The 72089-nt window shown below is 39.7% G+C and overlaps 1 protein-coding gene across 2 annotated transcripts; it reads left to right on the forward strand.

The window, feature by feature from the left end:
* Positions 1-31729: 31729 nt before the first annotated feature.
* On the forward strand, positions 31730-57444 carry LOC147623389 (cysteine-rich receptor-like protein kinase 44). Of its 2 annotated transcripts, XM_086821535.1 has the most exons (8): positions 31730-31845; positions 32012-32768; positions 32857-33018; positions 33139-33275; positions 55720-55930; positions 56040-56283; positions 56552-56702; positions 56785-57444. In XM_086821535.1, the coding sequence occupies exons 2-8, from the start codon at positions 32213-32215 to the stop codon at positions 57124-57126; spliced, it is 1803 nt and encodes a 600-aa protein (XP_086677661.1). In that variant the 5' UTR covers positions 31730-31845; positions 32012-32212; the 3' UTR covers positions 57127-57444. The 2 variants fall into 2 exon arrangements, with proteins under 2 accessions (XP_086677661.1, XP_086677660.1); XM_086821534.1 differs by having other exon boundaries at positions 31796-32768.
* The last annotated feature ends 14645 nt before the right edge of the window (positions 57445-72089 follow it).

Consider the following 72089-nt stretch of genomic DNA (forward strand, 5'->3'; position numbering starts at 1 on the left):
AACGGTGATTATCAACACTACCTTCCTCCGTTCTATATTAAGAAATTCCACAATAACTTTTCCCACATTAAGTGGGAAATTCCCATAATACATGAAACCTCAATTTCAAAATTCCCATAATGCGGGATTTTTTTCATAATACCTAATACGGTCTTACCAATCCTTCCTTCTTAGTATGCTTGAAGCCTTGTAGCCGCCCCTTCCAATGATGTAGCATATTCCCCCCAGTTGACGCACTCGATGTGGTCCCTAAAGCTTGGCTACATGTAGATCCAAGCCCCAACCCTGAATCTTGTGGAGCCCAAACTCCATTCTCATCTCTTGTGTTATGCAGTACAAGCTCTTCCACCTTCTCCCTAGGTCTTCTCACATTACTGGAAGAGGCCATGGTGGTAAGAAAAGAGAAGAAAGGAAAAGAAAAGCTTGTTTTACCAACAGAAGAGTGGAGAGGAGAGAAAGCTCAGGGTTTTTAGTGCAGCAATGGAAAGCTGAAAAGAGGATTAGAGTTTGAGAATAGGCTTCTTGAACCTAGAGTAGACTAAAGAGGGATAGAGTTTCTGCACAGCAATGGAGAGGGAGGGAGCTTGAGAGAGAGAGAGGGAGGGAGATTGAGAGGGAGGGAGCTTGAGAAGGAGGGAGAGCTTGAGAGGGATGGAGTTTCTGCAGCAATGGAGAGCTTAGAAAAGGAAGAAAGAGGGAGAGGGAGCTTGAGACTGAGAGAGCTTGATAAGGAGGGAGAGCTTGAGACGCCTGAGAGAGCTTGATAAGGAGGGAGAACTTAAGAGGTATGGAGTTTCTGCAGCAATGGAGAGCTTAGAAGAGGAAGAAAGAGGTTCAAGATGAGCTTTCTAAACCTAGAGTATGTTGGGGGGAAGTTTGAGAGGGAAAACACACTTTTGGGAAAAAAATGAAAATTTTTAATTTTTAGGGTTTTTAATCTGCGCGATTCTAGGTCGGGGACCTCTAAGTTTGGACCCAAGAGGTAGGGGGACAAGAGTAGTAATTAGGCCCCATTAGCAAACCAAAGCCTAGGCCCCCTAGGGTCAAAGAAGTCAAAAATGTGCACCCAGTCCTCTTCCTATTGGTCCATTCCAAATCAAAAGTTAATCCAAGAGGCCCTCTTTGGGTCCAAAAAATTCCTAATGCAGGTGTGGCCTATTTCTAGGCATTTTTTTTCATTTGTTTGAAGGATTACTAGCCATGTTTTTTATTTATGTGATGAAGTTAGTTGCTTATGGTTGCACTACAAGGTAGACATATCTCAAGAGAGAAATGAGAGAGAGAATAATAACCAATATGTGTGGGTCTACACAAAGGGAAAATAGAAATCAAGAAAGATGAGAAAAGGTCAAGTGCAAGTGGAAATGTGCTATGCAAACCAAGTATTGGTGGAGCCAAGGTTAGAAAATTTTTATCACCAACACCAAAGAACCATGAAGGCCATTTATTAATTCTTCAACCTTGGAATTATGAGGCATGGAGGAAGTTACACATGGTTGTCCTAGATTGTAGTAATAATGGCCAAACTAGAATTGCAAAGGCTAATGTATGGATTGCCATAAGGTTGTTTGCTAAACTTCTACAAAAAATGACATTCAACGAAGAAGATGCCAATGACTTTAAAGAAGCTATGCCTATGTTTTACAAGTACATGATGGAAGTATGGATATCAAGTAGCATATCACATTATGAGGTAAGATCCCCAATTTTGTATGTTCTTATGTTATTTACCAATTCTTATTGAAAATAATCAATGTGCATATGCTATTGTCACTTTTATTCCAACACATTTTACAGGCTCATGATCCCTACTTTGTAAATTGGGGAAGCTTAGCTATCTGGTTGACCTAAGGCATGGAGCACTCACATTGGCAAGCTCGTTGTGGGTTTTAGAAGGCCATCTTGCATGGTGGTGGAATCCATGAAGTGCATTGACGCAATTAATCATGTGGTGGTATAGGAGGATTGTAGTTAGGATAGAGGAGAAAGAAGCCAAAGCAAATAGAACAAATTGAATTCACGGGGCTTAACATTTTGGATATTGAAAATTATAAATTAGTGACTTAAATAAAATTTTGGTTCGTTTCAATTTATGCTTCTCTATATTCACCACCTCCCATAGTGGATACTTTCTGTCAAGACCATGGTACATAGAGATTAGAATATTCCACAAATTGAATAATAGAAGAAATAAACCATAGACACCATAGTATAAATCAAGAGCATAAAAATCAAAGAACACAAGATTGGGTGCATTCCTCCCCCCCGCCGATGTGTGTGGCTCCACTCCCACACATGGTTTTTGAATCATATGAATAATAAATTTAGCCTTAGAGCCATAAATAGCATAGCTTTTCCAAAATTGGTCTTTTGCAAAATTGAACCATAGTCCAATGCTTTTAAAGTATCTCATCAAAAATAAATCTTACCCAATATATGTACACTGGGCCAAACCATACAAAATCAAATATTTAGCACACATGTGCTCGGCTAGATAATCTCGTCCAATTTCCACCTTGGTTGTTCGAAACTCATGATCTATACTCAACATAGTTCACAATGTTAGATCACAATTACTTTGGAATCACTCACAAAAATATTTCTAACAAATGGAAATCATTCACTACCATGCTTCACACATGAATCATGCATCACACATAATTAATTGGATTCGCTCCCATGATAAAATATTTTGAAAACTTTCACTCCCGTATAGTCCTCCCATTTTAGAAGACAACCATCCTCGGTTATAACTATGAGCAGAGATGAGTGATCAAACACATTAATCGTTCCCACACATCGGATTCACTCTCATGTGTACTCACACGCGTAGCACATGCCTTAGAGTTGATCGGATTCACTCCTCATCACAATCAAACTCAGAGAACCTTTACACAGGTCACAGGTGTCTAAGAGTTAATCAAATTCACTCACAATCAAACTCCTACATTGGATTCACTCACAACGTTTTCATACGCATCACACGTATTTACATAGTATACCACAGGTTTCACACGTGTCACTGGTGGTTGGATTTACTCACAACCAACTAGGGTCACCCTCTAAAGAATGAGATTTACTCTTAATTCTTATACCACACTGGGTCACCCTCATTAATAATTAATTCAAAAGAGTTGATCGGATTCACTCACAATAAAACTCACACATTTCTTCAATGCGTCACACATGTCACAGTTGGTTGGATTCACTCACAACCAAATAATTCTTTAATCACACTTGGGTCACCCAAGATATTCTTTTCACTTATTGGGTCACCCAATAATAAATTAATTATTGTAACATCCCTCTTTCTTGAGTGAAGAGAGTCAGGATATAATATCTACCACACAGATAGAATCCCTCTCAACACTAGATTGTGATAAGTTATCTTTTACAGATAAGTATCACTTAGATTATCCATCCGGGATATCAAAAGAGTATCCTTTACATACAACACCAATACGAGTATCTTTCATAGACACTAACATGAGTATCTTTCATAGACACCAACACGAGTATCTCTCACAGACACCAACACAAGTATCTTTCACAAACACCTAGTTAATCTTATTTGAAATAGAAAAGAGAATAATTTAAAGAAAGTGTTTTAAATGAGGTGTTAAAGTTTAAAGGTTGAATGTGAAATAACAATAACTTACATATATTCTTCGGTGATCAGTCGAAAATCATATGTGCATCATTGTTAGTTCACTCAAGTCCTGATAATGAATGGTCTAATATGTATTTTCTTCCACATGTAGAAAGTACATATCAATCATTGAACTATCTTGACCAATATATTTGAATTTAACTATAGTTTTTTTTTAAAAAAATTGAACAATGCATAAGTATGAGTTTTAGGCTTACCTCTCTAGTGGTAGAAATCAGGATTGGGAGTACCCTGGTGTTTGGGTTGGTCGCCTTTGTCTTTATCTTCTTGCGAGAAAATTTTCACTCCAGATCTTCTTTTTGCTTCTTCTCACTCAACAATTGAGCCTGACTCTTGTGTATTTTGAAAGAAGGCTTGTTGAAGTGCTCAAAGTCGATGGCATCCAATGACCAATAAGAATAATAATCCAGTAATACCTTGATGCCAACTGTCAGGCGTTTTTCTGAGAGGTGTTTTGGGCTTGTGTACATATGGAATGCATGGCATGTAAAAAGACTTGGCTTTGAATGCCCTGGCAGGTGTACAAGGTGGATGGTTTGGTAGTAGACTTGTACAGGTTCGTCCGAAGTGTGCTTTGCTGGAGGTGGTATCAACCATTTGGTAGCTCTGAATGTGTATGCATCCCAAGAAACTGGGCACTGGAAGATTGCATTTGAAAGAGTGTGTGGAAGCATGGGAGCAATTAAAGATAAAGGGGCCAATGCTCGCATTGAATTTGGTGTGAAATGGAAGGCTCTAAGCATGGTGGCCATTTTCTAAGCTTTAAAATAAAGAATAAAATACACCATCGACATGGCCAACAAAGCAAAGACCACGTGGAGCTTTACATTGCTGCCAACGTGAGCCTCTGGAAGGTTGGCGAAGATGAAAACGGCGATGGGTTGCCGCCTTGTGGAGGCGGGGGCTTCTCTGGCAAAGAGTAAGCGCTGCAATGGCTGGCGAAGGCAGAGGAGAGCCGCCTAGATAGGTTGCTGCTGCTGCAGGTATTGAAGCCTGGTGAGCGTGCGGGGCTGATGATCGTAGACTGGCTGGCAACTGCAGAGGAGGTCACCTAGAAGACAGTGGTGACTGACGCAAGTAAGGTGTGTGGGCGCCGTTTTCTTTTTGTGTATGGTTAGTACAGCCGGATGCGCAAGACAAGGATGATGCCTTGGCGACGGGCTAGTAAGGAGAAGCTGGATGCGCAGGGTTCATGAATTTTTAGCTGGCTGTGGCTGCAAGGACTGTGATGCCAACATGTGAAGGTGCTGCAGCAGCAGCAGAGAAAAAGCTGGCTGTGGGTATGTTTTTTGACTGGCGGTGACCAACGTGTGAGAGGGGGCCGCCTGGAAGAGAAGGACAGAGGTGTTGCTCTTGGTTGGTGGGGCCAGTAGCACTGCAGAGAAGCTGCCTGTGGGCAGAGGATCAGCACAGAGAGAGAGAGAGAGGTGTTGGTGTAGCTGCTGCTGGTGACACACACAGAAGTGATGGGCTGCAGTTGAGGGTTGCTGGTGGGGCCCCGTCTGAACAGAGAGAGAGGCCGGGTTCTTTCTGGTGTGGTTGGCACAGTACGCAGGCGAGAGCTTCGCGGCGATTGAAAAAGTTGACTGTGGGCAGAGGCAGTGGATCATGTGTCGATTGAGGATGTGGTGTATCCTTGGCAATGACAGCGAAGTGTTGATGTGTTCGTGGCTGGAAGGCTTGGTCATCAGACGCAAGGTTGTAATTCCTGAGGTTGTGAGGCCGTGGTGGAATTCCCTTGGCAGTAAATCTAGGCCTGAGTGTTTGTATGGTTGTGTGAGTAAGGCTTCTGTGTCGGGAGAAGCTTGTATGAAGTGTTGATTTGGAATTTAATTGCTGGATGTTTTCCTTATCTATGGTGCCCCTGTTTTGTGCTGTCTTTCTGGAGTGGGTGGTGTGGTGAGCCATGAGAAGTGTTCCAGCTGGTGGCTAGTGGTGTCCCTATTGTCATGGTGTTTTCCAAGGTTGGGAGGTGAAGGGCTATAGAGGTATGGTCTTTTTTTCTTGTTTTCACCTCACACCAGCAATAAATCCAGGTAATAACTTGGAAGAGTCTTCAAAAAAGTTGGAAAAAATTGTCAAAGAGGAAATCACCTTTGTCCATTTGTTCTGAAGTGGTTTTTGCTTTTGTAAAAGTACGTCTCTATTTCTTCCTTTTTTTTTTGTAGGTTACGAAGGCTTGGAACATAAGGAATATAAAATTTTAAGCTTATCAAGATTATGAGATTTCATATAAAGTTATAGGCATAAATAATATAAGTTTAATGTTTAAGCTTCCTTTTTTTTAATAACCAAAGCTTTTGCTTACAATGCACAGTAAACCCGCCCACCCCGCGCGTAGCACGATTTGGAGAGAAAACAAAGAAGCGATGCTCGTAACACAATCGTTGTTGCCCAGGTGAAGAGATAAACAAAGAATAATATAATTAAGATTTAAAAAGAAATATAAAAAAAATCTTACTCTCCCTCACTTGAAATCGGCGCTGTGTTGCACAGCAAGTTTACGACGCAAAGAGAAAGCACCAGTCGTCGCTTATGGATTCTCCCCACCTTGAGCTTCAAACATTTCTGAAACTTAGGCCTTAGGTGTTCCTCCATGCTAGTTCCATCTGTACGGATGGATCTGAGTGAGGTGGATTGGAGAAGAAAATCACTTGAGGCTTGTAGGCGTGGTTTTGTGAGCTTGCAGAGTGGTTTTTATCCTTCTTTCCTTGCCGTTGATCTTCAATCACATCCAAGGGTTCTGCGAATTCACATAAAGCTTCTTTTCTTTGCACAAAGGCCTTCACCCTTTTGCCTTCTCAAACCAAGAGGGTAATACATCCCTCAAGTACATGTACTCCTTTTGCCTTCTCAAACCAAAGGGTAATACATCCCTCAAGTACATGTACTCCTTGTACTAGAGGCTTCCATTTTCCCATCCAAAAGTTTAACAATAGAAGAAAAGCCGCCAAAATTTTTCTCCAAGCCAATAACCTTTGAGTAAAAATCAATTTCTTGCTTTTTTTTCAAGTCTCTATGATCCAAATTCAAGTCTCTATGATCCAAATTCAATACTTGAATTTGTCGTGCTCTAATACCACTGTTTACAGGACCATGGTACATAGAGATTAGAATATTCCACAAATTCAATAATAGAATAAATAAACCATAAACACCATAGCATAAATCAAGAGCATAAAAATCAAATAACATAAGAGTGGGTGCAATCTCCCCCCGACATGTGTGGCTCCACTCCATAAGTTTCAAACTTTCAAAACTTTTAGACATTAAAAACATGAATATAATAGAGCCAAATAAAAAAGGACATACTCCAGAAGTGTCATTGTATTACCTTAAAAAACTAAATTTTTACAAAGGATGGGAGTCTTCTAATGCTACTCCTGATCCTGCCAACTATCATCCTCTGGTGCATGAAGCTTTGCCCTTTTTGTAGCAGACGGCTCGGCATTATCCTGCAATCACGTAGAATTGGCGAAACTCCGAGTCTTTTGAATCTGCCAAATCTCCCTTTTGCCATATTCACTTAACATCTTGGGATACCTGATCCCACATGTTAATCCATATGCAATGTAGGCTAAGTAATATTTTCTCCTTAGAGCATACACTCCGAGGCCCTGCCCAAAGGTTTGCACTGCTACCTGCTTTTCCACAAGCATGATCTTGTCTACATTCCACCGAACGGGGTATCCCCCAATACATCTAGATAATTTTTTGATTGCAAACAATGAGAATTCAGCTTTATCCTTTGAAACCTTTTTGTGGAAGATAATGACCTCTATAAATTTAAACCGGTTAATGTACTCTTCCAGCAATGAGTCCTCCCACTCATGATCCTGACATGCACATGAGAAAATCATCTTCATAGACCACTAGCTACAAACATAAGCCAACAAAACAAATGTAATATGCAGCTTCATCACAATATTCAAAATTGATATAATCACACCTTCTGATTCTCATCATTAAAAGTAAATCATTTATCCATAAGTTGATTGATGACTCGGCATCGTGGACAGTTGAAGACTTCTCTTCCCTTTGTGGACTACTGAATATCTTGAAATTTCTCTTCAGTGGAAAGGTTGGCTTCATAGTGACGAGAATCCTCACACTAGATTGACGAAATCATCATCTTCTTCAAGATTCTGTATGATGATGGCAAGAAGGTAGTCCTCCTTGATGTTAAACAAAGCTTGAATATCTGTTAGGAGGACATAATGGGAGTCACCTATTGGAAACACAAGGAGGAATGAGGTTGGAACGTGCTCTTTTTCCTCTACCAAAGTGGGATCCTTGTTAATAGCTATAACAACTTGGGTGTCTTCTCTTCTAAGGGAATCAATATCAAATTGCTCATTGAGTTCTGTCTCTCCACAGCCAAGTATATCCTCTACAACCTCGTGAACCTCATCATCTTCTGCTCTAAAAGGTTCCTGAGACCTCTCCTCATCTCCTTCTATTAAACCTTTCTTATCCTCATATGTAAATAGCAAATAAACCCGTAGTGGTAGTCAACAGGATGACATTTATGCTTGTGTACTAGGCACTTACTGTGTGTCATCTTCTTATCCCTTGGCACCTTTGAAATATCCCTTGAGCTGGATGTGGCAGAAATAAGATTGTCCACATGCACATACTGAATATTATCTAGGATCACTACATTATTCAAAGTTGTCCCCTAGTATTGATGCTCTTTCTCTTGGAGATATGTGCGTCCAGACAAGATCATACTCTCGATGGGAGATATTGCAAGAAAAGATGCGTGAGATCTGAGGTTGGAGATGGTGTTGGCTGACTTTGTGAAGGAAATGGAAAAATTTCTCATTAGGCGTTTCTTCAAACCCAGCAATGATTAGCAATGAGGGTTTGACCTCCATCTCAAAAGGATGCATCTACAAGCAAAAAAAAGTTGGCAAAACGATTGTTTACACAGCATGAGAGAATAATAACACCATATTAGAGAATTTGGGAATCTACCAATTCCCATTTTTGAAAATTAAAAAAGGGGGACATGGATAACATGCTTATAAGTTTCTCAAAAGCCTATGATGTGACTTATCATTGGAAAGCGCTTCCAAAATGGGATCTAAAGAGCCATAAAGCGCTCATTTTGGATTAATGGTGTTCAAGTTATGGAACATACAAAGTTTTGACCACGTGTCCCAAACTTGTGGGAAATTCCCATATTCCCCAATATAGTGTTTAATGGAGATCTGTAGTTATAGTGCAAACATCATTACAATGCAATTCACAATGGATGTTGGCGAGTGAAGCTTGATATCACGTTGTACTGAACCGAAATATAAACAGTCTACGTTGCACAAATATGCATCAGAAGCTAGCGATACTATAAATTTTCATTACAACACAACTATGGGGGTTCCTAATTCAAGCTATACTAAGTTTGTGTTGCTAAAATTTCAACAAATACCACTATGACACAGAGATATGGAAAAGGGTCCCATATTCAAGCTAAAAACACCTTCTATATTGCAAGTCAATACAATGTAATTTACGTTGGATGTTGATGAGGGGAAGCCTTATATCACATTGTAATGACTTGCACTGTACAAGGTCTAAATTATGCTAATATGTAACAAACAGGCCTCTAAAGCTCACGATACTCAGTTTTTCATTGTATACAACGATTGTATGGTTTCACGTTACACAAGTATGCAACGTAGCCAATCAGACATAGGCTTCCATATTCGCACTATAATCAGAGCGTATATTGTAAGTCAGTACAACACGATATAGGGTGGATGTTGGTGAGTGAAGCCTTTTATCACGTTGTAATGAATTATAATATACTAGGTGTATATTGCGCAAATATGTAGAAAACACTAAAAAGTGGCTTCTAAAAACGAGAGTATGGGCTGGCGATCGCCCATAGGGTTTCGAATTCGCGTTGTACTCTAACCTTGTATAATGTAAGTTAAACAACGTGATTTAGGGTGGACGTTCTCTCGAGTAAAGCCCTACATCGCGTTGCAATGAAGCTCAAGGTCATTTCTACAAAAAATGAGAGTATGGGCCGGAGATCGCCCATAGGGTTCCGAATTCGTGCTCTGCTGACCTTGTATAATGCAAGTCAATAAGTACAATGCGATTTAGGGTGAACATTCTCGAGTGAAGTCCTACCTCATGTTGTACTAAAGCTCAAATCATTTATCAATTATACATGATTTGCATAGGAAAAGAAGCAATGGTGCTCACAATCATATGAAAACAAACATTTTTAAGACCAATAAGACTTGAGAACTCAACTCACCTTAAAATTGCCTTAGGGTTGGAGACTATCACAAATGAGTGCTGGGAAGATCAGGAGAATTTCCAACACCAGTCGCACCATTAGAGAGAAGCAAGAAAGAGCGAGAAAATCATTGCATGGAAAATAGGGTTGGAGACTCAGATGAGTGCCGGGAAGATCAAGAGAATTTCCAACACTAGTCGCACCATTAGAGAGTTTCAATGTGTTGGAACTCTTCCCATCGCATTTTAGTGCATTGAATCCAAATATGTTGTTGCATTTCTTTGATTGTGACTGCAACACAACGCAATTTACTGCTTTTAATATGTTTTTTGTTTGCATATCACATTGTATTTGAGCCTATCCTCCGTGTTGGAGTTTTCTTCACTGTTGATTCAATACTATGCGTTATGCAACATTCTATGTGTTGGATGTCCTCTTATCGCATTACAGTGAATTTTATCACATATGTTTTCTCTGTTCGTCACTTGAGCCTATTTTGCGTGTTAGAGTTTCTTTGATTGTGAATGCACTACAACGCAATATGGGGGACTCAGTGTGTTGTAAGTCATCTTATCGCATTGTAGTGAGTTTTGTTAAAAATTTGTCCTTATTGGTCCTTTGAGGTGATTTTATGTGTTAGAGTTCCTTTGATTGTGAATGCAATACAATGTGATATGGGAGATTTAGTGTGTTGGAAGTCCCCTTATCGTGTTGTAGTGAGTTTTGTTTAAAATTTATCCTTTGAGCCGATTTTATGTGTTCTAGTTTCCTTTAACAAACACGAATTCAATACAACATGATATGGGTGGGCCAATGTGTTCGAATTCAATACAACGCGATATGGGGGGGGGGATAATGTGTTCGAATTCAATACAACCCGATATGGGGGGGATAATGTGTTCGAATTTAATACAATGCAATATGGGGAGGATAATGTGTTGGAACTCTTCCCATTGCGCTGTAGTGAATTTAATCCAAAAAAAAATCCTTGCTTTTTGTTTGAGCCTTTTTGGCGTGTTGTAGGTTCTGCTATTGTAAATGCAATACAACTCGATGTTTGGGTTCAAGTGTGTTCATTGTCTTCATATCACATTGTAGTGATATTTATCCAAAATTTTCCTAGTTAGTCGTTTAAGCCATCTGTCTAATTTTTTATATAGATGGAATGGACAAAATGTTAACAATCCTAAAATGGGTTTTATCATGGTGATAGACAAAGATTAAGTATAAGATTAAGGTGGATTAAACCACACTAAGAACTCCATAAGAGAGAGAGAGAGATTGCACACTCAACACAAGTTTTATTCTCTTGCATATCACAATGAACCATACAATGATATAGGCTTTCTAGCCTTATCCCACTTTACATGTCATCATCCATGTGGCAACTCCTTTTCCACTCTTTTGGTCAACACTCACACACCATTCAATATTACATGTGGCATTCTTATCTTGCCACAATATCTTGTACCTCTCTAGGGTGCTTTCCCACATACACACAATGTCACCGTGATTACATCTCTCAACACCTCCTCTTAATCAAGGTGTTCCACAACTCACCCATCATCCATCACCCATATCAATGTAGCATTGCAAAAACACAATCGCTACCTCTCAACACTCCCCCCCTTAATGATACATTGGAGTGTCCATCAACCAAGCATGTGTGCGCGTGTCTGCCATCTTAGACACCAAGTCCATTTTGAGCTGACTCGATCACAGCGGAACCACTAAGTCCAATTTGAACGTAGAAGTTCGGGTGGGAACCAACCCATGCACATGCACCTCACACATGCAATTGCTCATACATATATCACAACAACCATTTTGAGCTTCTCGGTGAGCTCGGGCATGGTTACCCTCATACCATGGGTGAATACACATCTCGTTTTGAGCATGTAGGCTCGGGCACGGTTGCCCTCATATACATGGGTGAAACAAATACAATCCTTTTTATGCTGTGTGCAAGGGCAGGGTACCCACAAAATACAAAAAATAATGATCAACATGCATGGCTTTTGCCACCACAGCCGATATTTGCCCGCTATTTCAGGGCACAGGAGAGAGAAAAATATACAACTCAATTTTGGCCGTAGCCAGGTAGAGGACCCTTGTAAACTTCACGTGAAAACTTTCATGCTTTTGAAGATTTGTAAATTCAGTGTGTGAATCAACCCTTAGGACTATTAAGGGTTATGTTAAGATTGTTTCTTTTTTTCTTTTCTTTTTTTTAATCCTTCAATTCGTTGATAACACAAAAAAACGAATCTGTTATGGCATCACCTGCACCGCATCTAGCTGTAGCATATTCAATGCATTTTTTAAAGCTGGCTACATGGCATTAGTTTTGAGGCTCTGCTACGTGCCAGGACTTCAAGCATCTCTTTTACTATGGGCGGACCCCAGCAGGGCCTTCTTCCTCCTCATGCTTGTCGCCCTTGCCTCATCAATCTTCCATGGTGACCTTGAACTCTTGTTTCCTGCTCCTGCAAACTTCTTGCCCACCTAGCCTTATCCTTGCCCACTTCTCAAAACTCTCCTCCACCACTGTGCGCATCACATGATACTATTGTTAGCTGTTTCTTCAAGTTTGCACCTACTGACTGTTCATTGCTTTGAGTTTACCATCGCCACCAAGGTTGACTATTTTTGCCTCTCTCTACTGCCATCGTGAGTGTGTTCATCTTGCCTGCTGTTTGCTTTCTTGATGCTGTTCTAGCGATGGGAGCCTGTCGCCTCTTCTGTTCGCTTTTTACTTTGCCCAGGGTCTATTCGCTTGTTCCCTTCACAAGCAGCTCACTGCTTGCAACATCGACCTCATATCTCTTCCTTAGCGATGGGAGCCTGTCGCCTCTTCTGTTCGCTTTTTACTTTGCCCAGGGTCTATTCGCTTCTTCCCTTCACAAGCAGCTCACTGCTTGCAACATCGACCTCATATCTCTTCCTTAGAGCCTTTTATCGTCGCTGCTACGCTCTGGCAGCTGCTACTATGCTCTACCATGCTATGCGGGCCATTGTTTTTTTGTACTCCACTTAGCCTAGATAGCTTTTGTCGGCCACCTGCTTTTGGCTTTCTTCTTCACGTGTTATGTTTGCTTAGCAATGCCACACTTCACCTCCATCTTGTCTGCCTTCTCAAGGTTGACCAATCATCAATATGGGCTCATTGAGCTCCCAATTAAGCCCAAAATTTTCATGCTAAATCTTTAAGGGTGCTTCTTAACACGATTTCTCTTGAAACCAAAGGTGCAAAACATGTGGAAACTGCCAAGGTTTCCATCCCCTTCTTTGCTCTCCTTCATTGAGCAAACATCCACAAGTGCATCCTCTTCTTGATGCACACACATGTAAACTCCATTGAGTCCACCATCTCACTTACCATTATGTTGACAAGCATGCACCTCCACAAGAGCATTCTCTCATGCTCAATAACCAAAAACTTGAGGTAAAATCACACTTTTACCTTCACAAAACTTTGTTGGCAGCTTCTTGATGACGGAAATCTCCATCTCCAACTCCATTTGCATCTTCCCTTGATGCAAATCTTCTCTTTGTTGCAGAACTCTATTTGCAACTCTCTTGGGCGGTAGCTTCTTTGATGTTTGATGAAGACTCCATAGTCTTCATAATGCTAAAATCTTGATTTTCAGCTTCCATGATGTGATAGGCAGGCTTTCCATGTGCAAAACTCCCATTTGCAACTCTTGGGCAGCTTCTATGCAACCTCCATGTTGCAAATCTCCTCTCAAACTTGAGAATGACATCTCCAAATCTCTCTCAAATCCTCACAAATGCAAATCCAAATGATAATATGAGTGTGCATAATTGTTTTATTAAATGAACCAAAATAACATGCGTAATCAAACAAACACACAAACAAGCTAATATACATAATAATCACCATGACCAAGAGCCCAAGTTGGCTCTGATACCATGTTAGCAATCCTAAAATGGGATTGATCCAAGTGATAGACAATGATTAAGTATAAGATTAAGGTGGATTAAACCACACTAAGAACTCCATAAGAGAGAGAGAGAGATTGCACACTCAACACAAGTTCTATTCTCTTACATATCACAATGAACCATACAATGATATAGGCTTTCTAGCCTTATCCCACTTTACATGTCATCATCCATGTGGCAACTCCTTTTCCACTCTTTTGGTCAACACTCAAACACCATTCAATATTACATGTGGCATTCTTATCTTGCCACAATATCTTGCACGTCTAGGGTGATTTCCCACATACACACAACACCGGGATTACATCTCTCAACAACACAAAGGAGATGTAGCGAGGGCCTCCTCGTTTAAGGATCCTAAAATAGGGTAGAAAGCTCAGAAAGTTAGACCACGAAAGAATATTTCTAGCCTTTGCTCAATAAGGACTAGAAGGTACGAGCATCATAGCTACTACGTCTTACGTGAACTGCGAAAGGTGCAGAGGCACATGCAGTGCACCATTCTGAAGCTCCCATTCCAGCGCCTTGTCAGATCCATTTATGAAAGGAACCACTATGATGTACGTTGGTAGGTCTCGGTGTTGGGTTGCTTGCATGAGGCTGCCGAGGATTGGCTCATTGAGCATTTCCAGGATAGCTACACTCTAGTTGCCCATGCACACAGAGTAACAGTAATGTCTAGCAAGGACATGTACTCGCTCTATGGCTTCTTAGATTCAAAGATAACAAGACCCTAGAACCAATAAGCCTCACTAACACAAGGATGAAAGATTTTTGAAAGACTCCCCCTTGAGGCAAAGACATACTATTGTCACTCAAGAGACCAAGGGAAATCATTCGTGTGACACACAGCACAACATATAAAAGACCAACAACAAAGCCAGAAATAGGGAAGTTGATATGGAGATAATTGAAAGAAGAGAAGACGAATTTCAAGAATTGCATAGTTCTAATGTCCAGGCTTTGAGGTATTTTTCCCCTTCCTTTATTGTGAGGTTGCCGGTGCAAGACACTCCTCAATACCTCCCTTTCGAGGTGGAGGAGATTGATGTGTTATGCAGAATGCACAAGGAGATCAATAAGAGGGTTATGTAGGCTATTTTAAGGTTTATTATGTTCCATGCCCTAAACTTTAATTTAAAGTGTTATTCTTTCTTGAAGTAATATGATGATAATTATCTATGCAATCTAGCTTTATCAAATCTGCCATAGGAAGCTCAATGCAGGGTATATATATTTTGAATTCTCTCGCTTCTGGTTTCAGAGGATGTTTCCTACATGGATATCTATCCAAATTTTTAAATGGCCTACCATGAAGCGTAAGTGTCATGTGACCTAAATTATACTTTTGGTATTCTGACATAAATACTAGATTTACCATCTTATATTGTTTATTAACTTTTGTAGTGGAAATTGAAGCTTGATTATTATAGATAGTGAGGCGAAACGATGCTATCTTACCAATTCAGCTATAGGATTTCATGGCAACGTGAGGGAGTAAGTCCACGCGATCATTGTTTACATTACTGAGAGAGAGAGAGAGAGAGAGAGAGAGAGAGATTATTAACAATTGAAAAATGTTGTGTAGATCTGTTAGAAATTTAATAGCTAGTATTGAGTCCCTTACCTAGCCCATCTTTTAATGCCGCAAATGTGTTTTCTCCTAGAGCTCATCTACAAAGGGAAAAGAGAACATTATTACCATTTTGTTGAACATTATTACCATTTTGTTGAGCTCAACAATCTAAATAACGAAAATAAAACTTTAAAGAAATGTTTTGAACTTTGCACTCCGTTTTCCTTTGTAATCAAGTTGAAAAATAACTCTGTAAGTTTATAAAAATGACATCAGGAAGATTAACAAACATAACAAACAAAATAGAAATCATGATTAGCAAGCATAGCTTAATGAAGTTTACCAGACTATTAAGATGGAATAAAAAAGAGACTAAGAGAAGAAGAAGAAGAGATGAAGTAGATATGGTGGAAATAAGTGACGATGTAAGAGAGGCGGGAAACGAATAGACTAAGTTCAAATTATGGAGAAAGACTTCAATCAGACAAACTTTAAATCAGTCTGGCCTCTTTTCCTAATATGCCTTCTTACATACGTTTTGGTAGGTGGTATTCAAGCTTGACATTCTTCTATTTTTGAGTCTTATGCCAATATATTTTATTCCTCTTTTTTTAGCTTGAAATTTTGGGGACCACTCTGACAAAAAAGATCCATGTTACATGGTTCTATAATCCAAGCACTCTCATTGGTTGGCTTTATATTGTTTTAATGGGCTCTTAAAGGGCCCATTTGGAGCCCGAATTTTCCCTAATATTCGAGGCTCTTCATATGTATCCTATGGATTCTGTGGCATACCATTATTTTCCAGATGTATCTCGTGCTAGGGATCTCGGGGGTGTAGAGATCCATGGTGTTTTGGAGCGCAGTGTTATTTTCATTGCAGGATCATATTTGGAGTTGTTTTGTCATCTTGGTGGTGTTTGCCTTGAGTTGGGTGTTGTGGCATAGCTCCTCTACTTAAGGCATGTTTGAGGTCAGGTCATTTATGCGGTTCGATGGACTCTAATGAGGGTCTTCTATCTTCATACATACAACCATTGCTTCTACCTAAGAAGCAAGGAAGCCAGGGAGAGGCTAGCAATTCACATGACTGGGATGATAATATTGATGAGCGTGTGGGATAGAATCCAGATGAGTAGTGAGCATCTTGACCTTATTCAGTGCTACATTGATGACTATTTATTTGGGTTTGTTTTTTTATGTGCTTGGGACTATTATCACTCTATTTTGATATGGATTTACAGTCTTCTATCTTCATACGTACAACCATTGCTTCTACCTAAGAAGCAAGGAAGCCAGGGAGAGGCTAGCAGTTCACATGACTGGGATGATAATATTGATGAGCGTGTGGGATAGAATCCAGATGAGTAGTGAGCATCTTGACCTTATTCAGTGCTACATTGATGACTATTTATTTGGGTTTGTTTTTTTATGTGCTTGGGACTATTATCACTCTATTTTGATATGGATTTACAGTCTTCTATCTTCGGTCAATGCATTACCTTCGTGCATATGTTTTAAGAATAGAACATTCAAGTTTGATCTTCAAGACATAGATATACTTAAACATGTGAATTTACAAAAACTAAATAATTTTTATTCTTTATTTTCATGCAAAGTGTTATGCCAGTGTATGCTGAAGGAATGGCAAGAACCATGGTTAGAGATGCATGTTTTGAGAAGGACCATGTAGAACGACGTCCTCTTGTCATGTTTTTATAGACGATGAGTGTGGCCCAACTTGATTTGTTACGGTGTATGTAGTGGACAATGCAACACATGGTTTTTGTGTTTGCTTGCGAACCATGTTTGGTGATTTTGTTTCAATCTTATTTAATGCAGATATTGTTGAGCTCTATATTTTTTGGACCCCATTGAGAGTGGGCCATGTTCCGTGTAGTTACAAAAATGTACCTAGTGTGGTATTTCAATTTTGTATGGTGATTGATATGATCTTTATATGTATTTCAATGATAGGAAATGTGTTCCTTCAATCAAAGATTATCTTATATGTGAATGGCAAAAAATGTAACTACTTATGTCTTGTGCTCATTTGATTGGCAAATAATGTTACATTGTTTTCTAGGTACATTTCTGTTCTAAAGTTTGTAAGTAATTCTAAATTTTTGGGGTTTGTGCCAAGTTTTGTTCCAATTTTCAACTACCTCGGAAAGGTTGCTTAGTGTTTAGTAAGACTCCTCCCTCTTTGTTTCCTGCCCAAGTGCAAAAATCTATATTTGAGGTGATACCAATGGAGGCAAGGTTGGGGACCATTGATTCTCCATAAGAGAGGGTTGTTCAATCCACAGTAAAAAAAATAAGGAACATATCATATTGTCAAAGTAGAGATGGGCTGGCGAATCTTTCTTTGATAAAAAGTAGAGTCTGTAGGAAACTTTGGCGAATGTTTGAAAATTTTCAAGATATATGCTTACTTTTAGTGTAAATTTGGTTATTTTTCCTCTAAAATTTACCCAAAAATGTTACCTTGGGCTAACTTTCACCCCTAATTCTTTCCTTGGTTCAATCTTAAATAGCTAAGGGTACAAATTAGTTATGACCCTTGTCTTCCTTGCAAGGCATTAGTGTTCCCATTTTGGTAAACATTTGATGAATCTACACTATAAAGTCTACCAAGACCCCTAATGAAGGTAAGTGTTAGAGTTGTGCTTGTGGCTTTGCATTTGAGCATTGTAGATCTTCTTACACTATAAAGTCTGCCAAAAACCACCCATAAACACAGAGGTAAGTGTTAGTTTTTCTTGTGGATTTTCATTTGAGCATTGTAAATCTTCTTACACTGCTCTGAACAAGGCCATACACACCATTGCCTGGGCTGAATTTGTGGAAAGTGTTATTATTATTGTGACTGTCTAAGGGAAGCTTCACGAGAATTGTAATATGTGAAGCCTTGATAAGGGGAAACCTCTTTTGTTTCCCAAGAAAGAGAGGCCACACCCAAGGGACTTATCTACTAGCAATCCTAGCTAGGATAGCACTGGTTTAGGGTTTAGACAAGGTGAAGATTCTACCATCTCTAGCATGGGCACTTGCTGCTTGCCGACTTTCCAGCTTACGAACTCACAAATTTACGAACTTGCATGGTTGCGCACTTATCGGCCTGCAAAATTGTGGGCTTGTGGTTGCAAGCTTACATGCTTATTGGCTTTAGATTACAAAATTGTGTGCTTATGGGCAGCTTGTATACTTTTCATGCGCTTATTGGCTTGCAAATTTTAATCTCGTGACCTTGCAAGATTCTGAGCTTAGTGGTTTATGAGCCATACTGGGTTACCACGTTATTGGCTTGTTGGCTTCTAAAATTAAGAGTTTGCAAGCTTACAAGTTTATGGGATTATCGACTTGTGGACTTGCTGACTTGCGCACTTGTGGGCCTACTAGCTTACTGGTTTATGTGCTATTGCCAATTTGCAAACTTATTGGCTTGCAAATTTGCAGGCTTATAGGCTTTTATTAGCTTATGGACTTGTTGGCTTATCAGCTTGCCACCTTGTTGGCTTGCTAACTTATCGGCTCATTGGCTTACTGGTTTGAATAGCAACATTTTGTTTTTTAAATCATTGCAATTTTGTTGCTAGATTTTGTTCTTCGAATCCGTGTAGTGAATACAGACGAAGGAAGATGCATTCCCACTTCATCTTAGTTGTGAGATCTCTGTTCCCACCGAGCAACGGATTCGGGGTACTAGCAGCGGGAAGTAGCACTTCTCGCGCGGGGCAGAGTCCCACACTCGGGGCCAGAATCTTTCTTTTATTTTAGAGAGGGAATAATTATAAGATCAGAAAGGGAGGTTCTTACTCTTGTATACCTCGAAGGCTGGGGGAGGAATCTTACATTCTACCCCACTTAAAAAAAGTGCGAGATGTCCTCATCTCGCAAAGTAGAGAACAACTCTTTTTCTTAAGATCCAATGTATTCTGGAGTTCCTTATATTCTGGTCAACCCAACAGAATACGGGGATAAATATCCCTTGTATAGAACTCATCATTAAATAACAATTCATTCATATCATATTCATTCATATCTTTAACACGATAATAGTCCATTAGATCAAAAAATTTCTTTCTGAATATTTTCCCACGGGAATTTCAGTCAAGCAAGTTCTCAATTTGTCATTCCTTAACTTGATCTACCGAGTCAAGTGTTAAGAGTAGCAATTTGACAGCACAATCCACTAATCTCATAGTGATTTGCTGAAATCATTATCATCATTCTAGTTATGAATATCATCAGAGGGACTCATCCCATTCATCCTCATTGTGGTTTCACTCAGCTTATTACATTTCAACCAATTTCAAGAATCATCATTTTTCAATTCAAAATCCAAATCAACTCATCAGTTCTCAAACAGAATTAAAAATCATATCAACCACATTCGAATTCATCAATTGGATAGTATTAATGCTTATAATTTTAAGTCTTAGATTTACTCGTATATACTGCCGATAAAGAGCTGCAGTTATACCCTCGGTATATACGGGTAGTCATGATACTTGGAACTATAAGGTAACTACCATCATGTCTAGGCCTCAAGCAAGTCAGGGTTCTAAAGAATTGCGGTACTTCCATTAGCAGATCCAATTACTAGTTTACGAATTTTCAGTTTGAATATCAAATTGTATGAATTTATATCACACAATTACAACCTTTTTGTGCTTCTTGATAAATTTTTGACATATTTGGCTTCCTAGTTGATCTTTATTAGCCAATTTGCTCTGATACCAACTGTGAGATCCCTGTTCCCACCGAGCAACGGATTCGGGGTAGCACTTCTATTTCTTTACGCATCTAATTATGCATAAATTCCATTTAAGGAGACTAACACTTTCGAAATAAAAATCAATCTTTTATGCATCTTTCTATGCATAAATTCATTTTAAATGAGAATGACACTTTGAATTAAAATTCAATCTTTTATGCATCTTCCTATGCATAAATTCAATTTAGATAAGAATGACACTGTTGAATTAAAATCAATCTTTTATGCATCTTCTTATGAGAATGACACTTTTGAATTAAAATCAATCTTTTATGCATCTTTCTATGCATAAATTCAATTTAGATGAGAATGACGCTTTTGAATTAAAATCAATCTTTTATGCATCTTCCTATGCATAAATTCAATTTAGATGATAATGACACTCTTAAATTAAAATCAATCTTTTATGCATCTTCCTATGCATCAATTTAGATGAGAATGACACTCTTGAATTAAAATCAATCTTTTATGCATCTTCCTATGCATAAATTCAATTTAGATGAGAATGACACTTTGAATTAAAATCAATCTTTTATGCATCTTCTTATGCATAAATTCAATTTAGTAGGAATTACACTTTTAGAATAAAAGAATTTCTTTTATGCATCTAATTTATGCATAAAATCCATTTATGATGAAAATCACACTTTTAGTAAAAATATCTTTTATGCATACCTCTATGCATGAAATCCAATTATGATAAAAGTATCATTTTTACAATATAATAATCATCTTTTATGCATACCTCTATGCATGAAATCCAATTATGATAAAAGTATCATTTTTACAATATAATAATCATCTTTTATGCATACCTCTATGCAAGAATTTCAAATGTGATAAAAGTAACACTTTTATAATAAAATAATTATTTTTTTGTAACATTTTTATAATAAAATAATAATATTTTTTTTCACCTCTATGCATGAAATTCAATATGATAAAAGTAACATTTTTATAATAAAATAATCATTTTTTTTCTTTACAATTTTACAATAAAATAATCATTTTTTTCATACCTCTATGCATGAAATTCAATATGCTAAAAGTAACACTTTTATAATAAAATATTCATCTTTTATGCATACCTCTATGCATGAAATTCAATTATGCTAAAAGTAACACTTTTATAATAAAATATTCATCTTTTACGCATACCTCTATGCATAAAATTCAATTATGCTAAAAGTAACACTTTTATAATAAAATATTCATCTTATATGCATACCTCTATGCATGAAGTTCAATTATGCTAAAAGTAACACTTTTATAATAAAATAATCTTCTTATATACATACCTCTATGCATGAAATTCAATTATGCTAAAAGTAACACTTTTATAATAAAATAATCATCTTATATGCATACCTCTATGCATGAAATGCAATTATGCATGAAATTCAATTATGCTAAAAGTAACACTTTTATAATAAAATAATCATCTTATATGCATACCTCTATGCATGAAATTCAAATATGCTAAAAGTAACACTTTTATAATAAAGTAATCATCTTATATGCATACCTCTATGCATGAAATTTAATTATGCTAAAAGTAACACTTTTACAATAAAATAATCATCTTTTATGCATACCTCTATGCATGAAATTTAATTATAATAACTTGATATTAATCAATTAACCATTCACCTAGGATAGAGAATGGTTGGTTTTTAACTTTGAGAGGAAAATGCCTTTTTGTAATGAGGCATAACATTTTTAGAGAAGACATAAAGCATAAAAACCATTTGAAACCATAAAACCATAAAATAATTGCAAAAAGAAGAATCACCAACTTACTAATGACTTTGAAAGCTCTCCTTTGGCTTGATGGTTTGAGGGTTCAACTCTTGTTTGAACAAGAGTGGCCAACCAATCTTTGGAAGAGGGAAACGTCAAAAACTAATGAATTATTAATAAATTCATAGTTCATGGCTTGGGTGGAGTAGAGTAACAATGCATTAAACATTGTTCATTTTCAACAAAGGGGAGGCTTCTATTTATAGGAAAAATTGAGCTCCTAACCAAACAAACTGATTCTAGAATTTTTTAAATCAGTTTGGTCAATTTTTGACCATTTTTTGGTCATTTAAGCTAACCTTTTGGAACTAGACTTGAATTAGGAGAGAAGAGAGATAAAATATTACATTATTTATGAGTTTAAAACTCATTGAAGCATGTGAAATATGCAACTCCTTTAATGGACTCCCCTTCCTTTCTTGTGTGTCAAAATAGAATCATTATACCCAAAATATCTCATATTTTTAATATTGCTCATAGTTTCTTACTAATAAACCTTGTACATATTCAACTCTTCATCTTATGTGAGCATTTAATCAATTTTGGGTATCTTCTTTTACAAATTTGGATTTATCTCCTCCCCACACATGGATTGATCCTATTGGCCCATAGGAACCTTAATTGGACCATAATCCAAAAATTTCTGAAAATCTAGACCATTAGGCTAAGGTCCTTTATACCCATTTTCAATTAATTTCAATTGCACATTGGATTTTTTTTTTGAATTTCTGTTTCAGGTGAATTCATTTTAATAATATGAGAAATTTTTCTATCTAAAAATATTCAAAATCTGAATATTCTCTCTCTAGAATATTTTCTCTCTCTATTTCAAAACAGGCAGAGACGAGATCTCTTATATTTCTGAAGAGGGAATTGATTATAGGGGAAGATGCTGGGTATCTTGAGAGGCTGGGGAGGAATCTTACATTAGTGGTGGGAGTGAGAATAAGACAGCAAGTGATGGCATTGAGAGTGAAGAGAAGATTCAAAAAGGTACCATTATTGCTTGGTTGCAATTATGAGTTTTAGTTTCAAGTGTCATTTAAAACACATTTTTGTACTTGAAATGTGAAGATTTCACAAAGCCATATTTATATACTGTCTATTTTTACTTTCAACATTGCATAGCTTTAGGGAGTTTATCGTTTTGACTCATGTTTTGAGCACTTGGAATAGTGCTTGGGGGGGGGAGGGGGGAGGGGAGAGGGGGTCACTATGTATAAACCCTATATATCACATGTGTTCATGGCCTATTTGTAAAACCCCTTATCTGTGAATTTCTCATAAATAAATCACACCCTTTTTTTATTCAACCTATGAATACCCCCTTTAAATGGTAGCCCTGTGTATGTAAACAATGTGTAAAAAAGGGATTTTTAAAATCCGTTCTGTTAAACCCACATGCTGAGCTTACATATTTATGAGTGACCCTGTCAAGGAATAGTGCTAAGGATCACAGCTTGTTTGAAAAGTTATTTAAGTAAGTATGATGGTTTTCTTATTGTGGTATTAAAACACCCCATATTTTTTAAGGAATCTTTCTTAAAGATTATAAATAGTTCATGTATTTAGGAAGTTTTATCCAATATCTTGGAAACATTATACTAGCCTTCTTGGGGATGGCTCTTACAACTTTCAAAAGGAAGGAATAGCCTTACATGGGGAATGGCTCTTAGAACCCTCAAAGTAGTTTTGCTCAATCCAACAAAAACAATTAATCTCTCCCTCCACTTATTTTCACATTGTCTTCATGAGACTACCTAAAAAAATCACTTTTAGTTTTGCTTTTACTTTGAAAATTGTTCGATACCATCCACAAACATAGGCCTAAATATGGGTGCCAAATTTTCTCTCACATTAATTAATTAGCCATGGCAAGAGGGACCTTAGGCGTAAGTTTATTAACATTAGGCAGGTGATGTGTCAAGAGGGAGATTTTTTTTTAATAAAGAGAAGTGTCTCGAATGTTCTCAGCTCGTCTAGTAACTCTCACCGCAGGTATAAAAGCTACTCGGTTGCCTTTTCTATCTGCGCGCAAGCCCGAGAGAGAGAGAGAGAGAGAGAGAGAGAGAGAGAGAGAGAGGACATTTAGAGAGAAAAAGGACTTGGTGACAGAGAATCGAGGTGTATAGATAGAGAGACGACGTGGTGAGAGAGAGAGAGAGAGAGAGAGAGAGTGTCGATGCAGTGTGGTTGAGTAAGCGAAACTGTATGCGAAAGCATAGTGCTCAATTAATTAATTAATGCTTGTAATTAATTAATTAATTATGGGCACTAATTAATTAATTGAGGCATACCCCAAATATGTCTAATGCTTTAGTGGAAATTGAAAACTAGTCATGTTCAAGAAAATGACTTTATTGAAAGGGTATCTTTATGTCTGATTGAAAATAATTCGGAAATTGGACACCTTCAAGGGTATCTTTATTTTGATTGAAATGCATGGATAGCTACTAGTCAGTGCTCACTAATATTACTATTCAATAATTAAGTTACGTCTTGAAGGACTTAGAAGAGCTGAAACTACTTTACCCTAAACAACCAAAGCTAAGATGACAACTAGAAGGAAAAAGTACTGTATTTTGTTGAATGGGCTTCAATTTTTTAATTAGAATCGTAATCGATGGTTCAGAATTAATGGCTAAGCATGTGCATAGCCTCAGGCATGATACCATCCTTCACGGCCAACTAATAGGTAGGGATTTCCTCTATGACAAGCTGGAGTTCTGAATCATTTGCAAGTACCTCCTCTACCTCAACCACCATGAGACAAATGTCTCAAAGAACTGTAATGTGCAAGAAAGAGTGATTAATCCAGACCATGCAGCACTTCTATAACACTTTTGCAAGACACCCATAAATTATCCCCACATTAAATTCGTTAGGCTCATCAAAGCTTTAATAGAAGCCTTTCCTAACTGGATTGGGGACTGCCCACTCACATCTAAGTCATGGGCTTACCTTCGACCCTCCAACATGTCTTTGGGTCCTATTAGTGCATGCAATTGTTCTTCCCAACCCATAGAATCATTGACTTTGATGATTGATACGTTTGACTCCAAATTTTGGGCACCATAGAAGTTATTCTCTAGTGGGCTCCCGGATTTTGGGCACCATAGAAGATGTCCTCTCGTGGGCTCCCACGCTCCCTTGACATCATAATTTCATTATCACTTGACATGACTAAAGCATTCCTTCTTCTCAATGCTAATTTCAAGGATGGAAGCACGATTAAGGGGGTATGTTAATTAGAATAGTTAACAACTAATCGGTCCCACAAGTACACTCATTTTTTCCACATCTTTCTATACATGCACAATGTACTTCATATAATGATTTTGGGATATCACCAAGCTTCCAACTTGTGTAATGATGATTGATATGTTATTATGAAGAATATATAACGTCATTAGTCTCTAAATATAGTCTAAGAAATTAGGTTATTCTAGTTTTTGGACCCCTAGACCATTACGTGTATTATAAATACGAGGCATATATATAAGTTATTTTTTACTAATGAGAATACACACAATCCCATTATTCTAGTTTTTGGACCCCTAGACCATTAGTTGGTATTGTAAATATGGGGCATGTATATAAGTCATTTATTACTTATGAGCATACACACAATCCCATTATTCTGGTTCTTGGACCCCTACCATATTTGGTATTGTAAATATGAGGCATGTATATAAGTCATTTTTTACTAATGAGAATACATGCAATCCCATCATTCTCATTAGTCATTTTTTGGCTAATGAGAATATACACAATCTTGTTATCACAATTGACTCTAGTCTTGTACTATTGTGTTGAGGTATGTAGATAAATCATTGTTAATATGAGGCATGTATTTTTTTACTAATGAGAATTCACATACTCCCATTCATATCATAATCGAGCCTAGTCTTGTGCTCTTGATGTGAGGCTTTCTTGCTTGCTTTGCTTTCTCTTATTTCTTGCTTTCTTGCTTGCTTTTCTTTCTCTTATTTCTTGCTTTCTTGCTAGTGGATTGTGTGTGCAAGTGTATTGAGTACATTGCTTGCTCTCCTCTTATCCCTTTCCCTTTCTATCCCCATCTCTTTCACTCACAATTGTCATTGAGGTAGAGATAGAGATCTCCATAGCTCTCTCCCTCTCTGTGCTCACTACTTAAGTCTAAATTTCCATGATTGAGGTCACTTAAATAGAGGGACAAAGCTCTCGATAGATGTTGTGGGAGGTTGACATGAACCCATAAAAATGATTGTAATAAATAAAATATTAAAAATAAATAGAAAAAACAAGATACTCAATATTGGGTCTAATTTTCCCCCACACAAAAGTGAGCCCACACTTCATCCTGGTGTACTTAAATATATTTCAAGAGTAGCCCTTGGGGCTCAAAAATAGTATACTTTTACAAAAAATGTAGACTTCCTCAAGAATAGTATTCTTCAAAAGTCGACTTCCTCAAGAATAGTATTCTTGAGAAGTGGCTTGCTTCAAAAATAGCTTTCTTGAGCATGCAAGCTAGACCTCTTTTAAAAATAGATGTGAGCCTTGAACCTTATAAAAGTACACACATCTTGAAAAATAAGATATGCACTAGGGAGATTTCACATGTCCCAATTATATATACATTGCCAATAAATATGAATAGCATCCAAAAAAATCAATGGCACTTGTCGTCTCACAAAATCAAATACTATTTGTTAATATTCAAAATTTGTCATCTCAAAATATATTTCCTAATCGTCACCAGCTCGCCTCCATTATCCCGTCTAATGATCCGCACTTGCATCAACTAGACAATCAATTAAGATTAAAATAAACATCCATATAAAATTTCATATCAACAAGACGACGCAACCAATACTTTCCAATTATGTACGGATTCCCTTGTGCACGCATAAAGTAAGCTACAATTGCTAGAATTTAGAAAGGCATCCCAATCTAAACTCGTCTAAGAGAATTCATAACACAAAAACCTAAGAATATAAATATTCCATGAATTCTTTTTAACGATCCATAATTACACAACATGGGAATATAAAAAATATTCCATGAATCCATCCTCAATAACAATAGCTCTCTCCCAAGTGCAAAACTCTAAATTTGAGGTGATACCAATGGAGGCAAGGTTAAGGACCATTGATTCTCCATAAGAGAGGGTTGTTCAATCCAGGGTAAAAAATAAGGAACATATCATATTGTCAAATTGAGATGGACTAGAAAATCCTTCTTTGATAGAAGGTAGAGTTTGTAGCTGGAAGCTTTAGTGAATGTTTGAAAATCTTCAGGATATATGCTTAAATTTAGTGTAAATTTGGTAAATTTTCCTCTAAAATTTATCCCCAAAATGCTACGTTGGGCTAAATTTCACCCCTAATTTTTCCCTTGGTTCAATCTTGAACAGTTAAGGGTACATACTAGAGCTATGACCCTTGTCATCCTTACTTCCTCTTCCTTGTGCAATGCATTAGTGTTCCCATTTTGGTGAACATTTGATAAGTCTACACCATAAAGTCTACCAAAATCCATAACAGACATGGAGCTAAGTGTTAGAGTTTTGCTTGTGGCTTTTCATTTGAGCATTGTAAAGCTTCTTACACTCCTTTGAACAAGGCCATGCACACCATTGCCTGGGCTGAATTTATGGAAAGTGTTATTATTATTGTGACTATTTAAGGGAAGCTTCAAGATAATCTTAATATGTAGAGCCTTGATAAGGTGTTCCATTTCCCAAGGTCTATATGGGGATAAGGAAAGGAAGGCCACACCCAAGGGGACTTGGCTAATAGCAATCCTAGCTAGGATAACGATTAAGACAAGGTGAAGATTCTACCATCTCTAGCATGGGCACTTGCTAGATGACAGGTGCATGCTTGCCGACTTGCCAGCTTACGAACTCAAGGAGATTTACGCTAACAGACTTTCGGGTTTGCATGGTTGCGAGCTTATCGGCCTCCAAAATTGTGGGCTCGTAATTACAGGCTTACATACTTCTATACTATATAAATGAGCTTGGCTCAATGTGGACATGTGTTGAAAGAATAGAATTTTTAAGATATATATAAATGTTGATATTAGAAAAGGTGTGATACAACCTTCAACACAGTCGAAGAGGCCGTCAAGGATGCAACCGGAGCTCTCAGACTGTGATTCCTCTACCTCTGTTGTGTTCAACACAGACGCCCCCCTCCTCACCACCAAGTCATCAAACCCGTTCCTAGAACTGTGGCTTGGTTCGATCTGAACTTTCTCCCTCCCTGTACAGAGGAGCAGCTTAAAGGGTTGGTGACCTTTAATCTAACCTTAGGACAAGCTCGATTGTGCGAGTAGAAAAAGATAACCTTGATGCTCCACCCCACAAATTTTACACCGATTCTAACATTTTTCAAATCCTTTCAGCTCACGCCTATCTGCGTCGTGCGTGTGTACTGCAACGCCAAGGTCGTCTGGAGTGGCAAGTCTTGCGTGTGTACTGCAATGCCAAGGTCGTCTGGAGTGGCAATTCTTGCCAAATACAAAGGCAGTCCATCTTCATGTATTCCAACCTTAACCCTAAGCGTGCTTTTCCTTCAGTTAACTCTAATTCTACATGCGTTTGCTTTTTATGCTAGTTGCACAATTTTTTTCTAGTTATCTGCACAGATTTCCTTTCAACTCTATATTAAATGCACAGTTAGTTCATATATTCATACACGAGAAGATCCATGGATATTCATACACGAGAAGATCCATGGAGTGGAACTCAAGTTTTAACTCTATTGTACGTGACTTTCTTCTCCCCTACATGGAAAAAGTTATTGTGAAGGCATTAGGGTTACCATAACGCAAAGTTATGCCATATTGCATAATACAAATGGCCAATGGAATGGAGTTGAACGACGAGCATATCTTTTTCTTCGTATTGCTATGCTAATGTTAACTTGATCTTTAAGTTTACCATAATGCACATGATTGTCTCATCAAAGATCATGATGTAGAATTCTTGGGTCCATCAAAATGGGCATGCTTTTCTGATTGGAGATTCATTTATAGTTCTAGGGTGCATCTAACTCTCATGGTTCTCCTTTTTTACACAAATGAAGCGAATGTAGTTGAAATGTAGTGTAGGATCTATACTGATGTACACGTCTCTTATTTTTTCTCCAAGAAAACGATCCATGATGTAGAGTTCCTGTTTGCACTTGCTTTCTCCATTTTTTCTCCAATGGAGCTATGATTGCTTGGTTTTTATAATAGAAGTAATCAAAAAATTACTAAGTTAAAAAATGGGAACATATATTTAGAATTATTAGATAATAATATTTTTAAAATAAAATGAAGTGTTAATAAAATTTGAGAACGTATATGTTTACATATATAGTGCATAGCTCCAACTCGTCGGAGATGGGACACGCCAGTAGTACCAACTTACTAGCTCACAAAATTGTGGGGTTTATATGGGCTCGTATACTTTTCATGCGCTTACCGGCTTGCAAAATTTTAAGCTCGTGGCCTTGCAAATTTGTGGGCTTATTGGCTTATGAGCCTTACCGGGTCACTGGCTTATCGACTTGTTGGCTTGTAAAATTAAGGGTTTGCCAGCTCATAGGTTCGTGGGATTATTGACTTGTGGACTTGCTCACTTGTGGGCCTACTAGCTTACCGATTTATATGCTATTGCCAGTATGCAAACTTATTGGCTTGCAAATTTGCAGGCTTATAGGCTCTTACCAGCTTATGGACTTGTGGGCTTATCAACTTACCATCTTGTTGGCTTGCTGACTTATCGGCTCATTGGCTTACTCATGGTTTGAATAGCAACATTTTGTTTTTTAATTCATTTGTTATTTTGTTGCTAGATTTTGTTATGTGAATCCGTGTAGTGAATACACACGAAGTAAGATGCATTGCCTTCTTCATCTTAGTGGTGGGAGTGAGGATAAGATAGCAAGTGATGGCATTGAGAGTGAAGAGAAGATTCAAAAAGGTTCCATTGTTGCTTGGTTGCAATTATGAGTTTAAGTTTCGAGTATTATTTAAAACATATTTTTGTACTTGAAATGTAAAGATTTCACAAAGCCATATTTATATATTACCTATATTTTTCATAATCGTATTACTTTTAACATTACATAGCTTTGGGGAGTTTATTGTTTTGAGCACTTGGAATAGTGCTCAAAACAATACATAGCTTTGGGGAGTTTATTGTTTTGAGCACTTGGAATAGTGCCAAGGATCACAGCTTGTTTTAAAAATTATTTATAAGTATGATGGTTTTCTTTTTGTGGTATTAAAACACCCCATATTTTTTTAAGGTATCTTTCTTAAAGATTATAATTAGTTTGTGTTTTTTGGAAATTTTATAGTAGTCATGTTGGGAATGGCTCTTACAACTTTCAAGAGGAAGGAATAGCCTTACATGGGGAATGTCTCTTCTTAGAACCCTCAAAGTAGTTTGCTCAATCCAATAGAAACAATCAATCTCTCTCTCTCCACTCATTTTCACATTGTCTTCATGAGACGACCTTAAAAAAAATCACTTTTAGTTTTGCTTTTGCCTTGAAAATTGTTCAATACTATCCACAAACATAGGCCTAAATATGGGTGCCAAATTTTCTTTCACATTAATTAATTAGCCATGGCAAAAGAGTCCTTAGGCGTAGGTCTATTAACATTAGGCGGGTGAGGCACTTTAGGTAGGTGATGTGTCTAGACGGAGATAAAAAAGAGAAGTTTCTAAAATGTTCTCAACTCCTCCAATAATCGTCTCATCGTAGGTATAAAAGCTACTCGACTGCCTTTTCCATCTGTGAGAGAGAGAGAGAGAGAGAGAGCGAGAGAGAGAGAGGGAGGGCGTGATGACAGGGAGAACCAAGGTTTATAGACAGAGAAACGACGTGGTGATTGGGAAAGAGAGAGTCGATGTGGTGTGGTTGATGCATATGGAAATTGTAAGCGAAAATGTATGCCAAAGTATATTGCTCAATTAATTAATTAGTATTCATAATTAATTAATTAATTACGAGCTCAAAGAGTCACTTATAAATATGTAAGCGTACCAGGTGGGTCAACAAAAGGGGTTTTTAAAGTCTTTTTTTAACATATTTTTTACATACAAAAGGGTACTATTTAAAGGGGGTAATTATAGATTGAATAGAAAAAGAGTGTGTTTTATTTACAAAAAGAGGTGTTTAAATTAGACCTTGAATGCACGTGATATAGAAAGTTTATATATAGTGAACCTTTGAGATTAAGAACACTAATTAATTAATTAAAACATAGTGTTCAAGAAAATGACTCTATTGAAAGGGTATCTTTATTTTGATTGAAATGCATAGATAGCTACTAGTCAGTGCTCACTATTACTGTTCAATAATTAAGTTACGTCTTGAAGGACTTAGAGGAGCTGAAACTACTTTAACCTTCTACACACTTCTTTCTGTTTGCATTTGAACAACCAAAGCTAAGATGGCAACTAGAAGGAAAAAGTACCATATTTTGTTGAATGGGCGTCAATTTTTTAATTAGAATCGTAATCGACGGTTCGGAATTGATGGCTAAGATAAGGTGATGCGCGAACGCTGCTCAGACCACCAGTGCCGGCGCCCATCATGTGCACAGCCGCAGGCATGAAAGAGGCAAGTGTTAAGCTGTACACATCAAAGCACGAGATATTTCAAAATTTCACATCGCCTTTTTGAAAAGATGAGCACAATGATTTGTGCAGGTGAAGGACGAAAACCCTTCACAGCTCCGTCGTTCAGTGCGGACAAGACTCGTGAATTCGAAAGGATTGGGCGACCCTTCACGAGGAAGCCCTTGTCGAGGTAGGAAAGAAGAATTCTTGAGTAACCCTCTGTGCAAACTCTTACTTATAATTTCTGTGAAGTATTAATCTTTGCTGCTGGTTGTATGGCCATGGAAGATCGCCCACTTTTGAGGCCAGTCTTGCTCTTATTGCAAGTTATAACCATAAGCATTCTATGTCTTCAGCCTTGTCCGGCATTGGGCCAACGGCAGCCGGTGACTGAGTACGTGTATGGCTTCTGCAACACGGCCTCTTTCGTCACCAACAGCTCCTTTGCTCATAACCTCAACTCAGTGATCGGCACCCTCACCCAGCAAGCCTCTAGATCCTTGTACTCAAATGCCACAGTAACTTCTGGTTCTTCCAACGCGTCCTATGTGTATGGCATGTACCAGTGCCGGGGAGACGTCTCCTCCTCCGAATGCTATGTTTGTGTTTCGTCAGCTTTGGGGAAACTTGTATGCGGTCCATCGTTGGGCACGCGGGTGCAGTATCAAGGTTGCTACCTGCGCTACGAGAACTACAACTTCCTGGACGTTGCGGAGGACACTCTGGTGAAATCGAATTGCTCTACCACGCAGAGTACCAACTCGCTCTACCAAGCCAATCTAGGCACCGTGCTCAACGCCACCGCAAAGGCTGCTCCCGCTCATTCTGGCTTTGGCTTCAACGAGTCTAGCGTGGGGAAAGGTGGTAGCACTGCCTATGCTCTTGCACAGTGTGTGGGATATCTTACCCCGTCCCAATGCCAAAGGTGCCTCTCGCAAGTCTCCGACTACACCACTTTTTGCAAGAACTCCGTAGCCGGCCAGGCCTACTTCGTCACCTGCTACTATCTCTTCGATAATACGCCCCTCAGCTTAACCACCGCCACCGCCCCATCGCCAGCTCCGGCAGCGTCACCACCAAAGCCCAGCACTCTAGTACCACCCACCTCACAAGGTACGTAGTACCTCTCACCCTATAGTTAACAACTAAATGGCTCCCTAATTATCCAAAATTTTGAACTCCCTCTTCCTTCCTACTGCAGCTCTTGCCGCAGCACAAAGCAAAAACCGGAGCAGAGTTCCAATCATCGTGGGGATAACGGTGGGCGTTTTAATCCTGATTCTTGCAGCTACAGTTGCACTAGTGCTGTGCTTTGCCAGACGAAGGCGAACGGCCAAACTAGCACAACAATCTAAAACAACAGGTTTGCTTGGTGTTCGTCTAGCGAAACTAGCACAAGTAGCACATGGTTATCCTGTTTGGCGGCATGCCATCAATCTCATTAATACGCACAAATTAATCTTTCATCCCTTATTTTAAACAGACTACTACGCTGCGCTGCCATACAAATTTCAACAAGCCGGAGGAACCAAATTCTCTCTTGAGGAGCTACGAGAAGCCACCGGTGATTTTCATCCCAGTAACAAACTCGGAGAAGGCGGCTTTGGTCCCGTCTACAAGGTTTGCTTACGTTCCGTTTGTTCCAATTTCAATGTTGTGCACATCCGGTGCAGCAAATTAAGCAAAGCATCGTGAGCATATCCCACTACTATTAGATTGAATCAAATGTTCATGAAATCTTTAGTTTCTACGCATTTGAAATGTGAAGCATTAGAACGCCTGGTTCTCTCTTACGCAACTCTTAGAGGGTGTGAGCGACCCACCGGAACGGATGCATCGGGCGTTATCATTCCGTTCCAGCTCAGGTCTTGCTGAGAGTGAGAAGGACCGTCAATCTTGCCTGCAGACGCTACGATGCTTTCCCGCCATTGCAGCCCTGCCGGACTTGGCCGGGGTAAAAGTCTGCAGTTAAATTTTATGCTTGATCGGCTGGCCGGACCTTCCCAGGACCTCCCTGCATGTGCACATGACATCTGTAGCCCTGGCCGTTGTGGCCTTTTTACTACACCTTATGGCGGGACGGGCATTTATTGAATATAGAATATGGGCTGCCTATTTCCACGTGTCATGAGGATGGTTTTGCTAAGGTCGCAGCTACTTGCGTCTTATGAACCAATGAAAAAACATTAAAAATTAGAAAGCCGACATGTTATAAAGATATTTAAAAATTTTCTTCACTTTTATCATGACAAATTAAGATCTTAATCTTTTTTTCTCTCTTTCAAGGAAGACAAAATTATATCTACATCATTTGTTCTTATTGTGCCTTTCAATTTTCATTGATAAATCTTCTTTTGCACCATGCACATAGATTCCAAGTACGCGCTCAACTTTATTTTCACTTTTCTATAAATGCTTTATAAGGACTTTTCAACTTTATCTTTACTCTTCTATAAATGCTTTATAAGGACTTCATCTTTACTCTTCTATAAATGCTTTATAAGGACTTTATTGATGTTATAATGATCTTGGAGATGGGTGGTCATTCATAAATATGTAAGCGTAGCAAGTGGGGTCAACACAAGGGATTTTTAAAATCCTATTTTTACACATTTTTTACATATAGAAGAAGCGTACCATTTAAAGGGGGTATTCATAGGTTGAATAGAAAAAAAGGATACAAAGGATTTACTTATAGTGAACCCCTCGAGATAATGATAAGCAACAAGTGTTGAAAGTTTTATGTGATCTAGCATCCATATGTGCACATGCACATTAGTTTCGCTGACATTTGCCAACAATAGCATTTGATATAGACATGAAGTTCAAGGTTGTTTCCCTTGATGAAATGTCATCCCTTAGGGGGAGCATAGGCATCGTGCATGTCCTTAAGCGTTTTGGCTATAAATACTTGTAAAATTATTTAAATACAAATAAAATTTTATATAAAAATATACAAAAAACTTGTTATATTTCACCAAACCCATCAATTTTGAAGGTCAAGGGTGCCAAAAATCAAGTCTTCATGGGAGAGCTCTTGGTAAGTCTATATAATCATGTCTTTATTGATTGATTAATGCAAACTTTATGATTGCTTTGTGGAATGCTTGTGTGACCAAACCTCTCGCTTGTGTTTATGCATGCTTAGGTGGCATGCACTTGACATCATCCCTTAGGTCATGGGACATATATCTCTATTGATAATAACTTCGTGTAGCATTTATGTGGTAGTGATGTATGGACGTAGGACCAAGGTGCTTTTTCCCTCTTAAGAAGGTTTTTTTCTCTGAGCGTATGTACATACGCACTCTTATGAGTGTGTAAGTGACCTTATCATGTCACTTCACTTGTACTTCACTTATTCTCATCAAGTGAAGTGACCTTATCATGTCACTTCACTTGTACTTCACTTATTCGCATCAATCTACTTTGAGTGTTATGCTTCCATCTATCTCTCCTTGCTTGTTGCATCTATCATGTATATGTTGCTACATTGATCTCTACTCCAATAATTGATATCGAAGAAAGTCCTCTTGGCTCTCACCCCATTGCATCTTCTCCTTGAGTTTCTCTTTTGATTATCTCAGATTAAGCTATCCTCTTAGGTGGAGAAGGATACCATATTGTGTGTCATTAACTACATTAATAGCATTTTTGCGCATTTCGAGGCTCGTTTGCATGTTACAAGGTTTTCACAGGCATCCCAAGGGAGTGTTAGTTTGAACTGTTTCTGTTCGACTTTGGATTTTCTGTACAATAGCAGGCAACATCATTTGTTGTGTAGATAGTGGTGTCATCATCTTCGCATCTTCTAGTTCATCATCAACAACTTCAATAGCATCATCAACATTATCATCGATTTCTACATTCCTGTTAAGTATCATTTTCATTCTACACTCGATAATTTTTCATACACTTTGCAGGTTTCCATCATCATTAGTGATCTCTTGGCAACAATCATTTTGATTGTATTTAGTGGGCATTGACAATACCTTGGGATATTTGCATTCTATGTCAGAGCTAAGTTAGTTATTTATAGGTAGAATGGCAGGCACTCATGTATTTGGGATGCATTCCGCTAAGGATAGCTTGATGGGACCAACTACCTGTTGTGGTCCTATATAATGCACCATGTATTTATCCCTAGAGAGCTTTGGAATGTTGTTATTAGCATTGAGGCATGCCCTATCTCGCCAGCACAACAATATAGTGTAGGTACTTTGGATGGTGATACAAGTCCTAATGTAACTGTGGCATCTACCTCTACACCTCCCATAATATAATAAGCTAGGTGGGAAGGAGTACAAGGATGCATAGGCACATGTATTAGTGGCATTTCAATGAAAAGGAGCATTATTCCTTATATTTGCTTACGTAAACTGTGAAACATGCTTGGGATGTGCTTGTTGTGCTTTACCAGGTGTGTAACAAGGCACGAGTGGTAACTTGTGTAAGCAATTAGAGTCCGAGTATATGAACGAGGGAGATTTAATGGACAAGTTTCTCATTAAAGATCTCAGGCACAGCTAGCATGTATTAATGAGGCCTATCCAAATAACTACCATGTACTAATGAGACCTATCCGAATAGTTCTTTGGTATCTACTATTCTCATAGCTCTATCGGATTCATACCAAGGTGTGTATCTACACTTTGGCTCATTGATGAAGGATAATCCGAATGCCCTTACTTTTGATGAGTTGGTTACTAACAATGTTCTTACAAGAAAAGCAATCTTGGCAAAACCAAACTAGTATATATGTGGGAGATCAGATATTTGCTACCAATCAAAAAGGTAAAGGTAAAGCCTTTTCTCAGGGTGGCTATAAGCTAAAGGCAGAATTAGACCAGTCTTCTGGAAAGGATGACAATACCATATTGGGGAATATGGGAATTTCCCATAAGTTTGGGACACGTGGTCAAAACTTTGGATTTGCCATAACTTGAACACCATTACTCCAAATTGTGTGCTTTAAAGCTTAATAAATCCCTCTTTTTAAGCGCTTTCCAATGATAGGTCATATGATAGGGTTTTGAGAAACTTATAGACATGTTAATCGGGTCCCACCTTTTTAGTATTACAAAAATGGGACTTGGGAGATTCCCAAACTCACGAATATGGTGTTTGACAAGAATCAGAGACGATAAACCTAAGAAAAAAGGTAAATGCAATTACTATTAGATATTATATCAATGAATGCAAAAAAAGAGTCAAGCATGGTTGTGGATGATGCATCATCACCAAGTGCTGAAAAGAAGGAGTCAGCGAACTACGCACACGATGATTGGACATTCATTTTATACTGCAATTATAATCCTTATGTCCATGACGTATGCATGTTAATAACATATTAGCATATCTGGCATGGCTGTAGTAGCTGATGCATCAGCACCAAGTGCTAAAAAGGAGTTAGTGAACTATGCACACGATGATTAGGCATTCATAGTTATGAACAATGCACGAGATGATTAGGCATTCATCGTGCACTATAGTTATGATCTCTTTGTCCATGATGTATGCATGTAAGTGAAAAATCAGCATATCTGGTACTTTGATAGTGGTGCTAGTAAGCATATTACTTATTTATTTTCCTCACTTAAGCCTGATCCTTAAGGAGGGACAATCACATGTGCAAACAACTCTCATATCCAGTAAAAGTAGTCGGTAAGGTTATTCTCACTTCTACAAACGATAGGACAATCACTCTCTTAAAAGTCATGTTTGCGCTAGGCATTAAAAAGCAATTGTTATTGTCAATCTACGGTAGGCCTAGTGGTCACATTTGTTGATGATAGGTGTCCAGTTTCATGACCGGAGTGATGCAGACATCATTATAGTATATCTGGTACTCTAAGCCATGGGCTTTACAGGTTGGACAGGTATAAGATATTGGCACATAATTCTTATTCAGTTACTACCACATGTGCTATGAGTGATGCAAAGCTCTCGCATGCCCACTTTGGTCACTTGAATTTTTGTAATTTATCATTCTATAAAAAGCAAGAGATGGTGTCAGAGTTGCCAAAGCTTGAGGCCCCTGTCTGTGAGATCCCTCTTCCCACCGAGCAACGGATTCGGGGTACTAGCAGCGGAAGTAGCACTTCTCGCATGGGACAGGGGTCCCACATTCGGGGCCTCGTCCCACGGATATCTGGACAAGAGACTAATCCGTCGGTTTTTCCAAAATCGGACTCGAAAAAAGCTTCCCTTACCCGGAAAGCACGCGCGATTCCACCAGGATAACCTTTTACTCTAACGTAGTCAAGACCATTACTAATCAAGCTGATCCGCATACATCCACATCTCCATTCACATCCACATCTATACATCTACATGCATACATCCACATTTCCATTCACATCCACATCTATACATCTACATCTACATGCATACATCCACATCTCCATGCATACATCCACATCCACATTCACATCCACATCTATACATCTACATCTACATGCATACATCCATCTCTCCATGATTACAATAAAATTCTTTTAATTAATCTAGGATGATAATTCCTAGAATATGGTAGGAAGTTCTCTTTTCATGCTTTGAATGAAATTATTTTATGTGCAATTTTTTTAAAAATTTTACCATAGCTCCGTTGCTATGACTGATAAATCTCAATTATCTAAAACGATAAAGCTTATCATTAAGGGAATGATTAGAATGATCCCTAATTGGATCATTAACCCATAATAGATTGAATCATCAATATTCATGAAATACATAAACTAAAAGCATAGAGAAAGCCTTTAATTTGGTCTTAAGCATATATTAATCTTGGATTAAGAAAAAGCTTTATGAAAAGCTTCATTTGGATTGAGAATAGGTCATGAGTATGACCATTTCTTGAGTAAGAGAGGGATATTACATAAAAACTATTAGAATTAAGCATAAATGGAAATTTATGTAATTCTTTACTATCATTCATTAATTACTTCAATAGTATTCAGAAAAAACCATTTCAATTAAGCTTCTCAAGCTTGAGAGGGGTTGAGAAGAGAGAAACATTGAGAAATTATAGAAAAGATCAAAATTCACCACACTTACCTTACAAATTGCTTGATTCTTTGTTCACGGTAGAGGCCCCCAACCAATCAATTGGTTTAGTATGTTGATGGAGCCACCAATGGAGATTGAAGAAAGAGGGAAGCTCCAATTTCTTACAAATTGGAGAGAATTTTAGAGGATAGTAAATATTAGCATTGTTTCAGCATAGTTCTAGAATAGTAAAATTCTCCTTCTCTTTTTTTCAAAGGACTCATGTTCTATTTATAGGAGAGAAAAGCTCTAACCAAAGCTAACTGAATTCTAGAATTTTTCAAATTCAGTTTGGTTGAATTTAGACTAGATTTGGACCTAGTTTGGTTACTTTTTGATTCGGTTTGGTTTCATTTTGATTTGGTTTGGTTTAAGAGAGAGGAGAGATAAAAATATCACATTATTTTTTAGTTTAAAACTCATTCAAGCATGTGAAATATGCACCTCCTTTAATGGCCTCCCCTTCCTTACATATGTGTCAAAATGGAATGATTATACCCAAAATATCTCATATTTTTAATATTGCTCATAGTTTTTTACTAATAAACCTTGTACATTTTCAACTCTTCATCTTATGTAAGCATTTACTCATTTTTGGATACTCAATTTATCTCATTTTTTTGATATTACTCATAGTTTTTTTACTAATAAACCTTGTACATATTCAACTCTTCATCTTATGTGAGCATTTACTCATTTTTGAATACTCAATTTATCTCATTTTTTTAATATTACTCATAGTTTTTTACTAATAAACCTTGTACATATTCAACTCTTCATCTTATGTGAGCATTTACTCATTTTTGGGTATCTTCTTTTACAAATTGGATTTATTTCCTCCCTACACATGGATTGATGCTATTGGCCCATAGGAACCTTAATTAGACCATAATTCAAAAATTTCTAAAAATCTAGACCCTTAGGTTAAGGTCCTTTATACCCATTTTCAATTAATTCCAATTGCACATTGGAAAGTTCTTTTTGAATTTCTGTTTCAGGGAAACTTATTTTAATAAGATGAGATAATTTTTCTATCTAAAATATTCAAAATCTGAATATTCTCTCTCTAGAATATTTTCTCTCTCTAAGTCAAAACAGGTAGAGACGAGATCTCTTATATTTCTGAAGAGAGAATTGATTATATGAGAAGATACTAGACATCAAAAAGGGATTGGGGGAGGAATCTTACATTCTACCCCACTTAAAAAATGCGAGATGTCCTCATCTCGCAAACTTGGGATAATTTCGCAAGATGCACGAACATGAGACTTAGAGAAAAATTTAGTTAAGATTAACCACCAAATAGAAAAGTCTCAAAGAGAGTAAAGGTCAAGACAAGAACAAGATTTAAACTTTATTCATTCTTGGAACATATACAGTAAAGATAGAAGAACTCTTTACACTTCCATAAGCCCGTCCATCATATGATCACAAAAGCAGCACTCACAAGCTGCGCACGTATAAGGTAACTCATCTATGGGAATAATTCGGTTGGTTATTACCGCACCTATCTCAGTGGTATGAGGTGATCTAACAAAAGAACCTCTGAGAGGCAAGCCAAAAACGGGGTAAAGGCATATCTTCTGATGAGGAAGAAAACACGCCAGTAAGAAGACCCGCTCAGAAAACCCAAGATGCCTTGATCTCATGATGCAGTAGTATCGGGGACCCAAACCCATTAGGAAGTGAATGGGTTCTTCTTGGGCCCTTTAATTTGCCCAAGCCTAATCAAGGTGATTAAGGAATAGCCAAATGGAGGGTTGCCATGTGGACTGAAATGTTGGGTTTGTAAGAGAGGTGTAAGAGTGGTCAAAGGGTGCACTTTTTTCCCCAAAAAGGGGGGGAGGCAATTTTACAATTTTCGGACCTCCATAACTTCTACATACAAGCTCCGATTTGAGCGGAGATTTTAGATCCGTGATGTATGCATCAAGAGCTTTCCATAGATATGTTACATGATATGGTTTTGTCCGCTAGATTTTAAATTCCATTTTTTTCCCAAAATTCAAATTCGAATAAAGTAGCCGTTTTGAAGCTTCTAATTAGAAAACGTTTCTTCTTAAGAGAAAAGGTTTGACTCCTTAAACTGCCAAATAAAAGGGCCCAAGAAGCCTTCCATTGAGGTCCTAATGAAGCTTCAATAACCATGGCCAAGCGGACATTGTTACGAAAGTGCTGCTGACCCCACGGTGTTACCCTAGTTATGTCTTGATAGGTCCGCCATTTGGTCTGAGCTACAGAAGTTCCTAGGTGAGGAAAAAGTGAGCGCTCGTACAGTTCTATAAAATCCTTCTTCACAGACTCGCTTGCGTCTTGAAGGTGAGAAATCATCATGGATAAAACTAATTCCTGTTGCCAAGCCATAAAGGAGATTAAGAAAGAAAGGGAATCGATGGAAGTAAGATTACTGCGAGTGACAAATAAGAGTTACGACTTATATAAAAGAAGGAACTAGCGTAACCTAGAAGCCAACGGGATCTACCGAGTCAAGTGTTAACAGTAGCAATTTGACAGCACAATCCACTAATCTCATAGTGATTTGCTGAAATCATTATCATCATTCTAGTTATGAATATCATCACAGGGACTCGTCCCATTCATCCTCATTGTGGTTTCGCTCAGGTTATTATATTTCAACTAAATTTCAGAAATCATCATTTTTCAATCAGAATCCAATTCAATTCATCAATTCTCAAACAGAATTAAAAATCATATCAACCACATTCGAAATCATCATCTGGATAGCATTAACACTTATAATTTCAAGTCTTAGATTTACTCGTATATACTGTCAGTAAAGAGCTGCAGTTATACTCTCGGTATATACGGGTAGTCACGGCCCTTGGAATTATAAGGTAAATACCATCATGTCTAGGCCTCAAGCAAGTCAGGGATTCTATATAATTGCGGTACTTCCATCTGAAGACCCAATTATCAAATTACGAATTTCAGTTTGAATATCAAATTGTATGAATTATATCACACAATTACAACCTTTTTGTGTTTTTTGATAATTTTTTGACATATTTGTCATCTCAGTTGATCTTTAATTGCTATGATACCAACTGTGAGATCCTTGTTCCCACCAAGCAACGGATTCGGGGTACTAGCAGCGGAAGTAGCACTTCTCGCGCGGGACAGGGGTCCCACATTCGGGGCCTCGTCCACCACGGATATCCGGACAAGAGACTAATCCGTTGGTTTTTCCAAAACCGGACTCGAAAAAAACTTCCCTTACCCGGAAAGCACGGGTGATTCCACCAGGATAACTTTTTACTCTAACGTAGTTAAGACCATTACTGATCAAGTTGATCCGATTGTACCTATAAAGATACTCGGTCAGATCAAGGAAGAAACTTGCACTTGGATCATTGGGATCAATGCTTTTTTCCCCATCAAGGAGGCACATCCGTTGATTCCTATCCATAGAACAATTACTATCCGGGATTTACTTTATCTATCGTAATAACAAAAATTGAGTCTCGATTTACGGATCCATCAGTCCAGCCTAACCCCATCTAGTCCCATGGGTTAGCCAACCGCCCAACCACTGTAGTGATGGGATCCAATTTAGAATTTGATTTTTTTGTCCCGGGTACCAGGGAAAAGAGTTCCCAGGCCCCCTAGCCGGATATTCATGCAAAAATAAAACTAGTCACACCACTCACACACCCAATATGAAATTGCCTTTTCACAGATTCAACCAGTTTTAAAACAATCCTTTAATGAAACCATAGTATCACTGATCACAATCTTCCAAATTATCCGGTTGATTCATAATTTCCCATCATTCCTTCATCAGAGTATTTATGGTATCATTGGCAACCAGAACGCTCACCACCTGTCCACTCAGGGGCCTTTTCAATAGTTCCTAGCCCATAATACTCGGCAAATCATCACTTATAAAAATCACGATGGACTCTCGTTGAAGATTAGCAAGATCAACCAACAGATCTATATAAAGAGCCATGGACTCATCCATTGAAGACCAGCAAGGTCAATCAACCAGATCCATGCCGGGTTTCAGAAAAACAACTCTTACTCCTTGTTCCAATATCTTCCTCGACGCACGCGTGGGTATCCTAGGCGACCCAGAGCCCGAGCACCGTATGGTCAGCACCCTCTAGGATCCTTCCGCGCAGGTGACCTAGCGCTTCACTCATAGGCCGCTTCCTTGGTCCCTCATCCACCGTACCGGAAGCTCACCATTTTAATCGAACCGAGGCTGGTGAAGACCTCGGTCGACCTTGCTACGCGAGACGTCCTCCATTGACTCTCCGTCAGCAGTTGCAACTTTATCAGTTAGGTCTCCACCATGACCTTAATCACAAGACGGTCAAAATGCTTTCCCAGCATTCTTGACATAAAACACTCATTTACAAACAGCATTTACAAATACAGTTTTTATATTAACTCTCATTTTTCCACATTATCCCTCATCAACCCACATTACTTATTCCACATTCCATTTATATGTGTACTCATCCAATTACATCATTTTCCATCTCCTCACTTTAGATTCCTTCACATCACATATCATATGTTCACATCCATACATATATCCACATCTACATCCACATTTACATCCATACATTCACATTCACATCCATGCATTCACATCTACATCCATGCATCCATTTTCACATCCATATCTACATGCACATTCACATCCATACATCCACATCTATATGCATACATTCATATCTACATGCATACATCCACAACTCCATGCATACATCCACATCCACATTCTCATTCACATCCATACATCCACATCTCCATGCATACATCCACATCCACATTCACATTCACATCCATACATCTACATCTATATGCAGACTTCCACATCTCCATGCATACATCCACCTCCACCTCCACATTCACATTCACATCCATACATCTACATCTACATGCATACATCCACCTCTACATGCATACATCCACATCCACATTCACATTCACATCCATATATCTACGTCTACATGCATACATCCACCTCCACATTCACATCCACATCTATACATCTACATCTACATGCATACATCCACATCTCCATTCACATCCTCATCTATACATCTACATCTATATGCATACATCCACATCTCCATTCACATCCACATCTATACATCTACATGCATACATCCGCATCTCCATTCACATCCACATCTATACATCTACATCTACATGCATACATCCACATCTCCATTCACATCCACATCTATACATCTACATGCATACATCCACATCTCCATTCACATCCACATCTATACATATACATCTACATGCATACATCCACATCTCCATGCATACATCCACATCCACATTCACATCCACATTTATACATCTACATCTACATGCATACATCCATCTCTCCATGATTACAATAAAATTCTTTTAATTAATCTAGGATGATAATTCCTAGAATATGGTAGGAAGTCCTCTTTTCATGCTTTGAATGAAATTATTTTATGTGTAATTTTTATAAAAATTTTGCCATAGCTCTGCTGCTATGACTCATAAATCTCAATTATCTAAAAAGATAAAGCTTATCATTAAGGGAATGATTAGAATGATCCCTAATTGGATCATTAATCCATAATGGATTGAATCATCAATATTCATAAAATACATAAGCTAAAAGCATAGGGAAAGCCATTAATTTGGTCTTAAGTATAGATTAATCTTGGACTACCCCACTTAAAAAATGCGAGATGTCCTCATCTCGCAAACTTGGGATAATTTCGCAAGAAGCACGAACATGAGACTTAGAGAAAAATTTAGTTAAGATTAACCACCAAATAGAAAAGTCTCAAAGAGAGTAAGGGTCAAGACAAGAACAAGATTTAAACTTTATTCATTCTTGGAACATATACAGTAAAGATAGAAGAACTCTTTACACTTCCATAAGCCCATCCATCATATGATCACAAAAGCAGCACTCACAAGCTGCGCACGTATAAGGTAACTCATCTATGGGAATAATTTTGTTGGTTATTGCCGCACCTATCTCAGTGGTATGAGGTGATCTAACAAAAGGACCTCTGAGAGGCAAGCCAAAAACGGGGTAAAGGCATATCGTCTGATGAGGAAGAAAACACGCCAGTAAGAAGACCCGCTCAGAAAACCCAAGATGCCTTGATCTCATGATGCAGTAGTATCGGGGACCCAAACCCAAAGCTTCAATAACCATGGCCAAGCGAACATTGTTACGAAAGTGCTGCTGACCCCACGGTGTTACCCTAGTTATCTCATTCACATCCATACATCTACATCTACATGCATACATCCACATCTCCATGCATACATCCACATCCACATTCACATTCACATCCATAAATCTACATCTATATGCATACTTCCACATCTCCATGCATACATCCACCTCCACATTCACATTCACATCCATACATCTACATCTACATGCATACATCCACCTCTACATGCATACATCCACATCCACATTCACATTCACATCCATACATCTATGTCTACATGCATACATCCACCTCCACATCCACATCCACATCTATACATCTACATCTACATGCATACATCCACATCTCCATTCACATCCTCATCTATACATCTACATCTACATGCATACATCCACATCTCCATTCACATCCACATCTATACATCTACATCTACATGCATACATCCACATCTCCATTCACATCCACATCTATACATCTACATGCATACATCCACATCTCCATTCACATCCACATCTATACATCTACATCTACATGCATACATCCACATCTCCATGCATACATCCACATCCACATTCACATCCACATCTATACATCTACATCTACATGCATACATCCATCTCTCCATGATTACAATAAAATTCTTTTAATTAATCTAGGATGATAATTCCTAGAATATGGTAGGAAGTCCTCTTTTCATGCTTTGAATGAAATTATTTTATGTGTAATTTTTATAAAAATTTTGCCATAGCTCCGCTGCTATAACTCATAAATCTCAATTATCTAAAAAGATAAAGCTTATCATTAAGGGAATGATTAGAATGATCCCTAATTGAATCATTAACCCATAATGGATTGAATCATCAATATTCATGAAATACATAAACTAAAAGCATAGGGAAAGCCATTAATTTGGTCTTAAGCATAGATTAATCTTGGATTAAGAAAAAGCTTTATGAAAAGCTTCATTTGGATTAAGAATAGGTCATGAGTATGACCATTTCTTGAGTGAGAGAGGGATATTACATAAAAACCATTAGAATTAAGCATAAATGGAAATTTATGTAATTCTTTACTATCATTCATTAATTACTTCAATAGTATTAAAAAAAAACCATTTCAATTAAGCTTCTCAAGCTTATGAAAAACCTGAGCAGCCTGAATAGCATCCTCAGCCGTTTTAACTTTGCACTTCTTCACGTCATATTGATAATCATGAGATTTATCTCCTCCCTACACATGGATTGATGCTATTGGCCCATAGGAACCTTAATTGGACCATAATTCAATTTTTTTTGAAAATCTAGACCCTTAGGTTAAGGTCATTTATACCCATTTTCAATTAATTCCAATTGCACATTGGAAAGTTCTTTTTGAATTTCTGTTTCAGGGGAGCTTATTTTAATAAGATGAGATAATTTTTCTATCTAAAATATTCAAAATCTGAATATTCTCTCTCTAGAATATTTTCTCTCTCTAAGTCAAAACAGGTAGAGACGAGATCTCTTATATTTCTTAAGAGGGAATTGATTACAGGGAAAGATACTAGACATCAAAAAGGGGTTGGGGGAGGAATCTTACACTGTCAAACATGTGAAAGCACTCTTAGAACCTTAGACTTAAGACCTTTCATTTCACTTATGACTTCTCATATCCCACGTACTTGCATGGAGTTACCGCCATTTTCTTGTATTTGATAAACAAGCAATTCAAAGAAGAAAATAATTTTAATGGCAATCTCTCTCTCTATGTCTCTTTTTGATTTTCACATGTGCATCTTGTATGCAACATTTCTCAAACGTTGAAGGCTTTGTCCTTTTAAGACTTGGTGACCATGACTTTTAGAGTCCTCGACTCTCTTACTCACACAATCGCCCCCTATCAAGTGTTCATGTTTCATGGTGGTTATTTTTTAGATTTTCTTGATTTCATTGTGAATCAAAATATTATAGTAGCGTGATGAAGCATTCGTAAGGGTTGGAAAACATCTTACAAGCAAGGGGCACTGACTCCTCCCAATTTTAGATCTTCACTTTACCCTTGATTGCTAGCACATCATGCTTTTGTTACAAGGGGTGATTTGTGTCTCTCATGGCTTCCAAGATAATCTTTAATATGCCACCAAAATATTTTTGTGTATTTATTAATTATAATTTAAAGTTTTGAACCTTTGAAAAATTAGTGTCTTTATATATTTAAAAAGATGCAAGAAAAGGCAATTTTTGATTATGCAAATTTCTCGTGCCTTTGTGTCTCGCATGCATATTTTCGGTGCATCGTGTTTTCCTGCATCTCATGCCTGCTCTCTCTCTCTCTCTCAACAGGCATCAAAAATATATTTTCAAAGGGCATGCAAATTCTGTTTCTTCTCTTTCTCTTCGTGCCTCGCCAGAGCAGGGAAGCGAACACTCAGAGTGAGTGAACTAGTGTGAGTGGGCTAGTTGACATGACTGAGCAAGGAGGAGGAGGAGGAGCAAGAGAACAAGGAGAAAGGGTGGTGGTCGGAGTGGGTTAGAGGCCAAGTAGAGGGGTGTTGAGGAGTTGCAAGTGAGGATGACGGAGGGGGGATGGTCTGGTTGCAAAGGAGGAGTTGCAGGCGAGCATGACGGAGGGGGGATGGTCGGGTTGCAAAGGAGGTATCATCTGCAATTACGGGCGATCTGCATGACCTGGGGGAGAGATGGGTGCACTGAGGTAATGAGGAGGGTTGGAGCTACTGCCCCTAGGTAGTAGAAACAAAGACGGTAGGAGGTGAACACACGTACGTTCAGAACCTTAGTAACATCCACCTCCAACTGTGATATCCCAGTTAGAGGCCCAAGAGTTCCATTAGCTAAAGGCATTGATGTATGCTCGTGGATGGCATCTTACCCACAATCGAGGCAACTCTATAAGCTGCTCACAGATTCTAAAGATTGAAGACCTGCAAGCAATAGCCCATGATCTGATGGCAAAGTATGACTCTGACAGTGAGTCTGAAGACTATGATTCCTAGTCAGATGTAGGCTTTGTGCCACCAGTTGTTATGTCCAGCACTGAGCATGCATCAATAGAGATGAGATTGGAAGATCCTGCCTCCAACTCAGTAAAGAAGGAATCCTATGGGGTAATAGAAAATTAGTTGGCACAGGTTGTTCAAGTGGAGTCTAATGGGACTTTTTGTACGAGATTTCAATGCTATATTTCAACAAATAGCACAGCCGGCAATAAATACTCAAGAAGACAGAAGATATAAGTTCTCTTGAAAATTGAGAAAAGGATATTACTGCTAGAAGTCATCTACTGTCTATTTTTATACACCAGGGCCTTTGTTATGGGTGTGCTCGCCCTTATGAGGTGTTTTATCATTTTTCCTCACTCCCCGCATTTTTTCCCTATTTTTTTCCATTTTTCTGTGGCTTGGGAGGCAGCCCTGAGTTGGTAGGAGGATCCAGCTGGCTGACTGCATCAGCATGTGTGTGTTCCCATTCTGGAGCTGGCAGTTGCAGATCGTGGATGTCGAGTCGGCTACCTCACAATTGGCCGACTAGCTGCATATGCTCGTTGTGGAGATTCAAGACCAGTCGGCTGCCTGTAGCATAGGCCGACTGGTATATGGGGCCATATAAATAGGCCCCCAGTCCCCTATCCAGTTTTGTATCATACCTGGGATTTTCTTGTGTATATAGAGCAGAGTTACATGCCTTTATCTCTCTCTCTCTCTCTCTCTTGTGCTGCGATTTTCTGCATTGTGTTTTGCTCTTGTGTTCTCCCAGATCTGGTCATCATCTCTGCTACATATTTTGACATGGTATCAGAGCCTAGGCTCTAGATAGTTCTTGGGATTTGTGTGAGCAATAGGGGGACTGCTGTGTTGCTGATTGGTGGACCATACGGGACTGTTCGGGGAAGAGGAGAAGCAAGAGGACGGCGGGCTGATTTGCTGGACAGCCACTTGCAGGTGTTAGTTCTTCTTTGTTCCCACCCACGCACCCTTTTCAGAGTACATTCCCGCAACGGTAGATCTATTTGAGATGGCCGAGAGGCATGTGAAGATCCCGACACTCCCCATGTTCCCGATGGACCGTCAATTGGACGGGAGCAACTACGGCATATGGAAGGTTATGATGGAATCTGTTCTAGAGTCTTACGACCTCGCTGATTTCGTCGTTGTTGGGGTTTCACGGTCAAAAGTAGAGGAAGGGGAGTTACCGTCGATCCGAAAGGACCGGGAGGCTCAGACACAGATGTGGGATCGTGTCAATACCAGGGTCCGTTCATTTATCTTTCTCAACTGCACACTGCAGGTAATCAATCATGTAAAGCATATGAGGCTGGCCAGAGGTATATGGCAGCATTTGGCCTCTCTTTACAATAGGGTATCGCCCATGAAGAGGATTTCCTTGGAAGTACAGATGCATGTTATGAGCCCTGCAAAGTCGTCTCGACGATGCGGGAGCATATTAACAAGCTGCAGGCTCTTCAGCAAGAAGTTCTTCAGGCAGGCTGGGAAGGAGATATCGTGAGAGGACATGGCCAGAACGTTGCTGTCACACTTGCCCTCTCAGTACTCAGCATTTTACTCGTCTTTGATTACCAGTGTGGCAGGCTCAGCACCATCACGTGGGAGGAGCTTGTGCCCATGGTCTTGGACCAGGAGGAATGATTCACGAACCCTCCTCAGGGTGGAGGCTCGGAGGCCTTAACTAGCCAACGGTCGAAAGGCCATAACACGGGCAAAGGGAAGGCTTCGTCGGAGAAGTCTTCTGAGAAGAAGTCCGTTTTACTGACCGCAAGAAACTAAAGGCAGAGAGGACCTATAATGATTGTGGCGAGAAAGGCCACTATTGGAGGCAGTGTCCCAAGCGGAAGACCGAGAAGGGTGAAGATTCCTCAGCAGCAATCACAAAGACTCCGGCTTTTGTGCACCTGGAGGTGGTGGACACCGATGTTTCATTTTCTTCAGGTAGGGAGGAGATTGGAGGACTCTCCGCAATGAATACTCAGGAGTCCGTAATGAATACTCAGGAGTGGATTTTAGATAGTGGTGCTTCCAGGCACATGACTCCTTCCCGTTCTGGTTTACAGGATCTCTGCAAGCTTTCTGGTCACATTCTTACTGGGGATTGGAGGAGATTGGAGGACTCTCCGCAATGAATACTCAAGAGTCCGCAATGAATACTCAGGAGTGGATTTTAGATAGTGGTGCTTCCAAGCACATGACTCCTTCCCGTTCTGGTTTACAGGATCTCTGCAAGCTTTCTGGTCACATTCTTACTGGGGATACATCCACTATCCCAGTTCACAGTGAGGGCAGGATGGAGATAGCTCCCGATGGCAAGGGGGGAAGCATTCCTCCCAAGTATTGTATGTTCCGGCACTTGGTTTTCATCTGTTTATCAGTGCATCAAGTTTGCAAGACTGGCGTACGGGTGGAGTTTGATGAGCACTTTGTTGCTCTCCGGGGGACAAAGCAACAGGCCGGGTAGTGGGAAAGGCAGAGTGGAGAATGTTCACAAGCTTTCAGCACTCTCTCTCCCAGGTCCTCAGGTTTGTGATGATGAGTGGAGAATGGAGTTTACAAGCTTTCAGCACTCTCTCTCCCAGGTCCTCAGGTTTGTGATGATGAGTGGCAGTCTGGTAATGAGTTTGGATACGCTGCAGGTACAGGCTTTCCGGGACCAGATGGTGGATAGCCAATAGATGGCAGCAGTTGGCAGGAACTCTCCCAGTACTGATGGTGATTCTTGTGTTCGTCAGTCAGAGGAAACTGAACAGGTCACTTATGTTCTAATGTCTCGTCGTATTCGGGACAAAGAATCTCCTGTAGATGAGGATGTTCTTTCCATAGGGGCCTTTCGAAAGCCAGGCAGGTGGCAGTTGATTACTTGTAGAAGGAGGTGGTTTCTCCAGGCTTTGTGGTTCCGGATTCAGAGGGGGTGGTTGACAGGTTTCAGAAGGCCTTGCGTGGTCTTCATCAGGTTTCCGGGACTTGGTTTTGAACCGTAACAGGTGTTGATCCTTGTGAGCACTGTGATGCCTCTTTGACTCAGTAGAGCAGAATGGTTCATTGATCTAGTTGATGGACACCAGATTGGACGGGAGCTTCCTGATGAGGCAGTTGAGCTCATGGTTGCAGATGATTCTTTGGGAGGCCAGATTCAGGGAGGGTTTATTAGGAATAAGCCCAAATTGTAGTCCCTAGCCGTTTCAATTATTTTGGATAGGATATCCTTTAGTCTAAGATCAAGATAAAATCCACCACTAAATGCCATAAGCAGTGATGTCATCCAGAAATGTATCAAGTCACATTGAGTGTACCTCTCATGGCTATATATGCACTATGTACAAGCTCATTTGTATCAATGCAATAAAGTGTATTTTCATTATGAATGGCTCACTTTTATTTCCTCCTTAATTTTAACACCTAAGATAACTTTTCGTACCAGATTTGGACATTATGAGTTTTTAGTTATACTGTTTGGTATAACTAATGCTCTAGCTATGTTTATGATGCTTGTGGATAATATCTTACGCCCATGTCTTGGTCAATTCATTGTACTATTTCTTGATGATATTTTGATCTTTAGTCGCACCCAAGGAAGAGCATTTGCAACACTTACGATTAGTGTTTGACTTGCTAAGGCAAAATGCACTTTACATTAAAGAGAGAAAGTGTCAGTTATGTGCCTCAAAGATCCATTATTTGAGTCACATAATCTCGGCAACAGGAATTTAGGGATCCTGCAAAAGCAGAGGCAATCGTTAAGTGGCCTCATCCAACCAATCTAGAGGAATTACAAATATTTCTTGGGTTGTCACGATTCTATCATAAATTCATCCAGGATTATGCTAAGGTAGCGGTTCCAATGACGGACCAATTAAAATCTAAGGGTCACAACTTTATTTGGGATGCTGACCAACAATAAAGTTTCAATCGTCTTAAGGTTGCCATAGCTACCACACTTGTGTTGGCAATAGTAGATCCTAATCAACCATTTGTTCGTTGAAACCGATGCTAGTGACCATGAAGTTGGAGCTGTGCTTCTTCAAAGAGGAAGACCGATAGCTTTTGAGAGAAAGAAGTTGGATATAGCTCAGCAGAATTATTCTAAGTATAAGCATGAGCTTTATGTCATCATTTATGCTCTAGGAAAGTGGAGAAATTATCTCTACAGTGCTAAGTTTGAGATTGTCTTTGATCATGAGACCATCACACGATTGACAACTCAAACTGATTTGAAAGGTTGTAAAACTCGATGGGCAGAAATCCTCTAAGAATTCAACTTTCAACTAAGGTATCGCAAGGGCCGATATAATTTCTTGGCTGATGTCTTAAGTTGCATGCCTCTCAAGTCAACTCGTTGAGTTTCACAGAGTTGAAAAGTGAATTTTTAGATTCACTCAAAGGCAAGTGTGAACATGATCCATATGTAAAGGTGTGGAACTTTTAAATTGTTATATAAGCAGGGATCCCTACCACTACTCTCTGCAGAGTGTCGATGATAGTTCCACCCAGCTCTTCTCTTTCTAGGGATGAGCTTAATCATTGGAAGCATTTTTCCATCCATAACGGATACTTGTTACACAAAGGAAGAGTGTGTGTACCCTCAGACTCTGACACCAGGTGCCAAATACTTTATGAGTGTCATGATAGTCCCCAACTAAAACCATCCATAACGGATACTTGTTACACAAAGGAAGAGTGTGTGTACCCTCAGACTCTGACACCAGGTGCCAAATACTTTATGAGTGTCATGATAGTCCCCAACTAAAACCAGAGTGAAAACGCCAGAGTTAGCTCGGCTTTTCATTGGGAATACCTATCGACTCTATGGACTGCCAGCCAATATAGTCAGTGATAGAGATCATAAGTTTAATTATCACTTTTGGCGAGCAGTGTTCAAAAGGTCAGACACAATGCTCAGTATGAGCACTGCTGGCCACCCCACAGTGATGGTCTGACAGAAAGGGTCAACCAAGTACTTGAGGATATGCTAAAAGTATATGTGAGTAAACAGAAAATGAATTGGGAAGATTACTTACCAATTTTAAAATTTTCCTATAATAGTGCGTTCAAGCATGCTGTACAAGATTTAGTCCTTTCATGCTTATGTATGGCTTTCAACCCCAATCTCCAGTAGTAGCTGTGGGGTTAGCTACTAACATAATTCAAAAAGTTAACTTGATTTTCTGCAAGATCTTTTTAATATGCTGAAGATTGCTAAGGAAAATGTTAAACGGGCCCAAGATCATTTACGAGCATTATGCGGACGAAGAATGCGGACGAAGACCGCAAAGTGGTCACATTTGAAATGGGTGACCAAGAATTTCTCAAGGTCTCCCCCCTACGTTTGGAAACTTTGAGAACGGGCAAAGTGCCAAAGTTATCGCCTCGGTATTGTGGACCTTTCATAATACTTCAGCATGTAGGTGAAGTTTCCTATAAGTTAGCTTTGCCAGAACAATCTAAGGTTCATCCAATTTTTCATGTTAGTAGTCGTCTGTACGGGGCAAAGATGCCAATGTGGTGAATAAAGGTGTTCTTGTAAATTTAATTAAACCTCCCGTTTTACCACACGAGCCAGAGTGCATCTTGGATTTTCAAGAGAAGCGAACTCATCACAAAATTAGACAACAGTGTCTAGTTGAGTGGAAGGATAGACCAGAAGAAGATTCAACTTGGGAGAACGTTAGTACTCTCAAGACCCGATATCCTACCTTTGTTTTCGAGGACGAAAACTCCTCCAAAAGGGAAGAGTAATGTCAAAACAAGGGTAGGACTAGGGGGTGTCGGGTGGTTCAGAGGAGTCTGGACTAGTGTGGACGGCTAGGGCTATAGTTAGCCGGCTAGGGTCCCTATATTCGGCAGTTGGTGGTGGAGAGTTGTCCTATTCTCTTCTAGGAGTCTTCATGGAGGTCTCATGGTGGCCTCTCACTGACCAAGACCGTCGATAATGTTTCGTGAAGCAAACAAGAAAAGCAGACAGAATTCTGCAAGTACAACATGGCGACCATTAATGTGACGGTGGCAGCCAATATCTTTCCCATGGAGAAAATTGATCTTCTGACGATCGCCTTGAGTCTGCAGAAGGATAGAGAAAGATGTTTTTTGAGAAGCAATAGGGAGATGACTGGAGGACGTTCCCAATGGACTGAAGGACGTTCCCGGCTATCACAGTCGTACATCTCAAATTCTGAGCAGACGTACTGGTGAATCATAAAACGCCCAATCAAATTCTCTGCAGAGTGATGTTCACCTGCTGAGAAGATGGAGAGACATTGGCGAATGAGAAAACGCCTAATCAGATTCCCTACAAAATGGGGATCACCTGCAGAGATGATGGCCCGACTTTCTCCTAGTCACCCGACCGTGAGACGGATAGAGGAAGATGTTTTTCGAGAAGCTACAGGGAGATCCCGGCCTTCTTCGTACTTTTACTAGAACATAACTAAAACATGAAAATTTTAAGGATGTTTTTCTCCTCCCATAAGGTTTTTCCAAATTTTGAATTAGTTGTAGATTAAAGAAAAACTATACTCTCTTGAACCTTGCTTTTGAGACCAAGAAAAAAGAGGGATGGTTTCTTGCACATTGAAGGGTTTTAGTATTTCTAGAGGGTAGAACAAGAGGAATCATTTTCTGAGGGTGATACAAGAGTTTAGAGCTTTAAAAACCACAAGATCTTGCTCTTTTTGTGTGTAAAGTTAGGCTAAAGGGAAAATTAATGCTTAGACTCAAGTCTAAGTGATGGCATCAAGAGATTCCCTACCTCCAAAATGCTTACCTACCTTTACAACTTCACTTGAGCAATATTGGTCCTTGGGATGGCATGTGCTTGCAAACACCTAGGCTGAAGACAAAAGGGACTATTCAACCACACAATCACATCTCTCTCTAACATCACCTTGAGACATCAAATCCAAAACACACCTTGGAGGGCACTTTCACATTGCAAGCATAGATTAATTTGCAATTGATTCCATGCCTGGCATAGCTTATTAATAAGATAAGCTTGATCTTTTGTAGCATTGAGGGCAAGATAAAAATAGCACACAGAATTTGAGAGTGGAGTACTCTCTTACTGTGCTCACCTCATTGCAAAAATGGATCAGAGTACTCTCTTAAGGTCCTTACCTTGTTGCAATAACGGATGTCAAGTATAATGTAAAATTTCCCCTCTTGTCAATTTGGGAGTCAACGTGGGAGGTATGACATATCCTTCAATTCTCTATTTACTTCTTCAGCCATCTTACCACAATTGAATATTTTACGGCTTTTCAATTTTGTGACTTTTGTTTGGACTTTTAAATTCAATTCATGGTGACAAAGGCTTTGAATTGTAATGGCACTTAATTGGTTCTCATGTTGATTCTTTTACAGGGATTATTGATGTTCTTGTGTAGTTCATGAAGTACTAGATGAGTTGCGTAAACTGAGTCATTGATTGAAAACGTCACCATTCCACACATTTAGGACATGGTTTACTTGCACTAGCACTAAGACGTCTAACTGTGTGAGATTGTTCACTGTTTAGTCTTATAAAGCAAATTACCTCTGATCTTTTGAAATGTGGATCAGAAACTATTCTCTTACTTCTTCAAATACACAGCATTCAGTTTTTGACAAAATTTCATGCCATGTGCTTCTTGTATTAATTTTTATTGAGTGTTGTAGTCTATATGGCCACCAACTGAATCTCATTATTGCTCGAAAATTTATAAGATGACTTTCAAACAATGAAATTATCTTAATTGATTGTAGTAAGATTTGTTATACGTACATTGCCGCTTGATGGCACTAACTGTAATAAGTGTACTTTTAGGGGATGCTAAAAAGTGGAAGGGAAGTGGCAATCAAAATGCTTTCTTCTGGAAGTCATCAAGGGAAGGAAGAATTCATGAATGAGGTGAACTTGATTACTACCGTGCAACATCGAAACTTGATTCAGTTGTTAGGATGTTGCGTGGAAGAATCGAATCGTCTTCTAGTGTATGAGTATCTTCCAAATCGAAGCTTGGACTTACTCCTATTCGGTAAGTGTTTCAATGATTGATAAAAAATTTATTTTCAATATTTAGCCCATCAATGCAACCCTGTGTATAAGATCAAAACCCATCTATTTTCCTGTATGGTGTAATGTAGTTGTTGGTCAAAATGACCGTCAAATTACCTTGGATTGGCGTACTCGACTCGACATAATAGTTGGCATAGCAAGGGGACTGAGCTATCTTCATGAAGACTCCCATGTGCGGATCGTGCATAGAGATATCAAAACAAGCAATATTCTTTTGGATGACGACTTAAACCCAAAGATTGCAGATTTTGGTCTGGCAAGGTTTTTTGCAGATGATGTCAGTCATCTAACCACAAGGGTGGCTGGAACCTTGTGAGTCCCTCCATCACCCTTTTCAAATTTGAAGATAGAATTGATCTTTGTTCCCTTTATTGTCTTTGCAAGATCTGAATATAGTTTAGTCAGCCTTAGCTCCCAGCAATGAGCACCTGCTTAGTGGAGGTGTTGGGTTTGAATCTATTCACTTCCATAGTAAAAACTGCTGGCATTTCAGTGCCCACTCTCAGCAGAAAAAGAAATGAATACAATAAGTATTAATGGTTGCTTATCTACAAACTGACTTGTGTTTGCATCTGAAAAGGGGGTACCTTTCACCAGAGTATGCGATTAATGGCCAGCTGACAGAGAAGGCAGACGTCTACAGCTTTGGATTGGTAGTTCTTGAGATAGTGAGTGGGAGGAAGGTCATCGAGCAGAGGCTGGAACCAGAAAAGCAACATCTTTTGGAATGGGTGAGGACTGTGGTTTTATTCAATACCTTTTCCAGTTTGTCGAATTTCTGAGTGTTTTCTGTTTTTGATGTTTTGTGGGCAGACATGGGCATTGTACGAGAGGCAAAAACAAGTGCAGATTGTGGATCCAAAGCTGGGCAACACAGGCATGGTGAGTGCAGGGGAGGTCATCCGCGTGGTGCATGTGGCCCTGTTGTGCACTCAAACGTGGGCGCAAGCGAGGCCGGCCATGTCTCAAGTGTACGCCATGCTCTGTGGCCAATCGGATATCTTGGAGTTGCCCACAAAGCCAACCATCATTGGCATGGACTACCCTAGCCAACAAACCCTCACATCAAGCTCCACCTCTTCTGCATGGCATTCCGACCCTTCCCATATCGCCACCTCCAATGTGGACCCCATCTCAGAAATACACCCTCGTTAGGCTGGTGTGTGAGTGCCCGCCCACCTCCCCAGCTCTGCACGATCCCCTGACGGAGCTCAATGCCGTCATCTCCACGCAGCATCAGCCCTACAATAAAATGTTAAAGTCAAGCCTTTGTAATAAAGCCTTATCTTTAGACTTAGTAATAAAATTTACTTTATGTAAGTCGTAGTCTTTAGGTTTTCTGTTCTTAGGTTCCAAGTTATTGAAGTTGTTTAGCGAACCGCTTGAAAGTCTCAACGGTAATGACCGTTTTTAACAGACAGCTTGTATATATCTCTCGATTGAGAATTAATAATCAAGCATTCTCTTAATTCACTTTTTGTTGCTCAAGCATTCGCTAGTTTTCACATGGTATCTATCACTTTCTTTGGAGAATAAGGTAGTCTTGTTCGGTTTTTTTTCCACAAGCCACCCCTCTGAGTTAGCCATCTCTGTTGATCCGGACCTCAGTAATGGCTTCCACTCAAGGTGCTGGTGATCCAAACCCTAATATCCCACCTCCTCAATTTCCTGCACCTGTGATCAATCCCAGTTCCTCCCGCACCTATCAAGTCAACAAACTTGTTGGCTTGAATTACCTTGTGTGGCGTGTTCGCATGGAGCTCATGCTCCAACGCTATGAACTATGGTCACCACTAGTTGATGGCTCTGAGCCTGCACCTCCTGCAACTAATCCACAGGATCTTGCAAGTTGGCAGAGGCGGGACATTGCACAATTAGTGCGGACCCTCACGACTTCCAAAGGTTTCTGGGACTTTCTACATAGTACCTATGAGCACACTGATTTAGTGTCTCAGGTCACCCTTGTCAAGCACCTGGTGAACACCAACTTGACAGAAGGTCAGCCCGTCTGCCAATTTCTTGAAGTTTTGCAGACTGTTCTGGATGACACTACGATTTCAGTACTGGTGATTCCTGAATTGCTCCGGGCACTTGGCGAGCCTTCATCACCTCTGGCCAATCTTCAGCTACAACCCTTGATTGGAAAGATTCTGCAAGAAGAAGTGCTTTGCACCTCTTCCAATCCAAACACTATATCCATTGCCATGGCAGCAAATGTGTGGTACTCCAAGCGCGTCCCGCCCATCACATCCCTACAATGGGAACGTCTCATGCCGCTATTGGAAACGACTCGGTCGCCTTGAGCATGACTGTCACAATAAGCAGCGTGATCAGGCCACAACTCGCCTTCAACCTCGGGCAAACATTGCACTGGCAAACTCTGTTTCCACATTCTACTGCCTGATGGGCAAACCACAACCATTACCAGGGTCTACAATGTCCTGACATTGACCAAAAACCTCCTTTTAGTTAGTGAGGTGACTGCCAATGGTGCCAGTGTGGAGTTTCATCATCAGTACTGCATCATAAAAGCCAGTCTCCCATCAAAAGCTTCATTTACGATGTCCACAGCAAGGCCAACTGTATGCTTTTGGTGTTACAGATGCACTGGCCCATACCATGAAAGCTGCGGCCCATACAAATGGTCATATAGAGACCCTCCGATGGCATTATCGGCTAGGGGACCCCAATCAGACAGTCCTGAGGCAGATGCAGACAAATCAGATGGCCACTGGTCTCAATTTCCATCTCACAACCATTGATCTGTGTGACGATTGCATCTTACGCAAAGCACAGAATACCAAGTTCCCTCATTCTTCATCTAAAACCACACATCCTCTACAACTGATACACTCTAATTTGCGTGGGCCAATGAGCACCTTGTCTCTCACTCGATCCAGGTAATTCATAACCTTAATTGATGATTATACCCAGTACACATTGGGTGTCCTTTCTCTCTGACAAGTCCTCTGTTCTAGATCACTTCAAGGTCTACAAGGCCCGAGTGGGAAACCAGCTGAAGACGAAAATCCTCACCCTTCGCACCAACAACGGTGGAGAGTACGTCTCCAACATCTTTATTCGGTTCTGTCAGGCTGAGGGTATCCTCCATCAATACACCGTGCCCTACAACCCTCAGCAAAATGGAGTTGCTGAACATAAGAACCGGACCCTCGTGGAGGCCGCCCAGATCTTCCTCACTCCTATTGGGAGGAAGCTCTTACCACCACTGCCTACCTACAGAACCAGCTCTACACCAGACCGGTCACCTGAGAATTTTTGGCTCTCCAGCCTGTTCTTTCATCCGTCAGAGAAACAGGGCAAATTAGATGACCATGCAGAGTTAGCCGTTTTTGTTGGCTTGGGGTGGGGCTCAATTGGCGGTCACCATGTGGCTTGTATTTCCTTGTAAGGGTGGGTCAGCCGGATTAAACTGGCGACGTGTGGGGTGCCTTTTGGTTTGGGTACCCATACTGGAGAGTTGGCCCTGTTCAGAGAAGGTGGCGATTGGGATTGACGAGTCGATAGGCTTTTGCCCACATGTCACCTCTCAGCATACATGGCTGCCATTTCAATTCCGCTCACCTGTCTCCAATGGCGGCTCATCTAGCCCTACCACTGACGACCGTCGGACCTTTCAACTTCGCCATCTTTGCATAGCCAAGATCATGCAGGCAGTATTTCACCACAGCATACCCTCTCAACAGCAGCTCACGATCCAGCTCCTCGCTTGCCAATCATGCCGTCTTGATCTGAGCTATCCTCATCTGATCCTGAAGCAGGGTCACTCTCACATCGCCAAGCTCCCAAAAAGCATCTCTCTCCAAGATGTTTACACACAATTGAACCTTGCCACAGCGAATCGGCCCTTGGAATCTGAACTGCCTGAGATCATCACTCTCTCCAAGATGTTTACGCCCAAGTAAACCTTGCCACAGCGAATCAGCCCTTGGAATCTGAACTACCTGAGATCATGGATGAGGATCATAGCCTCTCTGTGGAGGAGGCTCTCTCTGACTCTGCTGCAAGTCGATGGCGTCGAGCAATGGAGGCCGAGTATGCTTCTTTGCTCCAGAACTCAACATGGAGTCTGGTCGATCTTCCACCAAAACGATGACCAGTCACTTGCAAGTGGAAATTCTGGCATGAGTTCTGTCCTGATAGCACAGTTCAGCGCTACAAAGCGCACTTGGTGGCTCGAGATTTCTCCCAGACGCCCGGATTCGATTACGAGGACACCTTTTCTCCTGTCCTTGGAATGACCTCCTTTCATCTGACGGTGGCTCTGGCGACGCATTACAAATATCCTCTTCACCAAGTGGACGTCAAAACAGCTTTCCTGCATGGCGACTTGGTCGAAGAGATTTACATGGCACGACCCTGTGCTGTACCGCGGTCACCACGTGGCCATATATTCATGTACATCAGAAGGCCATGTCGTGACCACCACAGCCCTCTTCTTAGAAATACCAAATCTTCTCAGTGTTCTGCAGCTCATGCAACACCAGAGCCTGCAAACACTGAGCCAGCCTTTTCCCTTGGAGCCACTCACACTGATCCCAGCCTGCAATTGCAGCTCTCCCTCTTATCGGATCTGTTTCTCCTGCTAAAGCACAAGTTGCCGCCTCCTTGGCTGTCGTTCCATTTGCACGCACCCACCTTGGTGCAATTCATCCCCCAGGCATCTTCCCTGGATGAAGATGTAGTTACACACATTGATGTTTGTCTTGCTGCAAGCCAGGCCCCTGCTGCTCCCATCTCCACAGTTCCATGGGGGGAATCCTCCTTGGGCTTTCCATGGCCTCCTACGTGGGCTTCTACATTGCTGCCACTTCCTTGCATGCGGAGGCGCCCGATCTCTTGGAATAATTTCTTACTGCTGTCCCTGGTGACAACCTCAACAGCTTGCCACCCCTCGTGGTCGATACTGATTCCACCAAGTCCCCTGCCATGTCAGGCTCCCTTCGAGCTTTCGACAGCGCAGATCTATAAGTCAGGCAGCTACGAACTTGCAATTTTGATCAACATCCTTACAGATGATCCTCACATTGATAAACTGCTTAGGATGTTCTACACGTGATGGGCCTCCCCGGTTTCATCAGAGGCCATTAACACCATCAGGGACACTTCCATCTGACTATATTCTCCCTTTTCAGATATATCTGATATTCTTGGATCCATCCACATACTTAGGCCCTTTACACATACCCCACCCACCGCCCATGTATGGGTGGGGGAGATTGCCTGCCCATGAATTATGGGCCGTGGATACCCCCACCACATCACCATGGGTACGCAGGGTATGGCAATGTGAGGAAACACTCGCCCACAAGATGGTCTTGAATATGACATCGGAATGCATACTCTCTCTTTTTGTTTTACAATCTGAAAGCCCCTCTTGATATGGGCTAAGTTATAATTCTTGTACCCACATTAGAAAGCAAGCTACACACAGACCCATGAGGTTTATGATTGATGTGACTTGGATGTCAATGGTTTACTCCATACATGCTTTACTTCATACACTCACGGTTTACTCCATACACGCACATTGTTGCACATGTATTACTCACAAAACAAAACCCTAGCTCTAGGGAGGGAAAATGCTAAGTATGCTTCACACTATATGCATACACATGCATGCATCCTTGCTTCACTTGCACCTATACGCATACAACGAGCTGTTATAATAAACTTGTAACTATTCACTCACTCACACTCTCAATATTAAGAGGTCACCCTTGTAAACAACAATGCATACATCATCATCATACATAATACAATACAAATTGCATGTGTCTCTAAAACTTGTGCCTACCAAGGCAATGACCATCTTCCTCATGTTCACGATAGCTTGGCATAGCCTCAAGCTTCTATATTTTAACACCTTGCTCTAGTGCTGAAACATGACCTTAGTTTGCCAGTGTTGTATGTGAAGGTTGCAATGATTGTATGTCCTTGGTGCCATGGAGTAAACTCTAAAACTCTTTTATAATTTATAGATCTTATCTTACACTATAAACCACCAACAAAGCATTTAAGGACATGATACAAATCATTTGCTAAATCTATATTACTTATTTACGGACACTATCACCAAACAATGCTTGAGGGAGGTTCGGGAGAGGCTGGGCACACACCTAGGAGTGTACGTGGCATGGTGCACACGTGTGGGCATCACCCACAACAACACAAAGCAACTATAGACACGCTTGATAGACGCGCAAAATAGCGGGCGCGTCTATAGGCGTTGCTTGAATAGAGAAATTACGGGCGCGTCTAACAACGCGTGACACGTCTATTCGTACGTCTACACTGAGAATCTAACACTGCGTCTAACAGCGCGTCTATTTACGCGTGTATTAGCGCGTCTATTAGTGCGTCTACACTGAGAATTAGATGCGTATTTAGACGCAAAACACAGAATACAAAAAGTGAGATTTTGGTGTAGGCTGGTAAATGTACATCACTGCTTTCCAAAAATTGCCCATGATTACCAAAGCACATAATTTTAACAAAAACACCACAGGACGTGGCTTAGCTTCGTGCTATATGTACATACAAGCACTTTTTGAGCTATCAATTAATGCCTTGTAACTAAACGTTTTGGAGTTGTAATGTTTTATTTGGAATTGTAATTAATGTCGACTATAGATGTGATTGCAAGAGTGCTAATTAAAATGCGGTTGGCTGTAAGAATTGAATTACACAATGTGGAAATGGGATTCCTGTAACTACATAGCATACACAATATACATAGCATTCTGTTGTTCAAGCACACAAAATTTAAAAAATATTTTGTAGCGCGTTTATAAACGCGTCTATATAAGCGTCTGTCTGTTCAAGAAGTGTCTATTTGCGCGTCTACAAACGCCTCTATAATTGCGTATGCATCTGTATGTTTTTTAAAATTTCTCCCCGAGCATCTATTTACACGTCTATATGCACGTCTATAGGCGTGTTTGTTTGCTATCTTTTAAACGCGCCTTTAGACGCGGGTCTGTTAGACGCGCTAATAGACGTGCAAATAGACGCGCCCGTAAGTTTTTTTTTTAGTTGAGTAAACGCGTCTGTGTGCGCGTCTGTAGGTGCTTTGTCTTGTTGTGACCCTAGCATGTTCACGCCTAGGTGCAAGGCGCACGGGCATCACCCTAGCATGTTCACACCTAGGCACACATGCCTGGGCACTCACGCTCCCCCTTTGATCAGAGTGTTACACTCGCCCTTAGACACACACGTCCTCTTCTGTTGTCTGTTGTTTGTTGTGGACTCTCAAGTCTAGCACACGCCCCCTTTTGTTGTCTGTTGTACTCAGCTTGTACGTCTCCAATCTTGTAGTAGTCTCGCAACCGTTGCCATTCAAGTCTGCTCATTAGATAGTGTCCGAGTGTCCGAGGCCCTACTCTCCTACTGTCAACTGTCCTACTCCTTGATCAAGTCCACTTGAACCAAGTAGCTCCCTCTCTCTCTAGGAAGAAAGAGAGAGAGATGCATATTTATATCATCTATATTTGAAGACAGAGAGAGAGTGTGTGTGAGAGAGAAATGAATATATATATATATATATATTAATGTGTATGTGTGTGTAGATTTAAGAAAAGATGATATATAATGTGTATATAAAGAATATAACGTGTATATATAGAATACTCTCTTTAAAAATGCAAGAGTATATGTTTTAAATCTAATATTTAAGTGTATAAGAATTATGAGCATAAGACTTCCACCATGTACAACGCTTTTATAGGCACGGAGGCCTTATCTTTTGACCCTAAATAAGAGGGTGTTCACACCACTAACCACATCTGTACCCTAGAAGTGAGTTTGTTTGGTGTTGGATATACCATGCTAACCACACAAGCATGGAATGCCCCCACCTAAGACTTAGACAAGGAGGCATTTGGTGTGCATATTCTATGAGGGTAGGAAACCATGATACTACCCATTGCTACAAGAATCAATCTCACAGACAGCAACTGCTAGTCGTAAAAGCTCATCACTTGGCTTTTTCTGCTCCACTCACAAGGAGTGTACCTCACTCGGAGCAATATGTGCCTCAAAAAGTTATGGAGTTACCTCTACCACCAGTGTTGCTAGCAACCACCTATTCATAGGTAACCCCCCATGAAGCAATTAACCTTAACTGAGGCTCGGAGTCCCCCAAGTTAAGTATAGCTACATATCTACCCTATCTATATAGCTATTGTGCATCAATAGGGGGAGAGATATTAATGTGATCCTGTATACTGCTACACTGCAAGGGACCTCATCACTAGGTTGTAGAGTTTTCTACCAAAGAAGCTGCACCAACCAACCGTTAGCCACCACTCGACACCAACTATAGTATTGACCACATGTACAAGGGTTACCCATTAAGAGCATCCTTCTCCTAGGTCCAAATGAAGAACATCAACTTGCTAAGCGTTAGGGATGGACTGATACTAATGGTTTATCTTAATGTTATGAGACTAGAATGAAAAATAGGAGGAGAGCTATTGCTCACAAAGCTAGAAAAGCTTCAGCTTCTTGTACTGAAAGGGCACATAAAGTAGCCTAAATCCTACCCACCAACGAAGTCTCAAAACATGCTAGAGTCACCCCTAGAACCAAAAAATGAAGGTCTAGGAAGATATGACAAGGGGAAGACCACATGACAATTCAAGAAGGTTAAGGTGAGGATATAGCTACTAAGATCTCTTCATCCTCTGTTGAGGAGGAATTGAATCCTCAGCTTGCCATGGGCCAAGAAGAGCCAGTCATAGACCCTAGCAACCTACCTAGGAAACTGACAGAACACCCCAATCCTATTGAGAAAAAAAGTAGGCTAGAAGGAGCCTAGGAACTACCAAGTGCAGATAGTGTTGAACCTTTAGTGGTTCCTACTATCAGATGCCAACGTAGATGTTAGTTTCACTTTGCTCAAGAGAAGATTGGGCAAAGAAGTAGTCCATTTTGCAACACAAGGAGACTCGGAACGAAAAGGACAAAAGCTATGAATCCATTGCCTCTAAAATCCTAGGAAACGATATAAGAGGTCCCCATTCAAAGGGGCCTATACACATTTCATATAGGATTACTGGGCTTGAAAGTTATGTGAGTGATAACGGCTATACCATCATAGAGACATAGCTAAAATTACCGCCTTCCTTTCCTCCCAAGTCTATATTTCTATTGGCTCCTTGTTTGCTGCTGCAGGGAAGCCCAAGCGTATGGAACGAAATACTAAGAGTGGGGCACCACCCCAAGACTCCTTAGATAAGTTTGATGACGACAAACCTGCTAGTCAAGAGGTAGTTCACCATGCTTTTCCAAAAGTACTAGTGAATAAATTATGCCGCTGCTTTGAGAATGATGACATGAATGCCATCCTTCTTGTAAAAATATAAGGAAAGCTAAGTCACTGACATCTTAGATGGAGGGACTGGAGTCAACATTAGTACCACAACAACCAGTGCTATAGGAGAAGTGGGGACAACCTCCACTTGACATTACCAGTCTAATAGTCAAGCTTTCTAGGAGAAATGGGGACAACCTCCATTTGACACTACCAAGCTTGTTAACAAGGCCATAATGAAACTTAAATGGAAGGGCTGGAGTTAACATCATGACCAACAAGAAGTGCTAGGAGAAGTGGGGGCAACCTCCACTTGACACTACCAGTCAAAGTGTTGACGGGGCCACAACGAAAATTAGCTGGAGGGGCTGGAGTCAACATCATTACAAACAAGCAATGCTAGGAGAAGTGGGGACAACCTTCACTTGACACTACCAATCTAATAGTCAAGCTTGCTGATGGGGCCACAATGAAACTTAGATGGAGGGACTGGAGTCAACATCATTACCAATAACAAGTAGTGCTAGGAGAAGTGGGGACATCCTTCACTTAACACTACCAGTCTAATAGTCGAGCTTGCTGATGGGGCCATAGCAAAACTTAGATGGAGGGGTTGGACTCAACATCATTACCAACAACAAGAAGTGCTAGGAGAAGTGGGGACAACCTCCACTTGGCACTACCAGTCTAATAGTCAAGCTTGTTGATGGGACCACCCACTTGGCACTACCAGTCTAATAGTCAAGCTTGTTGATGGGACCACCCATGGGGATTTTCTAAAATCTGAGGATCAAGTCCTTTATCCTAAGCTTTTGCCACTCTTTTGTGGTAATAAACTTTTCTCAATAGCCCAATTCCTATGCTCGCGGGGTGCAGTACTAAGAAACCCTATGTATCATGTGCGTTCAAGGGGTATTTAGAAAACCCTTTACTTGTGAATTTTTCATGAATAAAATGATCCCTTTTTTATGGACTTATGAGTTTTCTTTTCAAAATCTATTTAAAAAACCCCTTCTGTAAATGTATTTTTGTAAATTTAGCTTCAAGTTGTGAATTAAAAAACCCCTTCATTTGAACTCACGTGCTATACTTACATATTTTTAGGTGAACCCCCCGAGTCCCTATGACTGTGTATCATAGGCAGACCCTTCATGAGAGAAACCATTCATGATTGGGACACACAAACCATATCTATATATGGAAAAGGAATGAAAACCTTCAAGTTAAACCTAAGAATACGAAGAACTCATCCCATGAGTGGTGGAACTTTTTGCGGAAGACTCAATAGCCACACAAATAACACCATTGAACTAAACATGTGCCTCACTTTTTATAAAATACTAAAACGAGGAGCGTGTGAGTTTAGAATTTTCCTTGCTTCCACAATAGGATGACTCAGAGAATCGGAGATGCTACCATGGACATTCTCCCAAAACTAAAGCAGGCACGAGATATGCCACAGCAGATGGCAAGGAAATTACTTCGATATATATGTTGATCATTGTAACAATGAAATGTACACCAAAAGTTAAAGGTAATATCTGTGACCCCTAGGAGACGGTTATTAAAACTCGAGGATCCAAGATCCCATGGTGTTGGTGATGGAGGATCCAAGATCCCATAGTGTTGGTGATTAGTATAGGATTAATTAATCCTATACTAATTATGATGTGAGCATTGCAACAACAATGCAATGTATACCAGAATTTAAAGGTAATATCCAACTAAGAGGTGGTTTTGTTAAACCTTGAGGATCCAAGATCCCATGGTGATGGTGGATGATACCTAAGTGCAATCATAATTATGAATAAACTAAACTAATTAAGCTTTAGACTCAAGAACAATTTAAGATTAAGACTTGTACTCATAAGGAGGCTTGAGAGCTTGCTTCATTCCATTGCGTGACCCCTTTTATATGAGGTAGGTGCAACAAGGCTTGAGAGCTTCCTTCATTCCATTGCTTGAAAGTGAACCTTTTTATATGAGGTAGGTGCAACAAGGCTTGCTTTGAGCTTATGGTATTTTTTTGACTAGGCGACTTGGCACTCTAGTATCACTGATTTCAACACCCCCCCCCTTGATGCTAGATTAGGCACAATTTTTAGGCTTTCACTCTTCATCTCTCTCCCCTTGTGCTAGGCTACTTTTGTTTTTGTGCTACTTTGGAATAAATTATAGCTTAAGTGCATCATATGTCCTCAAATGTTGATTAAAACACTTTTTGTAAAGATAAGAGGGAGAAGAAATACCATGGTTCTTTCTCTAGAAGAGTATTTCTTTGTCTTTATCTGTAGCATCTTTGCCCTCGATGTAGTTTGCTTGATTCTTCTTCTAGGTGACCAACTTTTCCCTAGAAATCATGCATAATATTCGGTTTGTGTTTATTTCAACATTCGTTCTTTGTGTGACCAAGTTTTCCATAATGATAGCATCTTGGAAGTGAAGAGGTTGATTGTTCCTTTGAAATTTTCTACTCTTTGTATAGAGTGCTTGTGCACTTGACTATGAGGTAAATGTTTCTTTCTCCTTGAATTTTGATTCATGCTCAAGAAAAGATGATTCTATGTCTTGAAGCTTAGTGTTGGGCACATTTTTAAGTGTATCTACAAGTGATTCATAACACTTTTTAATAGTACATCAATAGAATCATCTTCTTCAAATAACTTTCTTTAAAGGCACTTAGTTATTTCTTGATACCTTTGAACTTGCTGATGTGTTGTGCCATGCTCTCTGTATCCTTTTCAAGCTTGTAGAATTTCATGAGGAGGCTAATCTTGGAGCTCTTTGAGTCGGTGTTGAAAACCTTGTTAAGCTCTTGCTATACTAATTTGGCATCCTTGATACTCGTAATGTGGACTAATCACATCATCACACCGAGGTTTTGAGCAATAAGGCCCAATGTTTTGTTCTTTTCAAGTGGTTCAACCTCCACTTGTTTATTCTAAATTAGATGCCGGTAATTTGACTAATCACATCATCACCAAGGTTTTGAGCAATAAGGAACAATGTTTTGTTAATTTCAAGTGGCTCCAACCTCTACTTGTTTATCCTCAATTAGTTGCCACATAAGTAAGTACATGGTCTTACTTTGCCATGTAAAAAAACCATGAGCATTAAACCTTGAATAACTTCTACATACTTCAGTAGGGGTCTTACCTTGAGCCTTGATTTTAGTGCTTAGGCAATATTTATCCCTTTTACAGTTTTCTTACAATTTAGGCAATACAAATGATAAGATGAGAGAAATAAAAAATTCATTGAAGATAAGGTAACCACTCACCCAAAAACAACCCAATTTTTTTAATTTTGAGCTCTGAATGCTCTGATTTTTGTTAATCTTCCACTAATAACAATGATTAAGTCATAAAAATAGCGATTAACATGAACAAACATTGGAGGACCCAATTGAGATCACCAAAGAAGATTTTGATATATGCGGATAAAAGCCTTTGATGAAGAGAAGTATCCCAATCCAAGTATTCAACTCAAAATCATGAGAAACAAGCACACTTAGGGCAAAGCAATGACCAGTTTTGTGCTTCTCCCCATGGCAAGTGCTTTGAAATGTAAGTAGCTTATGGCATATACTAATCTCCCCTAGAAGGGCTTGAGCCACCAATTGAAACCATACATGGATAATAGTGCTCTCTCTAGTTGCTACTATTGAGATTAGCATAAAATTTGGCTATAAACGAAAAAACTAAGCGAAATTGTCTGGTGATAGATGCACCTATAGCTGTGAAATCCTGTCCTAAAAGGATTTTCTCAACAGTGAAGTGTGTGAGGAGAACAAGCTCATGCAAATTTCAACTACAAGGTGGAGTATAAATAAGGTTTATGGTGATAAGAGTGATTAATGAGCTCTATTAGTGTTGATAAGTTGAGATTAGTGTGGTGGGAGCTGAAGAAGGTAAATGCTAAGCTATATGGAGTAAGAGACATGCTTTGATACCATGTTAAAACTTGAGGATCCAAGCTCTCATGGTGATGGTGATGATAGTGATAGTGAAGGTGAATTAATCCTATACTAATTATAATGTGATTAGTGCTAAGCTAAGCTAAGGTGGATAATACCTAAGTCTAATCATTATGATGAATGAAATAAACTAATTAATCCTATGCTAATTATAATGTGATTAGTGTTAAGCTAAGCTAAGGTGGATAATACCTAAGTCTAATCATTATGATGAATGAAATAAACTAATTAAGCTTTAGACTCAAGCACGATTAGGCTACAAGATTAAGATGTGTACTCAGAAAGAGGCTTTAGAGCTTGCTTCATTTCATTTCTTGAAAGTGACCCCTTTTATATGAAGTAGGTATAACAAGGCTTGAAAGTGATCCCTTTTATATGAGGTAGGTACAATAAAGCTTGTTTTAAGCTTATAGGATTTCTTTGGCTAGATGACTTGGCACTCTAGCATTACTTATTTCAATAGTGGTTGCTTGGGTTCTAAAACACTAAAAAAGAGAGGAGTTATATCTCTTCAAGGGAGGAAACAAAGACCACTAGCTTTGATACACTAAGGCCATATACTCCCATGTAGAATTTTTCCATCAATGGCAAAAGGAGATCAATATCTTCAAAGTTTCAGTCAAGCTAATGGCCACAGAGAGATGAAACCTTAGGTTTGGAAGAATAAAAAAAACTCTCATGCTCTGCAAAGAAGAGCAAGAAACAAAGCCTTAGCGGAGATTGAAAAAGAAGCTAAGTGCATTTTACAAGCGAGTGCCAACGTGGAGGATCTTAGGTAGGTGCCTAATGTGGGTGATTGCTTTGTACATTTTGAGAAGGCAAAGAGAACCCATGACAGAAAACTTGGAATGCCTCTTACGATGATCCAATTAAAGTTACGAAGATCAACTTAGTAGGACCTGATGAAGATCCAAAATTGATATACATTGGCAAAAATGTAGCTCCATACTCGAAAGAAAAGGACCTAATTGACCTACTTACAAAGTTCCAAGTTTGATTCACTTGAAAATACATCAATAGAAGGGTGTACCTCTCCGGAGGTAGTCAAACACACATGTCTATTATTAAAGGATCCATCTAGGCAGAGGGCCTATCAAATGAATCTAAAATACTCTAGAATGGTCAAGGACAAAATTGAAACTCATCAAAGCTGGATTCATTTATGAGATAGAGCATACAAAATGGCTATCCCCAATAGTCAGGAATACCTTAGGGAGTTCCTAGAGGTTTTCATAGATGACCTTTGGTTCAATTCCAAATAGAAAGTACACATCTCTGGTGCCAAAGGAAGGTACTTGAAAAATGCAAATTGTACATAATATCCCTTCACCCACTTAAATGCCTATTTTGGGTGAGACATGGAGTAATATTAGGCCACTTTGTTTCATAACATGGCATTTATAAGGATGATATCAAGGTGAAGCTAATTCTTGAGCTCCCACCACCCACAAACTTCAAGGGTGTTGACCAATGATTCATGGGACATGTCGATTACGATAGAAGATTCATAATCTTATATGCCAACAAAGACCCTTGTACAGACTACTCGTCATCTTTGAATGGATAGTTGAGTGCAAAAAATCCTATGACATGCATCTTCGAATGGATAGATGAGTTCCAAAAATCCTATGACACTCTCAAGAAATACTTAGCGAGAGTGCACCAATCCTAAGATCTCCCAACTAGGATATTATCTTCCAAATACACATTGATACTTTGGTATTTGTAATTGGTTATATATTGGCACAACTAGGAGAGCATACCATGGATTTCCCAATTAGCTTTGCCAATCGCCAATTGAATGACATTGAATAGAACTACACCAACATAGAAAGAGAAAGTCACTCGATGGTCTATGCTGCAAAGAAATATCGGCATTATCTTTTGGCTGACAAAATTTGTGTTTTTTTGTAGACAATTAGGCACTTCTTTACTTGGTCAATAAGCCTTGTGCTCTATAAGAAGGATAACTTGATGGCTTTTAGTCTTGGTAGAATTTTATTTCACTATGACTATGTGGTTGGCCTACCTTGTTTGGTGATGTATCAAAACTCATAAAAGATTGTGTGAATGTCCGCATTTTTCTGGGGTTCATAAAACCACGAGAGAATGTCTCTACACCCTATAGTTTTCCTACAACCATTTGAGAAATAGGCTATTAACTTTGTTGAACCAGTTAGTCCAAATACTCGAGGTCCTCAAGCATGATTTATCATTGCCACTTAACGGACTACTAATATAAGAGATGATCATGATAATGAGGATGAGTGTCACGTAGGCTGTAATGCCTGTGGTGACCGACGGCAGACCGGATGGCCATGTCCGGGGTTCAGTGGGAGAGGACGTCCATGTGGAGTCATGGGCGGCCAGGCTAGTGTGGACGGCAGGCCACACACTATATAGCCTGGGGGATGAGGGGCAATCCTCATTCTTCCTCTATGGCTGGGTGGTGAGCCAGAGGCCGTCCCCTCCTGTGGTAACGCCCGTAGCGGCGTTACGGATATCTAACACTGGTATCAGAGCATGGTTCGATGGGGTAGTCAGAGTCCGCGCGTGACCGGGGGACCGGAGCCCACTCGATGGTTTTCAACCATTCATCTTCTCATCCTTATCTCCAATGGAGTGTGTGGAGGGAGGCGGCCAAGACAGAATTGGAAGGGAAGAACTCTCTCTCTCTCTCTCTCTCTCCCCGTCACACACAGCAAGCAAAAATGCAGGTAAGCTATTTCATTTTTTTTCCTTTCGAAATTGATGTGTCTGCGCCATTTTAATCTCAATGTAGAGAAAGGTTGCAACACTGTGTGTGGG

The sequence above is a fragment of the Cibotium barometz genome, chromosome 27, assembly GCF_041138505.1.
Source record: "Cibotium barometz isolate CiBa-2024 chromosome 27, ASM4113850v1, whole genome shotgun sequence".
Lineage (NCBI taxonomy): Eukaryota > Viridiplantae > Streptophyta > Polypodiopsida > Cyatheales > Cibotiaceae > Cibotium > Cibotium barometz.

Bases quoted from the DNA above. Each gene is read 5' to 3' on its own strand.
- LOC147623389 (XM_086821534.1), top strand. From the start codon at position 31,931: ATGGCCATGGAAGATCGCCCACTTTTGAGGCCAGTCTTGCTCTTATTG. The intron at 32,769-32,856 runs GTACGTAGTACC...TTCCTACTGCAG, and splicing joins AGTACCACCCACCTCACAAG to CTCTTGCCGCAGCACAAAGC. The intron at 55,931-56,039 runs GTAAGTGTTTCA...GGTGTAATGTAG, and splicing joins CTTGGACTTACTCCTATTCG to TTGTTGGTCAAAATGACCGT.